General features: G+C 33.7%; 2 protein-coding genes across 3 annotated transcripts; both read right to left on the reverse strand.

The window, feature by feature from the left end:
* Nucleotides 1-25828: 25828 nt before the first annotated feature.
* On the reverse strand, nt 25829-27396 carry LOC139868193 (uncharacterized). The gene is made up of 2 exons (XM_071856523.1): nt 26838-27396; nt 25829-26661 (listed from the first exon to the last, which is right to left on the reverse strand). Exons 1-2 carry the CDS (start codon nt 27394-27396, stop codon nt 25829-25831), a joined length of 1392 nt encoding a protein of 463 aa, XP_071712624.1.
* Nucleotides 27397-29892: 2496 nt separating this feature from the next.
* On the reverse strand, nt 29893-32200 carry LOC139865602 (uncharacterized). 2 transcript variants are annotated; one of them, XM_071853669.1, is made up of 5 exons: nt 31863-32200; nt 31197-31274; nt 30982-31081; nt 30734-30867; nt 29893-30420 (listed from the first exon to the last, which is right to left on the reverse strand). In XM_071853669.1, the coding sequence occupies exons 1-5, from the start codon at nt 32190-32192 to the stop codon at nt 30199-30201; spliced, it is 864 nt and encodes a 287-aa protein (XP_071709770.1). In that variant the 5' UTR covers nt 32193-32200; the 3' UTR covers nt 29893-30198. The 2 variants fall into 2 exon arrangements, with proteins under 2 accessions (XP_071709770.1, XP_071709771.1); XM_071853670.1 differs by lacking the exon at nt 31197-31274.
* Between the last annotated feature and the right edge of the window lie 39889 nt (nt 32201-72089).

Genomic DNA, 72089 nt, shown 5'->3' on the forward strand with positions numbered 1-72089 from the left:
ACAAAAGAAAGAAATAAACTAAAGTTACAAGTATTATGTTCATGTTTGTTTCATACTTAAGAAGATTCAAGTCAAGCTTGGATCTTAAGAAAACAAACTTTAAGTCTACAAAACATGAACACAAGTAAGCTCTCAAGGCTTATGAGTTTTAGATCTTTAAAACATTTAAGTGTAGAACCATAAGTTATAGAAACTTAGATCCTTGTTCTTGGTTCTTCATCAAACAAAGATGGAAGAACAAGATTACATGTAGATGCAAGCTAGAGAACTTGATCTTTAACAACAAACAAACAACAAACTAATGAAATTATGATGCTTGATTTCGGTTTTAAGGAAGAAAAAAGAAAGAAAATAAAGTCTTGTTACTTACAAGTTTGAGAGAAAAAGATGAGAGAAAAGAGTAGTGCAAGTATGTGTGTGTGGAAAATGAAATGATACTTGTAAATAAGTAACAAAAAAATAAATTTGAACTCCTCCCTCATTGCTTCAAAACCGTCACTTTTGGTGGCTCAAAGGGGAAAGGTCAAATGCTACTTTCAAGTGTGGGAGAATGGTGAAAGCTTAGAATGGATTAAAGTTAAATGTATGGGAAAGAGTTGCTAGCATGCTTGTGACAACTTTGTCTCCTCATTAACTTAATTAATCTAAGTTTAAGCCTTAATAATTCACTAGCTTAATGATGGGCTAACTAGTCCATTAAAAAAGTAGGGTGGGCTTCCAAGTCCATGTCCAATAGTAAAGGCCCAAGTCCAAGTATGTAACAATTAAATAAATAAGGCCCAAGTAATTAACTACTTGCATTAGTTAATTAAAAATGATTAATAATAATTAATCATGAACGTAAATAATATTCAAAATATTATTCGTGAAAAGCACGTGTGTCACAAAGACAAGTCGGGCCATGAAAAGTCAATTACGGTGTTAAGTCCATTAAGGTAACTAGTAAGCATTAGTAAACACTAAGTTTAATTAAATAAACCCTTAAGCCAAATAATTGTTATAATAAATAACAATCAAGTTTACGCAGTCATAATATTTCAATTACGACAAAAGTTTAACGTGTACCAAGTACGTATCTCGTTTAATATGATAAGTGACACCAACGGTCGTAAAAGAATTCGAGGATCAAGTTAAGTGATTACACACTTAATAGCACGTTGTAAGATATCAACGAAAGTAATTAATCATGATTAAAGATCCCAGAGCATAAGCTAGCTCATTACGCACAAATACGCAGTTTCGTGAAAGCACAAAGCACAAAAGCAAGTTTAAAAAGTCGGGTCGTTATAGTAAAAGGGAGCAAATGAAACGCACAATACGATATTTTGTAGTAAAATATGCATACGACGATACTGAACAAATGCAGTGTTGGCCTTGGATTCACGAACCTATATCAATTATTTATATCAAATAATATTATATTAACACATATAATAGTAAACAAGTATATATATATATTATATAATATTTTCATATTAATTGTAGTTGTTATATTTATAAAATTTTTATACTAATTTCCAATTAAAATATATATACTTTCTTTATATGTTTATATGTATTTATTTTATAATATAAATAATTAGAATTTGTACATATAGTTATATATATTAATGTATATTCTATATAATTTAATTAGTATTATACTAAAATAATAGTTTGTTATATGAAAAAGTTTATATATAACGTTAATAATACTATATAATTATAAATAATATGTTATTTATATGATAATATGTAATACTAATATTAATATGATTATAATATATGTAATAAGTATATTTATATTTATAACCTTAACAAAGTTATTAAAATCTTAATTTTTCATAATATTAATATTAATAATAATATTGATAAAAATATAATAATAATAATGATAATAATTTTTATTAAGAGTGATATTGATGGTATTAATAATAATAATAGTAATAACTATAATACTAATGATAATAATTTTAATGATAATGATAATATTAATAGTAATTAATATTAATAATAATAATGATAATAACAATTTTAATAATAATAACATTATTAATGATAATAATAATAATAATAATAATAATAATAATAATAATAATAATAATAATAATAATAGTAACAATAATAATAGTAACAATAATAATAATAAATAGTAATAATAGTAATAATACCTTCAGAAGCTAAAATAAATAGATTGCCCTAGCCCGGTATTGAACACGCGACCTCTCGCTACCCAACACTACCCCTTAACCATTCCTCCGTTTCATATTTTGTAATTTATACTAAGTCCCATTAAATATAACCCGTTAACATCGCTTGGCCCACAACAATACCAATTATAAGCTCAAATCTATGGCCTGGTACAAAGCTTGTTGGGCCGCAGCAGCCCATCTAACGAATAAAAGAGTCCAGTTGGCATGTTATTATGTAAATAAAATAAATTATTGCAGGTCAGAATCGAACCCAATACCTCTCAGTTAATAACGCACGTCCAAACCAACTGCGCCACTCATCATTTCTGTTTTAACACGTACGACTGTTATATTTAATATGTATGATCCTGTTTATCATCTTCCTCATAACATCACGATATCATCATCATCATTCTATCATCACGTCTATCATCATCGTTATCATACACCATCTCTATTTGCTAAAAAAAATCATCACCTCTATCATCATCGTTATCATATCATTATCCTATTATCATAATACACCATCTCTATTTGCTAAAAAAATACATCAGCCATTTGATAATTTGGTTTGATAAAAAAAAATGGAAACGTATGGTAGTTACAGCATAGAATTAGAAGTTGTAACTTGGTGGTTTTTATGATCTCAATCGAACCAGTATGATATAGTAGACAAAAGTGGCGTGTGGTGTTTCCGTTTACAGAGAGAGAAGAGAGAGAGTAAAGGGTGTGAGATGTTCGGCAACAACAAGAACAAGTGTTACTGCAGCATCTCGTAACGGTTAACTGCAGCAAACATCAACTGGAACCATGAAGATTTGATCGTGGGTTTGGTTTGTGGTGATGGTGGTGAAGGAGATGATGGGTTTAGTTCCTCTATATGCTTGTACGTAAGTATAACTATATATAGACAGGTAGATAAACAATATATTTGATACATATATATATATATATATATATATATATATATATATATATATATATATATATATATATATATATATATATATATATATATATATATATATATATACAAACACAGTAGATAATAATAATATAATAATAATTAAAATAATAATAAAACGTGCTAATACTATTAGAATGAAAAAAAATTGCCGACACTTTTGGATTCATTATATTACGGACCGGATCTCGTGCTCCATTGATAGTAATTAATGGCGTATAAAAGTTCTCAGAAAAATTCCAAAATTTTAAATTAAATATCTTTATTTATTTAGGTCATTATGGTATAAAATTCGAGCATTAACTATCAAATAAAAATTACATTAATTATTCACTTCCCACCCCAAGTAAAATATAAAAAGTTTTAAAATTTAACAATTAGTTCCTAAATGCATTTTTTAATAAGCCTATAATTTGTAAACCTCATTTTCGGCTAACCGTTTATTTTAAAATCACATAAGTTTCTTTTTAACTCGTTTACTGTCAATCAAATGACAATTGAGTGTTACTTTCATTCACTAAATAACTTCGAAATCACAAAATATATATTCTATATACTTTATTTATAAATATATACTCTTTAAATAATAATAATTATATATTATTATTTTACAACATTAATTATAACAATTACAATATATAATATTTTATATTATTATATATATTAGATATATGCATATCTATTTACAAGTAATCGTATCGTGAGTCGTCGGAAATGGTCAAATGTTAAATGAATTCATTAAAACAGTTCAAAAATTTTGAGACTCAATATTACAGACTTTGCTTATCGTCTCGAACCCATATAAAGATTAAGTTTAAATTTGGTCGAAAATTTTCGGGTCATGACACTTTCTGCCACTTGAACTGTAGTAAATGGATGAGACAAAGCAATGAAATGTGCATATTTGCTCAATCTATCAACTAAGACCAAAATCACAGTTTTGCCTTGAGAATTGGGAAGACCTTCAATAAAGTCCATAGAAATATCTTCCTACACTTTAGTAGGTATATCCAATGGCTACAAGAGCCCAGGTGATGCAGCTAAATCTGGCTTGAACCTTTGACAAATGGCACATTCTCTCACAAAGGTTTTCACACGCCTCCTCAATTTCTTCCAATAAATGCTAGCAGTCAACCTCTACACTATTGCATTGACCCCAGAATGACACCCACTAGGATCAGTATGAAAGTGAGTGATTAAATCTCTCCTCAATTGAGGGTCTGCACCTACAACCAACTTACCCTTTCTTCTTAAATGCCCATTGTCCCCAGTGTAATATTTGGACACTGTAGGATCAACCACAAGCCTGTTGATGAGTTGCTGCAAATCTATGTCTTTTGTCACACTTGTTGTTATTCTGTTAAGAATATCACTTTCAATTGAAGTCAATAGGAGATGAAATAACCGACCACTACTTTGTAGTCTGGAAAGGGAGTCAGCTGCACCATTTTCCACCCCTTTCTTATACAAAATCTCATAATCATACCCTAACAATTTGGGTAACCACTTCATTTGAGTAGGTGTGGACATCCTTTGATCTAACAGGTATTTAAGACTGATATGATGAGTTTTTATTTTGAAATGCCTGTCCATCAAATATCCCCTCCATTTCTCTAGAGCATAAACAACTGCAATGAACTCCTTTTCATATGTTGATAGAGCTTGGTGTCTAGGAGCTAATGTTTTACTAAGGTAGGCTATTGGGTGACCTTCTTGTTGTAGCACAGCCCCAATCCCTACCCCTGAAGCATCAGTTTCCACTATGAATTCTTTTGTAAAGTCAGGCAAGGCTAAAACTGGTGAATGTTGCATAGCTTCCTTAAGTAACTCAAATGCTTCAGTAGCTTGTGTATTCCAAGTAAACCCCTCTTTTTTGAGTAACTTGGTTAAGGGTTGACTTATAGAAGCATAATTCTTGATAAATCTCCTATAGTAACCAGTTAAGCCCAAAAAACCCCTTAATTGTTTAAGTGTTTTGGGTAATGGCCAGTTCTTCATAACCTCTATTTTTGCAGGATCTGTCTCCACCCCTTTTGCAGTGATGACATGGCCAAGATACTCTACCTTAGATGTTGCAAATATACACTTAGACTGTTTTACATATAAGGTATGATCCCTCATTGTTTGTAACACCATTTGCAGATGTTCCACATGTGCTTCTATTGAAGAACTGTAGACCAATATGTCATCAAATAAAACTAAGATAAATTTCCTCAAATAAGCTTTAAACACCTCATTCATCAAAGATTGAAAGGTAGCTTGGGCATTAGTTAGCCCAAATGGCATAACTAAAAATTCATAATAGCCTTCATGGGTCTTGAAAGCAGTCTTAGCAATGTCATCTTCAAACATGCGAATCTGATGGTAGCCAGACCTTAAATCCAACTTAGAATACACTACTGAACCACACAGCTCATCTATTAGCTCCACAATTATAGGAATTAGAAACTTATACTTAATAGTTTGCTTATTCAATTTCCTATAATCCACACACATCCTCCAAGAACCATCCTTTTTCTTAACCATGACAATTAGTGCACTAAATGGGCTTTGACTATGTCTTATGACCCCTGTATCTAACAGTTCTGCCACCATGGTTTCAATAGCATCCTTTTGGGTAGGAGGATGTCTATATGGCCTAATGTTGACTGGTACAGTGTCATTTTTTAGAGGAATCCTGTGATCATGACTTCTCTTAGGTGGTAACTGAGTTGGGACAGAAAACATATCTGAATATGCTTCTAAAAGTTGAGTAATAGCATATGGTACGGATTCTGTAGCAACAGAAGTGTCTTTGACTTGCATACTGTAGAAAACAGTTGGATATACACATAACCACATGGAAGCTAGATGAGCTACTTGTGAATTGCAAGACTTAACAAACCTTTTACCACTCATCCACTGCAATTCACCCTTTTTGATCCTCTTAGAACAACTCTAGTACCCTTGTAACATAAAACCATCTTTAATTCATCAAAATTCCACCTTATATCTCCTAACTTCTTAAGCCATTGTATTCCTAATACCATTTCACATCCTCCTATTGGTATAATCACTACATCATCCACAAAAGTAACCCCATTTATGTGACGACCCGAAAATTTCTGATCAAATTTAAACCTAATCTTTGTATAATTTCAACACGATAAGCAAAGTCTGTTAAGTTGAATCTCAAAAATTTTGAACTATGTTCATGTATTCATATAACCTCGATCAAATCCCAACGATTCACGAACCATTATATGTAACTTGTATGTACATAAATGTATATATATATATTATAACTTGAGAACGTTAATAAATGTATTAAGTGTATATACCGTACATTAAACGTATTGGTTTGAATACCCACTGGATGTATTATCTACGAAGTTAAAAGATAATGTCAAACGATTAAATTATTAGATATTTTTATGTGCCGTAAATATTATTATATGAATAGTATCTGTTGTGAGGACCACATAGATCTAGGAAAATCTTTCTTTTTTAATAGTATTCGGAATAAATGGTAAAGTTATCCATAAGTAAGAATAAAAGTGTCAATTAACGAAAACTAGACAAAAGTTGGTAGAGATTCCTGATTAATTTTCAAAAGCATACTTTACAGTGATTGCCTCGTGTCCCTTGATAAATTAATTATTTAGTTTTCATATTATTAAAAACATTATTTGATATAATAACTTCTATTATTTAAACGAGTTTAAATTATATAAAACAGATTTTGAAATATAATTAGTTTTGAAAAACTAAATATTATATTAAATAAATATTCCAATTATATATATAAATTATATTCCTAAATGAAGATATATATATATATATATATATTACAATGTAATATTAATATAGTTATAAAATGTTTTGATTTAAGTAATATTTTAAATATATTAATAAATATATTTTAATAAACAACGAAAAGTTGATTTAAAAAAGCAATTAACCAAAACACTCGAATGTTCAAGTTACGTTTCGAGTAATATAGTTCAACAATGATTTTAGTCTATATTTTATCAAGGGTACGAGTCAAGAAATGTAAGGTATAAGTTTTCTAAGCGTACGAAACGTCATTCGAAAACCAGAACCGGGACACTAGTCGAGTGACAACGTCCAAGTTATTGAAACAAAAATTACAGGTTAACTATGCACGAGAATATAATATATTATATATATAATTATATAAATTAAATATTAAATATTATTAAACTGTCGGCAGCCCTCATGAAACTCGTTTATGAGCTGGACAGGATCATGCCGCGATCGCGAGCCTCTTTGCCTTGACCACTCCACGATCGCGGAGGCATGGGGTCCAGGAATGGGTCTATAAAACTCGACGTGATCTGGTTGCATTTCATTTATCAAACTCTCTATCCCTCTGATCTTATACTCCGTAAATATTTATTTAATTTATTTATTTTTATTATTATTATTAAAGATTATTATCTTATGGTATTAATATTAGTAGTATTAGTATTATTAGTATTATACATAAAATACTACCACGAGACCATGAGCTTGTTATTTCAAAATGGGTTTTTCGAGCGGGATAGAGCTAAGGAAATTATGGATTATAGCTATGGAGGTTATGGGTATTGTTCAGGGGTATTGTTCGTGAGATCAAATTAGTGTTTATCATCTCCATTATGTCTACGTACTTTCCTACAATATTGAATCACAATATTGATACGTTCGTGAATCCGAGGCCAACCCTGCACTTGTTCAGTGCCGTCATATGCGTAAATCACTACAAAATACAGTATTGTGAGTTTCATTACTCCCTTTTTAAATGCTTTTGAAATATATATTTTTGGGACTAAGAATACATGCACTTTTATAAATGTTTGACAAAATAGACACAAGTACATAAAAACATTCTACGATTGAATTGATGTTTATTATAATTGCCACTAATACACGAATACAATGGATATCACCCTTTTTTAGCTTGGTAGCCTAAGAATTGGTGTTTATTATAATTGCCACCAATTGATGCGAATCCTAAAGATAGATCTATAGGCCTTGACAAGTTCCAGTCAGAGAATTTGAACTGCTTTAGTACTTCGAATTTTAGTATACAACCCCCATCTTTAAAAGGTATGACCTGTTGTAAGGTGTATACAACCGTCATTTTTAAAAGGGATGGCCTGTTTATATGCTATGAGCATACTGAGTGCAAAGCACGTGTATGCGGGGGATATTCTATATGCATTTGTTAATGTCGGTTACTAGGTGTTCGAAATTATGAAATTCGTATGAATGGTTTTTACACTTGTGAGTGTATGATTACTTATATTTGAAATCTTGTGGTCTATTAAAATGATGGAAATGAATGTTTATGATAAACTAATGAACTCACCAACCTTTTGGTTGACACTTTTAAGCATGTTTATTCTCAGGTATTAAAGAAATCTTCCGTTGTGCATTTGCTCATTTTAAAGATATTAATTGGAGTCATTCATGGCATATTACAAAAGACGTTGCATTCGAGTCGTTGAGTTCAACAAGATTATTATTAAGTCATTTATAGTTTGGATATATTATGAAATGGTATGCATGCCTATCAACTTTCGATGAAATGAAAGTTTGTCTTTTAAAAATGAATGCAATGTTTGTAAAATGTATCATTTAGAGGTCAAATACCTCGCAATGAAATCAATTATTAAGTAACATTTATAATCGATATGAACGGGGCATTTCAGTTGGTATCAGAGCGGTGGTCTTAGCGAACCAGGTCTTGCATTAGTGTGTCTAACTGATAGTTGTTAGGATGCATTAGTAAGTCTGGACTTCGACCTTAGCTGCATGTCAAAAAGTTTTGCTTATCATTTCTTGTCGAAAATTATCTGCTTATCATTCTTAAGTCTAGACACGTTTTAGTGCAATTATTGCATAGATAGTGTATAGAAAAAATTTATATCTTAGCATATCTATTACTATAAACTCTGCCTGACAGCTTCCGAAAGTTCCTCCGTAATCTACGAAATCTTTTAGACTATATATAGGTATTCTATGTAATTAGAATATCATCCGAATCCAAAAATCATTTCATATCGAAAATCCTTTAGCTAATCGTGTAAGATGGATATCGTACCAAATTCGAATTCATATAATTCCGAAGGCGATTCTGAAGACTCTGAAGGTAGTGTGACCGAAGTGCCCCAACTGGTTGACTACACTTCTTTTTGGAGGAGATGGAGATGGATTCGAGACATACTCACTCGCTGGAGAAATGAAGAGGGAGAACCCTACCGCGAACCAAATTTACCTCTTGAGATCGGAGAACTTGACACGCTCACCGATCAACCAATTCGCAATAACATTTTCACACTCTTTGCCCGAATATTCTGCCTCGAAGAACGCATTTATAGAATTATGTTGGTGATTCAGCCTCTACTCCCGACTACTAATCAAGTAGGATTAGTGGAAGAGGTTAGAGAGCTTCGTGCTAGGCTTGAAGAAATAGTGGAACTTCTGGAAAGTACAGTACGCGATTTGGAAGATAGACTTACGTCTACAGCAACAACACCAGTACCACCAACAACATCCACATCGCAAGCCTCAATACCACAAGCACCAGCAGCATCATTGGCATCAACATCACAATTTGTCCCACGAGCATCAATGTCATACGCACCATATATACTAAGGAGTACCAACAACAATAATCGATGAAGTATTGATTCATAACTTCATTGGAAAAATATTCTACGGCGATTATGTAATCTCTAAAGTCTTAGAGATTATTTATTCTAGCCTTAACCATAAATCAGATGAGTAGAAACCCTGACCAGAATAGTTCGTGATTTACAAACGACACATGTTACACAAGCATTAACAGCAGTACCGTCAGCGTCATCAGCACCAGCAGTACCGTCAGCATCACCAGCACTAGCAATACCGTCAGCATCACCAGCACTAACAGTACCACCAGCATCACCAACAGTATCACCGGCACCAGCAACGTCTGCAACACCACAAATTCCGTAAACTCTATAACCACCTCAGATATTGACACCACCATCACCAACGGATATATTGTAATAACAAGTTATGAAGTATTACCTCATTCCCTCTGAAGAATTTATATGTATATTTTATATATATATGAATTTTTAAACCACAATATATCTTTTCGTACTAAGCTATTACATGTGAATTTTAAAGAGTAGATACTACTTCGCAAATTCTAATCACTAATATGCTATGATGTACATCATTCATTAACAACTTAACAATCGTTAATCTCTGCTTCAACTCAATAGATTCCATTTCATAATAAACCTAGTGTATTGTTCGAGTACATGTTTGATTTTACACTTTCATTTTCGATATACTCGAAACTTTCTAGAAGTCATCGTTCGTGTCTTGCGAAGTTAACAAGAATTCTACGAATACCAACATCATTCACTGAAGAAATATCAATAAATGAATAATGAAGTATTAATTCATAATTTCACTCAAGTGGAAGAAATACTCATCAAAGATTACGTAATTTCTAAAGTTTTAGGAATTATTCAATTCTAGTTCTAACCGCAAATCAAATGAATTTAATTTAATATTAACTCATTAAATCTATATTACATCTGAAGAAAATATACATACATATATATTTTCATAAAGATTGTAATAAAATTATTTTGTACAGAATATTACTTGTGAAATTTTTAATGGGTAGTTAATACCCGAGAAATGTTTAAGTTCACAATTAACAAGTTACAATGTACATTCATAAAATCTAAATCAAAAATCATCAACTATACTCACTACTTTCACAGTGATACACATTCTTTCGTAAAAATCAGAACAACCATTCTCATTCAAATTCAATTTCATATTCTAATTTTAACATATTAGAATCCAATTCAAGATTAAACCAATGACATCACTCTTAGATTTTTTACATCTTTCAAGTCATATTTTGAATTCAAACTATACTAGAACGTCATGGTTATTCATAAAACTCATAAAGATATTCGTATCATTCAAGATTCATGATGATTTCATCATACGGATATTGACGATAACAACCTGCATCTAAACTCTTCAAAATTCTTGAAAACACCTCAACAAAGGAACAATCGAGAGAATGAACCAATCACACGATACATACGAAGAAAATATACATATAGTTATGCACCTGGAGAACACTTGGAACCTAAGTAAAAGTTTAACATGTATCTGTGCTAGATCCTTTGGCATTATTATTACCCAAAATAATTTGCAATTCCTTTTCAAAGTAGCAAATTTTGTCACATCTCCAACAAGACAACTTCGAATTTTCATCCGGAGTAGCCTTATTATAACCCTGATATTTACGATTGCTCTTTCCATCATTGTTACCGGGGAACCTTTTATATCTCATCACATTAGCAGTAAACGTACCAACAACTTCACTACTCTCTGGCGTAAGTCTCTCCAAAAAATCACTATATGTATTCATTAAAACCCTATCATGTACCCATCTGCATCTTGTAATGATAATTGCCATACCAAATACCAGGAAGTATTAATAATTATTCTCGAATCTCGAAGCATTCTACGATAATAGTTATATATACACATATAACGTTATCTCCTGGAATTATAATTCTGAAATTCTGAATAGCACCCCAGTCTACGAATCAGTACTATGAAGTTTTGGAAAAGCTGATGAAGTAGCAAGGACTGTAGACAGCATCAATAGCTAAAAGTTTGATGATAAAGAATAGTAGGTTGGAAAAGCTCAAAAGAAAATTTGGTACTAAAAAATGGATTGAGCAAAATATGACGGAGACTGTGGCCAAATCATAAAGACTAAATCCACCTTCAAAGAATCCAAATAATTCAGTGTCTGCTGAAGTCATTAACAAATACCTTACTCCTAACCCTAAGCCCTTACGGACAAATCTTCATCATCATCCTTTGATCTTAGAAATTGTAAGATATCATCGTATCTTTCATTATAAATATCCTTGATATTTCTGAAGATATTTTCCTAACTATTCTTATCTAAAACCATTTATCTCTTCGCACTATCTGCGTTATGTCATAAAGGAAACTGTTTTAGTTTCTAAATCTCTGAAAAATTTGAAATTTAAATTATGAATGTTTTTGAAGTAGTGATGGGAATTGAAGCATGAGTTAGTATAATATAATGACACTTGATCAACGTGATTATATTACAGTAAGTCATGCTGAGTTTCTAATGGAACATGATGATTCACAGAGTATACCGTCATCATGTGCCATGTTACACGACTCTTACATTTTACTGAATCTCTAAACAAATCAAGAACATATTCTTGATAGTTCTATCTTTTCCCGTGACTTCTGATAATTTGACCAATCAAGATTTTGTTATTAAAAATTCTTTCTTAAAACATTAATTATGTTCATTCGAAATTACCTACGAATTCTGGACCATTACTCGCTTTACTTCAAGCCGAGAAGAGAAAACAAAAGCATGGAGCTCCGAAATATAAGGAAAAATGTAAGCACGACAACAACACAAAAATTAAAAACCGTGTATATCAATGCGTATAGCAATATAAAGACACGGGAGAACTAAAAATACTATGAATCCAAGAGCATAGTAGAAGTAAATAGACTCCTCCGGTGGTAGATAAAAAAGAAGAATGACAGATATGATAGTCAAGAAAATATCAAGAATTAGAACTGGATGGAGCATATTTTAAAAGTATGAATTGAGGAAGAAAGTATAGAAGATGAGAATTGTGGAAATAAGGAAACAAAGGGGGTTGATTTATAGTGAAATATCAGACAGGGCAATCAAGATAGATTATGGCATTAAATTGAAGAGAATCGTAATTTCCTTAATCACTGCATAATCAAATCTTATATAGATTACGAAGATCTTCTTTAACCCTGAGATCAACCGTGATGACGTCAAAAGTTAAGACAAATCTTTATTTTCTTCATTTCATCCTTTTGCAATAACTTCACTCGTACTCTTCCCATAATCGAATTGTTTTATCAATATTAACCACTGATGATAAAACTCTAATTTTCAACTCGTATTCGTCACAAAAACATACTTATTGTCATCCATGACGATTCTAATCAAATTTCGGGAAGAAATTTCTTTAACGGGTAGGTACTGTGACGACCCGGAAATTTTCGATCAAATTTAAACTTAATCTCTGTATAATTTCGACATGATAAGCAAAGTCTGTTAAGTTGAATCTCAAAAATTTTGAACTATGTTCATGTATTCATATAACCTCGACCAAATCTCAACGATTCACGAACCATTATATGTAACTTGTATGTACATAAATGTGTATATATATATATATATATATATATATATATATATATATATATATATATATATATATATATATATATATATAAATAACTTGTGAACGTTATAAATGTATTAAGTGTATGTTACCGTACATTAAACGTATTGGTTTGAATACCCATTGGATGTATTATCTACGAAGTTAAAAGATAATATCAAATGATTGAATTATTAGATATTTTTATGTGCCATAAATGTTATTATATGAATAGTATCTGTTGTGAGGATCACATAGATCTAGGAAAATCTTTCTTTTTTAACGGTATTCGAAATAAATGGTAAAGTTATCCATAAGTAAGAACAAAAGTGTCAATTAACGGTAACTAGATAAAAGTTGGTAGAGATTCCTGATTAATTTTCAAAAGCATACTTTACAGTGATTGCCTCGTGTCCCTTGGTAAATTAATTATTTAGTTTTCATATTATTAAAAACATTATTTGATATAATAACTTCTATTATTTAAACGAGTTTAAATTATATAAAACAGACTTTGAAATATAATTAGTTTTGAAAAACTAAATATTATATTAAATAAATATTCCAATTATATATATAAATTATATTCCTAAATGAAGATATATATAAATATTTTACAATGTAATATTAATATAGTTATAAAACGTTTTGATTTAAGTTATATTTTAAATATATTATTAAATATATTTTAATAAACAACGAAAAGTTGATTTAAAGAAGCAATTAACCAAAACACTCGAATGTTGAAGTTACGTTTCGAGTAATATAGTTTAACAATGATTTTAGTCTATATTTTGACAAGGGTACGAGTCAAGAAATGTATGGTATAAGTTTTCTAAACGTACGAAACGTCATTCGAAAAACCGAAACCGGGACACTAGTCGAGTGACAACGTCCAAGTTATTGGAACAAAAATTACAGGTTAACTATGCACGAGAATATAATATATTATATATATAATTATATAAATTAAATATTAAATATTATTAAACTGTCGGCAGCCCTCATGAAACTCGTTTATGAGCTGGACAGGATCAGGCTGCGATCACGAGCCTCTTTGCCTTGACCACTCCGCGATCGCGGAGGCATGGGGTCCAGGAATGGGTCTATAAAACTCGACGTGATCTGGTTGCATTTCATTTATCAAACTCTCTATCCCTCTGATCTTATACTCCGTAAATATTTATTTAATTCATTTATTTTTATTTTTATTATTAAAGATTATTATCTTATGGTATTAATATTAGTAGTATTAGTATTATTATTATTATACATAAAATACTACGACGAGACCATGAGCTTGTTATTTCAAAACGGGTTTTTCGAGTGGGATAGAGCTAAGAAAATTATGGGTTATAGCTATGGAGGTTATGGGTATTGTTCAGGGGTATTGTTCGTGAGATCAAACTAGTGTTTATCATCTCCGTTACGTCTACGTACTTTCCTACAATATTGAATCACAATATTGATACGTTCATGAATCCGAGGCCAGCCCTGCACTTGTTCAGTGCCGTTATATGCGTGAATCACTACAAAATACAGTATTGTGAGTTTCATTACTCCCTTTTTAAATGATTTTGCAATATACATTTTTGGGACTGAGAATACATGCACTTTTATAAATGTTTGATGAAATAGACACAAGTACATAAAAACATTCTACGATTGAATTGGTGTTTATTATAATTGCCACCAATACACGAATACACCGGATATCACCCCTTTTTAGCTTGGTAGCCTAAGAATTGGTGTTTATTATAATTACCACCAATTGACATGAATCCTAAAGATAGATCTATGGGCCTTGACAAGCCCCAGTCAGAGAATTTAAACTGCTTTAGTACTTCGAATTTTAGTATACAACCGCCATCTTTAAAAGCAATGACCTGTTGTAAGGTGTATACAACTGTCATTTTTAAAAGGGATGGCCTGTTTGTATGCAGTGAGCATACTGAGTGCAAAGCACGTATATGCGAGGGATATTCTATATGCATTTGTTAATGTCGGTTACCAGGTGTTCGAAAGTATGAAATTCTTATGAATGATTTTTACACTTGCGAGTGTATGATTACTTATATTTGAAATCTTGTGGTCTATTAAAATGATGGAAATGAATGTTTATGATAAACTAATGAACTCACCAACCTTTTGGTTGACACTTTTAAGCATGTTTATTCTCAGGTAATAAAGAAATATTCCGTTATGCATTTGCTCATTTTAAAGATATTAATTGGAGTCATTCATTGCATATTTCAAACGACGTTGCATTCGAGTCATTGAGTTCAACAAGATTATTATTAAGTCATTTATAGTTTGGATATATTATGAAATGGTATGCATGCCTGTCAACTTTCGATGAAATGAAAGTTTTTCTTTTAAAAACGGATGCAATATTTGTAAAATGTATCATTTAGAGGTCAAATACCTCGCAATGAAATCAATTATTATGTAACGTTTATAATCGATATGAATGGGGCATTTCAATTTAATTGCCATTTGAATCCCTTACACATACTAGAGCAGGTAATTCTATTACCTCCATGTATCATAACACTCATAGGGTTAATACTATCAACTCCACATCCTAACCTTTTAGCAGTTTCAAAATCTAATAGGGTTATGTGTGCTCCCTGAATCTATCAAAATATGCACAGACTGCTTCTGTACATGCCCATATACCCTCATGGTTTGATAAGCTGTATGATGTTCACTAGTACCTGTTAAGGCATGCAAAGAAATTTGTGGTGAATACTCAATTACCTCCTCAGTCAGTTCAGAAGTAATTGAGTTAGTCTGCTCCATGGTGCCTTATTGAATTGGGTCATCACCTTTATCACCATCAACTACATCTTCAACCAACACTTCCAATGAGTACATTTGCCCACTACACTTGTGTCCAGGAACATATCTCTGATCACAATAAAAGCATAACCCTTTTGATCTTTTTTCTTCAATATCCTTTTGTGACAACTGCCTCCTTGGTGCAGGGTTCTTGATCACAGGTGTATTGTGACTTGTAGAAGCTAATGCTAATCTTGGTGTTGCAGTAGGTAGTATAAGTGTAGTAGTAGGGCTTGGAACTTGTGATCTGGTGTTGTAATTGGTGTATTGTGACCTAGGTGTGGTCAATACCGGAGTGAACCTCTTCTTAGTGGCTGCAATAGTATCTTCCTGTAATTTGGCCAAGCAACATGCATCTTCTAGTGTTCTTGGCCTAAACATTCTCACAGGCAACTCAATTTCCTTCTGTAATCCAGCCAAGAACAAGCTGATGGCTTGTTTCTCACTTATTTCAACCTTGTTCATTAAAACCTCAAACTCATCCTGGTATGCCTGCACACTACCAGTTTGCTTTAAATTCTTGAGTTCTGCCATAGGATCCTCTATACTGGATCCAAATCTCCTCTGCACTGCTATAGCATAAGTATCCCAATCCACCTCTTCACCATGAATTTTAACAAATTGTTGATGCCAAGTCAATGCTTTACCATACAAGTGTATAGATGCAATCTTGACCTTCTCTTCTTCTTCAACACCATCAACAAAGAAGAACTGATTACACCTGTAAACCCAACCCTTGACATCATCTCCTTCAAACTTTGGGAACTCTAATTTTGTAATTCTTTTCAACTGCAAAGATCCTCTCCTACTAGATCCTTCTGCTCCTTTCATCTTCTGCCTCTCTGTTGTCAAGTAATTTTGCTGCAACAACACACTACTAACTTGAGCAGTTAGATCAGATATAGCCTTCATCACTTCAGATATTGATGTTCTCATAACATCCAATTCTCTGGTTACTTCTTCTGAATTGCGAGTGTTCGTCACCATTGTTAATTGATAGAGTTGTGAATCAAATTAGCCAATAATGACCGCTCTGATACCAAATGATATGATTATTCCAAATTCATACGAATTGGAGAACAATCTACAACACAATTGAGATCCTATGAACAAGAAAAGATCTGGAATTGAGCTGAAATTGAATCGTAATTGTTTTACAGAAAAAGAGGGAAACTTGTGAATACAATAATTCGTGAAAAAGTCTAACTAACTAACAAAAATTGAACTACTTATACACAGACTAATCCAATCCGTTGTAGCTCCAGTAACTGATTCTGTTTTTAATTGGATTTCTGTTGCCGGTATCTTCATGGTTGACTCCGTTGACCAAAATGAAATGAAATGAGTGTGATCACGTGCAGCTCACCTGATTAATTCAAATTAGATGTCATGTGATACGCACGTGGCCTGTAAATGAGTAGTATCCATATCACATAGCTCCACCATCGTTATCATCTGATAAGGGTTTTAATTTATACGCTTCTCTTAATGGTGTAACCATATGGAGTTGGCTTGTATTACCACCACCCATGCTACAAGAAAAGATTTAATTAGTAGAGCTCCTCAATCCATCTTTTAACATCATAGCTTTAACTTTTGAATCCAAATTCATCGGATGAGAATGTACTCGGTTCAAATCCAGGAGGGTCATCTTCAAATTGTGCCTCACCGAACTTAATTTGAGGGTTTCTCTTAGGTGGTTTTTTTCTAGATTGTGTCTTCATGACAGTTAATTTGGAGTTTCTCGTTACACGTGGTATAGATATGATCGAGTAGGTGTGCCAGTGACTCATAACATACCGTTAAAAAACAGATTAGAAGCAAAATATTAACAAAACCGGTAACTAAATATAATGGAACCTAAGGCACACCACTCTACTATTATTCATATATTAAGAAATGTTAATTGACACTTATTCTTCCCGGTATGTTATATATTATTATCTTATCTTTAGCGAAAAGAAGATGGTCATGTTATTTTAAATTACATAATGTAAATCATGTATGTTATGAATTATTCTTTTTTCATATTATAATCATTCTCTTCTTTAACACTATGTTTCTGGTAACTTGTATAGAAGCTTGTTTATCGTTAACGGCAAACAAGTTTATATCTCTTTATTAGTTTACTTTTTTTAATAAATTCAGCTACTCAGTCAAATACTTAAATACATTTAAAAATCTAACAACTACTAATTATCAGCTAGCAGTTACAAACTAATCGCTACCAGTTTAACTACAGTTATTTTTACCAAACATACTATTATAAATAATTATGAATCGTGTGTGCATTCATTGATAATGTATCCTTTATATACACCCTAATACACAACAACAACAACAACAACAACAACAACAACAAAATCCAATACCACATAAGTGGTGTATGTGGGGGGTGAGATGTAGACAATCCTTCCCCTATCCGAGAATAAAGCCAAGTCATTTCTCCACCTAGAGTGAAAACACTCTCAAAAGTAGAGAAAATCATCCCTCTCTCTATTCGACGGATAGAGAGATTGCTTCCTAGTGGACCTCCGGCCAATAAGTAGGAAAAAGTTTTTTAAAAAATAAAATAAAATAAAAAATAAAATTGAGACACTATGAAAATGGTAAAATCAAACTTTCATGGGTTTTAAATCCTTCCTAAAATTTAATTTAGGCTCTAAGAACCAGTCAAGTCGCCAATAAATCGACGCTTGCTGTTGACTCAATAACTAGAGCTCATTTTTTACCAAACATACTATTATAAATAATTATAATATTCTAGAAACAATATTGCCCTAATACAATATTCTAGAAACAAGATCATAACAAATCTTCTCTAAACATATCTATATAATAAACAAATATAAACAATCCTAATTATGGCTAGGATATCGGCTATTACTCCCCCGGAGTCGAAGCCGGAGAGGAACGAATCCCGAGACTGGAACGAAATTCTTCAAACAAAACGCGCAGTAAGCCTTTGTTAAAAATATCCGCGACCTGATAGCGTGTGGGTACATGAAGAATGCGGACATGACCCTTTGCAACCTTTTCTCGAACAAAGTGGATGTCGAGTTCGATATGCTTTGTCCGTTGGTGTTGTACAGGATTACCAGCAAGATAAATGGCATTAACGTTATCACAAAAAACTAATGTAGCTTTATGAATCGGACATTGTAACTCAAGCAATAGGTTACGAAGCCAACAAGACTCGGCCACTACATTGGCCACACCCCAGTATTCAGCCTCCGCACTAGATCTGGATAAAGTCATCTGTCGCTTAGAAGACCATGAAATGAGAGCATCCCTATAGTAAACACAATATCCCGACGTGGAACGTCGCGTGTCAGGACAGCCACCCCAATCCGCATCAATATAGTCAATAAGTGAGGTTACCCGTGATTTATGAATTTGTAACCCGAGTGTAGGAGTGCCATGCAAGTAATGAATGATCCTTTTCAGTGCAAACATATGAGTTTTTTTCGGGTCATGCATATGTAAACAGACATGTTACACCGCGTAGGAGATATCCAGACGAGTGAATGTCAAGTATTGCAAAGCACCCGCTAAGCATCTATATTTTGTAGGATTAGATTAAGGCATCCCATATTTCAAGCTAACCTTGCCACACGTATCAACAGGGGTGGTGGCGGGATTACAGTTGACAAGACCAGCACGTTCAATGATCTCCTTAGTGTAGGCATGTTGATCAAGAAACAAACCTTCGGGTGTGCATGTAACCGAAATACCCAAAAAAGAACGCAATGGTCCTAAATCTTTCATAGCAAACTCATGAGAAAACATGGTCATTAAACGATGGTGCAAGTTGTCATTGGAAGTAACCAGCACAATATCATCAATGTAGAGTAAAAGATATGACATGTCGTGTTCTTGGTGAAGAATAAAAAATGAATGATCACACTGACTATGTGTGAAACCAATCGTATATGCAAAATCAGCAAACCGTTGATACCATGCCCGCGGAGCTTGTTTCAAACAATAAAGAGAATGTTTCAATAAGCATACATGATCCGGATGAGTGCGGTCCCGAAAACCTGTCGGTTGATACATATAAACTGTCTCATTTAGATGCCCATGTAAGAATGCATTTTTAACATCAAGTTGACGAATTTACCAATATTTGGAGACGACGATACTAAGAACCATGCGAATAAACGTCTCAAAACAATCAACCCCGGGTTGTTGAGAATGACCATCACCAACTAAGTGTGCCTTGTATCTTTCAAACGTTCCATCGGACTTCACTTTGTGTCTAAATATCCACATTGATCTAATAACCTGCATGTTAGGTAAACGAGGAAGAAGCACCCATGTATTATTATCCACTAAGGCCTTATATTCGTCGGCCATGGCATGGTTCCAATTTGAATCAGAACGAGCATCTTTAGGATTGGATGTGATAGGAGAAAGAGTAGTAGTAGCGAAGAGATTAAAGGGAACTTTTGGTTTAAAGATACCGGACATATCACGTGTTTGAATAGTTTGAATGGGTTGAGGAGGTGGTGAAGGTGACGATTGGGAGTCAGGAGGTGAGAAATTTGATGTAGGCGATGGTGGTGTAGGAGGGTCAGAAGGCGTATTTGTATTGACAGTGGGTGAGATGGTTGATGTAGAGTCCATATTTGGTGGACGAGTAGGTGAGTTGGGCTGAGTTGGGCTTGTATCACGTTAGGCTGGTAGGCTCGAAGAGGAATCTGCCCCATCGTGAGGATAGAACAGCATGGTAGATGAATCATCAGTAAGTTTATGATACAAATTTTGAGGCGAGATAGTGGGGTTGCGAAAAGGAAAAACTGTTTCATCGAATATAACATGGCGAGAGATAATGATCTTATGAGTAGATAAATCATAGCACTTATAACCATGATGATTGGGAGGATATCCTAAGAAGACACAAGGAGTGGAACGAGATTCAAGTTTGTTGATCTTAACAGATGGGATAAGCGGGTAGCATAGGCAACCAAAAACCCGAAGATGGTTGTATGAAGGTAGTCGATGATATAACTTTTAAGTGGGGGAGAGGTTTTTGAGTAATTTGCTTGGGAGTATGTTGTGAATATAGGTAGCCGTGGTTAGATCATGGTGCCAAAAATGAGAAGGCACATTTTGTGACAATCCGGAAATTTTTGACCAAATTTAAACTTAATCTTTATATGTTTCCGACACGATAAGCAAAGTCTGTAATGTTGAAAATTTTGAAACTATATTCATGTAATCAATTACCCTTTGACCGTGCTCGACGATTCACGAACATTTATGTGCATATAGATATGTATATATATTAATTGAAAAAGTTAACAAAGTATTAGACATATGATACTTTAAATGAACGTATTTGTTTCAATATATATTTAATATATTTATCGACGGAATTAAAAGATAATATCAAATGATTGAATTATCAGATACATTGTAATATGATTACGGGTCTATGTTATGAGGTCCACTATGATTTAAGAAATCTATTCTTTTTGACAACATTCGAAAAATGGTAAAGTGATTTATAAGTAAGAACAAATGTGTCAATTAACGGGAACTAGACAAGGGGTAGTGGTGTTTCCTGTTCAATTTCCTATATAGGTGTTAACTAGTTAACTTTCATATTATTTAGGGTGAAAGTGAAATTTGGGAATATAGATAACTTAGGAAATAGATATCGAAAAGTTAAGTAAATCAACATTTTATATTAAGATGGTTTCATACGCTTATATTAATCATTGGACTTTATCCCACGTTTCACTAACAAACGGTAATTAAAAAAAACTTGAAACCTATTATGAGTATATTTAATTCTACTTTTCTAAAACGTTTTATGATATAACGATTTCCATTATTTTAACCTTTTAACAAAATAATTCTTAAAAATATTTAGTTTTGGAAAACAAAATTATCATATTTAATTGATTTAGTTTCAAACGTACAAAAACGTTTTCAGTTTAAAAAGAACTTTATTACTAAAACGTATATAACTTTTATAAATATCTAGAACCAGTTTTGACAACTCATTACTTAACCTGTATGATAAAGATAACGATATTTATATTTTATTTTATTAAATATATATAACGATTTAAATTAATATTATATATATTTATACGCATATTATACGTACATAGTTTTATACTTTTTAACTTTACTTTTACTTTACTTTAACTTTAATAATTCAATTTAATAATTCATACTTTAATAATTCACTTTAATAATTCATACTTTAATAATTCACTTTAATAATTCACTTTAATAATTCATACTTTAATAATTCACTTTAATAATTCATACTTTAATAATTCAAAAATCTATTATAAATAGAATTCAATAGGTTTCATTATTTCATAGGAACTTGAAAATATATTTCTCTAAACTCTCTCAATCGATTTACATATATATATTTACTCCATATTATTATTAGTATTATACATAAAATATTACGACGAGGTCATGAGGGGGTTATTTCAATACGGGTTTTTCAAGCGGGATGGAATTAATAAAATTATGGGTTATAGCTATGGAGGTGATGGGTATTACTCGGGGGTATACCCATGAGGGCAATCTAGTATTTATCATCTCCGTTGCGTCTACGTACCTTTCCTGCAATATTGAATCTCAATATTGATATGTGAGCACTCATAACTTAACTTTTATATATTATTAGTGTATCTCTGACTAGTACTCGAGTATATAGGATCATGCATGCTTGTATGTTTATTATTGTCGTTAGATAGGTTATGTTGAATCCTGAATTAGATACATATACTACTGAGATAAGGTATATGATATGCATGTCGTTGGAAAGCTAGCAAAAAATTAAGAACTTTTCCTTTAGAACTCGTGTGATTTCGATGAACGGATTAAAAGATATAGTCAACTGAATTATTATTAATTATAGTATATTTATTGTTAAAATGATTATTATTACTATCGTCGTTATTATCGTCGTTATAATTATTATCTAATAATTATTATTATTATTATCAATATCATTATAGTTATAAGTATTATTATTAAGAATTGTCATTTTTATTAGTATTACTACCGTTATTATCATTAAAATTATTATTTAACATTATCATTACTATTATTACTATTACTATTATTATTATTATTATTATTATTATTATTATTATTATTATTATTATTATTATTATTATTATTATTATTATTATTATTATTATTATTATTATTATCATTATTATAAATGCGATATAAAAGAGGATTAAAAACTATTAAACAAATCGATTAATAAATAATGAGTATGAGTATCATGATGAAATTAGAATATGGTAAGATATTGATTTAGATAAAAATATCATTTTCAATATTTTTATCATTACTATTACTATTAAAAGTATTATTAATATTAAAACTATCATTTTTACTAAACCTATTATTGTTAATAGAAATATCATTGTTATTATAAAACATCATTTTTATTATCATTTTAGTATTTTTATTAATAAAAATTATCATTTTTAATAGAATTATTATTTTTATGAAATATTATTATTATTACAGTTAATATTAAAAAGGTTCGTTATTATTAAGATTATCATGATTAGAATTATCATTTTATCATAATTAATATCATCTTTAGTAAATATAAATATTGTTATTATTATTATTATTAGTAGAATAATAATAATTATTATTATTACGATATAATACAACTTTTACTTATTATTGTTAGTATCAATAACAAATAAATATGTGATACAAAGATATTTTTACCACACGTAATATAATTTATATTAATATTACATACCACTATATTTTTATGATATTAAGTGAACTTTATAAATTATATTACTTAAGATATATACAAATATATTTTTAGCATATATAAATTTTAATATAAATTTCAATATAAATTTTTATTTATTAATAAATGACTTGTATTATTTTTACTTTAATAAAATCTAATAAATATATTTAAATATATAAAATGACTATTTAAGTTATATAATAAGCATGAATAAATTTTGTAAATCATCTTGAGTCAAATAGACTTTTGTTGACTTTTGCATATCGATCTTGAGCATTAGGATTGCGATACACTATGACCTGACCTAAATTATTAGACAGTTATTGATCAACATATAAATATATATATACTTAATATAGGTTCGTGAATCTGAGGCCAACCTTGCACTTGTTCAATGATGTCATATGTATTTTTACTACAAAATACAGTATTGTGAGTTTCATTTGCTCCCTTTTTAAATGCTTTTGCAATATATATATTTTTGGGACTGAGAACACATGCACTGCTTTTATAACTGTTTTACGAAATAGACACAAGTAATTGAAACTACATTCTATGATTGGATTATTAAACCGAATATCAAGTCTGGTAACCTAAGAATTAGGAAAATGGCCTCTAATTGACGCGAATCCTAAAGATAGATCTATGGGCCTAACAAACCCCATTCTGGAATTTGGAATGCTTTAGTACTTCGATTTAAATGGTGATTGCGATTGCCAATATTTATGGCATACTTGCGAGTATGCGGGGGATATTCTATATGCATTATGTTAATGTCGGTTACCAGGTGTTCATCATATGAATGAATTTTAAACACTTGCGAGTGTATGATTATTGAATAAATGAAATCTTGTGGTCTATTAAATTTATGAAAATGATTAATTACGATAAACTAATGAACTCACCAACCTTTTGGTTGACACTTGAAAGCATGTTTATTCTCAGGTTTGAAAGAAATCTTCCGCTGTGCATTTTCTCATTTTAGAGATATTACTTGGAGTCATTCATGGCATATTTCAAAAGACATTGCATTCAAGTCGTTGAGTTCAATAAGGATTTTTATTAAGTAAATGACAGATTAGGTCATTTATAGTTTGGATATTATGAAATGGTATGCATGCCAGTCAACTTTCGATGTGATGAAAGTTTGTCTTTTAAAAACGAATGCAATGTTTGTAAAATGTATCATATAGAGGTCAAATACCTCGCGATGTAATCAACTATTGTAATTCGTTTATAATCAATATGAACGGGTTGTTAAACATTTGAATGTGATAGAAGTGTACGCATGATATTGTTAATAGCTCGGATTTTGCGTTCTGTTTACTATATTGAGAAGACGTGTAGGGACAAAAGAATCGAAAAGACAATCCTTGTTGTTCACAAAAAGTATGAAAGAGGTGGTTATTGTATTCCATACCATTATCACATTGTAATTGTTTAATGTTGGTTTGAAATTATGTACGGATATATGCATGAAAAGCTTTGAAAATAGAGAATACTTGTGATTTTTGTCCAAGGGGAAATTTCCATAAAAAGTTGGTAAAGTTATCAAGAAACAATATGTAAAACTTGTGGCCACTACTATTTGCAATTGGTGAAGTCCATAAATTACTATGAATAATATCAAATGGAGAACATGTATTAGAAGTAGATGCATAAAATGGTAATTTGATATGTTTGCCAAAAACACAGGATTGACAAACTTTATTACTAGGACTCAAATTACAAGTAATTGAATCTTTATTCCTAAGAGATCTTAAAGTATCACCACCTGGATGTCCTAAGCGATGATGCCACAAATCTTGACTTAAAGCAATAAAAGTTGATGGAGAGGATAGTTGGCGTAGCATGGAAGAGTGGAGTGGATAGAGATCGCCGGTGCTATCACACCGTAGGATGGTGGTCCCCTTCGGAACACAGTAAAACCAAAAGGGTCAAAAGAAATAGAAACGTTATTATCAGTTGTTAGGCGGCGTACATAAATTAGGTTTTTAATAAGTTGAGGTGCATAAAGAATGTTTGATAAGACTAAGGGTTTTTGAGGTGAAGAAATATAGGAATGACCAAATCCATGTATAGGAAGCCGATTTCCATTATCGACTAAAATATATTTTGGGTGGCTTGAGTGTAAATAAGACAAGAGGTTACCTTGTGTGCAGGTCATATTCGAGGAGGCGCACGTGTCCATGTACCAATTATTATCATCGGGTGGGTGCAAGCTCATTGTATACATTGCGGATTCTATATCCGTAGGAGTGTTGGAAGACACTGATTGCGCATAGCCTTGATTTAGTGGTCGTGGGCCAAGCAATCCAACTTGATTATTTGAGGAATTGGGCCTGTGCCAAGCATTAGTTGGATTGGGGAAGGGAGGAGACTGCCACTGTTGGGTTGAGGTCCAAGAGTTGTTGGGCTGCCAAGTATCATTCAGCCTATGAGCAGGATAATTAGCCTGTGTACCATACGAAACATAGGAACCATTAGCGCCTGACTGCTGATTGTTGGGACCATAATAGCTGCGACCACCCCGACCACGGCCATAACCACCTCGACCACGATAACCGCCCCGATTAGACCCACGACCGCGACTGTATTGACCTGTATTGCGCTGAGTTGCGTTTGATGGTGGTGCCTGATTAACTGTAGCGGTGAGGTTATATTGAGCAAAGCGGTACCGGAACTAGACGCCGATTGAATAGCCTGTTTTGATTTTCGGCTTTCTTCCAAAATTAATTTCGAGCGGGCTTCATAAAATGATGAAAGCTTGTCCATGTTGTTGATTTGAGATGCAATAGTGTCTTAGGATTCGCTTAAACCAGTGACTAGCTGTAAAACAAGCCGATCATCATCAATTTTTGAACCGACATTGGATAATTGATCAGCAAGGTTCTTTAGTTCCTGACAATATGCAGACATGTTGGGAAAATTTTCTTGACGAGTGTTAGTAAACTCGTGTGTGAGATAAACTGCTCTGGTGTGCCGATTATCATGAAAGATGTTCTTGAGGCGTTCCCATGCCTCTTGAGCAGCGGATCCAGGTACGAGAACAGTACCTAGAAGTTCAGAAGAAATCGTCCCATATATCCATTGAAGGACAATGGCGTCGAGACGCTTCCAGAGATCGGGATCCGGTTGTGTGGTTTGGGTTGCATCGGTTGTGGTAGACGAAGAAGATGCATCAGTAGCAGGAATAATATGATCAATGACCATAAAAGCACGGCAATGGATCTGAAAAAGTTCAGCCCATGATTCATATTTGCCGTTTTTGAGTTCAAGGATGATCGGGATGAAGTTACGAATGTTGTTAACCGTAACTGCAGGGTGCAATTTGTGAGTTTCTGCCATTAACCGTAACTGCCGATTATCTGATACCATATTATAATTATGAATCGTGTGTGCATTCATTGATAATGTATCCTTTATATACACCCTAATACAATATTCTAGAAACAAGATCATAACAAATCTTCTCTAAACATATCTATATAATACACAAATATAAACAATCCTAATTATGGCTAGGATATCGGCTATTACATACCCTTAACGAATTGAACTCTTCTTTTACAACATTTTCCCTTTAAATATTTAACCACTGGTTTATAAGTATGAAGTGTTAATTTTTTCTTTATAGCAACGAATTGCGGGGATAGTTTTAGTAGTTTTAGTACTTTTATTAACTCAAGGGGTCTAACTGTCTAAATTGTACAACTTACAAATTAATTTGACCCAAAGTTCGGTTAACCAATTGTTACAAATTGAACCGGATAAAACCCGGATTTTAACAGACTTCTGCCGTCACCGATAAACAATTTCCGGTGCTCTGTGCCTCTATCCTCTACTCCTCTCAGAATGTTCAACAACAGTATATCGATTCCGGTAGCTGAAGATTATCCCGATGAATTCTACGGAAAAACACGGTCATGACGACGGTGTAAACGCCGGAAATTGGAATTTAGAGGAATTAGTGAATTCGCTAATCGAATATGCGAACAGTTAACGAAATTGTGGCTGATAGTTCGTGTGGATTATAGGAAACCTAATGCTGAATTATTTTTATTTTCAGTTATGAAATCGGAAGGAAATATGAATAAACTGGATCCTCCACGTAAGCCAGTTTGAATATGTTTATGAAATTGAAATTAATCGCATCTTTATTAATGTCTATCTATGTATGTATAGGTTTACAGTGAATTTTAATTCAAATGGAGATTGCATATTGCTATTATGTTTTGATTTTTATGTTTGTGTAATTGGAGTTTGAATGCCTGATTTAGCTTAGTGACTTTTTAGCTTGAAACTTATTTGAAACTGGTTTTGAGCTATTTGTCAGTAGGATTCTTACTTTAATGGTGGATTCATTCGAGGAATTATACAAACGATATCTGTTAACAACACTAATCGATCACAGTATGCTTCATGGTGCATTATTCTTTTGTGCAACCTGACTAATACTTGCAGAGTATAACTATTCACAACGATTGTCTTATATCCTTTCGAGAACGTTGGATACATATTTTAGTATGATTTTTAAGTTGAGTAGTACCATTTCTTGTAACACCACTTAATTTTTTTTGACAATATATGCATGTAGCCTTCCAGACGCCATTGATTAGCTTCCTCGTATAGTGGTTCCATGCCTCAGAGCTTAATCTTGGAGCATTCCCATCGTCACTCTCTTGAATATTGCCTTGATCATATCCCTCTTTAACATCATTCTTTCTTTTTTTTTCGGGTTCAATTGGTTTGAAGTTGCACTCGATTCTATTCGAGATGGAGTTGACTGATGTGGGTTTGAACCATCTAGTGAAACATTTTGAGATTGAGATGGAGGAGGTACAAAAGTTCGGTTGTTTTCAGACATCGTTAAGGTTACACTTTGTTGTTTGTAATGTAGACTATGTTTGTTGAATTGTTTTTTTGATTGTTTATCTACGTGAAAATGCAAGAAGGTAGGAAGCCAGGATAATAGGAGATTTAAATCCTTTGAAAGTTTGAAGAGTTGTTATGTAAAGAATTAAGTGTTAAAAAATAAATAAAAACTTTTCATATTTCAAAAGTGCATTGAGAAGGTAAGTAGGCAACTGAGTTACTCTACTAAATGCAGAGACAACAAAAGGCATTACGGCAAGCCGCGTGACTCTTTAAATGCTTAGATTTTCAAGGTTTGTAATAATTAGAATGATTTGTATCCAAATGTAACCATACTGTCGATGCATATTAAATGGATACGTATGGAGGTTCACGGATTTTTAACGGGTATACCCGCGGATTTTTTAAACGGGTATCATGGATCTTCGGATCGGATTTAACCCGAAACGGATGTAATACATCCGTCACCCGCCCGTAACCCATCAACGGGTACAAAATTTTACCCGATCCGTAACCACGGGTATACTTTTCTAAAAAAATCCGCCCATCGCGTGTGCGGGTACCCGCGGATCTCTGATTTTTTTGCATCCATTGCCATCCCTACTTAAGAGGGGTGGGGTCCTATGACCCCACTACCTTGAAAATTTTTACTACAATGTCCTCTTTAAATCGTACATGACATCACTAAATTTAACTATAGGACCCTGTCAACTTTTAGAATTTGTGGTTGTTTGGAAATAAACAACAACTAAAGTAACCTTAAAATATAGCTAGCTTTGAAAAAAAATTGGGACCCCATTGGGTTTTCATCCTAGATTCGCCACTGTCAAGCGGTCAATCACCTTATTTCCCTTCCGGGCCTCCCCTGTGAATAATTATCCAGGGGCCTTGCAAGGATAAATACTCCTCATGGTGACTGATATAGAAGTAGTACTGTGAGAAATGAAGTAAGAACATAAACCTATAAGCTCCAAAGCAGTGGGAGGAACATGGGGCTTTGATAACGGTTCGATTGGAAGCTTGTTGTTGACAATCTTTTTCGGTATCTAGTTTTCTGTTTCGTAGGTCAAATCATAAGCTCATGTTGAAATGAAGGTCAAACTGGTTTTGAGTAGTTTGGGCTGGGGCACCTCCCTTATTATTTATATATGATACACTTAGAGCGCTTTATTTATTACAAACAATGTATCTATGATTGTTTGTGATTATATACATAAATTTAAAGAATTATGATTACTCTAGGACCAACAAAAATACTACCTCCTACCTATAAGAAGACGAAAGAATCGTTGGTTCCTAAATCGTTTAGATTCTAGTACTAGTATCAATCGAAAGCCGTGAAAGAATGAATAAACCAGCAGAAGAAACAAATACAGCTGCTGCAAAACAAGCCATATCTAACCCTGTAACTAGAGGTATGCTCTTGAACTTTTCCAAAACTCCAGCTTGCAGCAATAACATAAGCGCATGCCCGATTTTTGACTTTCCTTGAGACATCGATTTCATTCCAGCCCATGAGGGGATCTCCTGTAATAATTTCACTTAACATATCAGTAATTTACAGGACTTCGTGTAATAATACTGATCTGGCAAACGGGTTGGGTCGGGTCAAGGATCAAACCTGTTTTGGTCAAAACGGGTCATGGGTCAAACAGTTTAGATTTTTTAGGCGGGTCGAAATGGGTTGGGTCGGGTCGGGTCGGGTCTAATTCAGTTGGGTCAGATTATTATAATACCGAGTACCATAATATTTATGAAATAAGCTCAATATATATGTTTTTGTTTACTTAACATATACTCCTACTAACTGTTTATTTAAACCTCTGAATGATGTACGTACCTTGAGATGAAATAGCCCGAAAAAGTTTGATTGTGGAACTGGTACTAAGTTGCCTTCTGAAGCTCGTGAACCGACAAACATAACGTGCAACCCCATACCAAATGTAAGCATTGCCGTTCCCACTAAGAACATATCTGTATATACCCAAAAATACTCTGTATCAGTTATACTCGTATTTTATAGTTACTGATCATTCTGATATAATATATAGCTTTGTTGTGGGTACGAAATGGAGATTAGAGATGTACCTAGCGCTTCAATGAGTAGATGCATGATATGCCCATGATCCGAATGATGGTAGATTGCCTGAAAATACTGGAGGTATGATTCCATAACCAAAAATACACCCTGCAGATTCATCCAATGGGTCAATTAGTAATTAGTGATTTGATGAGAAGAAAAATTAATATAAGCATCATTTGCTAAACTGGATCAGTTGCTAATTTTTTGTTAAACTAGATACCTCAAGGAAACATAGTACCGAACCAAGCAAGGTTCCTGCTACGCCAAACATTGTAAAGAATCGCGAGTCAATTATTATCTGCAGATATTACATTGAAACCTATTCACATATTATGAAGCATACAAAGTTTTAATGAACAAGATTAACATAAAATTATATATATACTATGTTCGTCCCATATTAAATGCAGTGGCGGATCTAAGAATGGTAGTCAGTGGTATCACTGGTTAAAAACTCAAAAAAAATTCTAGACTTATTTTAGTGGTGTCACACAAAAATATTTACACTATCCACTGGTGTCACTAGTTAAAAACCCCAAAAAATTTTCACTACATCGCGTATTTCAGTGGTGTCCCGTACTACCACTCACTTCTATATAGGTCTGCCCCTGATTAAATGTTCTGGTTACTATTTTTGGTAGTCCCATTATAATTAGTCACTTTCTATTTGATCAGTCAGAAAAAGACTTTAGTGGAAAGATACGTGTTAGACTGTTTGGTTAGATACTAAATCTAAAATAGGTAGTTAGTGGAATTTCGTAAAACTTTGCGCTAGTTAAAGACTTAAAGTGGACACTTTAGACCGAGACAAATCGAGTATAGTATTAGATTTCATGACATTATAGTACTAGTATAATTAAAACATGTAAGTAAGCCTTTATATTACCTTTTCGACAGACGATTGGATGATTAAACTCCATGGTCTAGGTCTTGTAGCAACTTTTAGCCTATGTAGCATCGTCGTTCTCATGAACAGCATTAACGTAGCCAAATCTGCTTTTTCGCTTATTCGTGAAGGTGCAACCACTGAACCGTTTATAGCCGCTTCCATATGGATAGCAGCTTTAGCAACCACCTTGGGTTTCCTTTCCACGTCTCCGACCAATTGACCACTTTCTGAACCAAAACCAGCCGCCACACACGTAAGCCTCACCTTAACCATCACCGGTGTACTTTTAGGTTGCCCGAAAGACGATGCTGGTCTTGACATACGCATTAATCTAACCGCTGCCATCGGTTAGAAAATATTGGTCTGTGTTGTTCTACAAAGATATTTTTATTAAAAAAAGGGAATTTATTAAGTTTAAATAAATATACTTTCAGAAACTAAGAGGAATGAAGCATATTTAGGTGGGAATATGTTGTGTAGATGCATGGTATGGTGGGGTCAGTTTGATAGAAAATTCACCAAACCTTTTTGGGCTGAAATTGGTGAAGGGTGTTTCAGGTTTGCTTTGGGGGCAAGGAGTTTGAAAAGTCAAAATGGCGTTTTGTCAAGCGCGTGTAATCTACGATTGAATTGGATTCGTACACGTGGCGGTATAGAACATTATTATATTAGTCAGCAATCATGAGCTGTGAGCGTCAGCGTGTTGGAATAATAATTTGGAGAGTCCACAAAACGTGACAGTTTCATGCGTTCCGTTTAAATTAAAATACTTTTCATGTTTTTGTTATTTTATATATTCTTTTTATTATTTTTAACTACCTTGATTGACTATTTTTTTTTTTTTTTTTTTTTTGGCAAAATACATTATATATTTACATAAAATAAAAAGATCCGGACATCTAGCAATGTTACAAATGGTGCAGAATTCTCAAAGGAATCTGTAAGTTACAAAGCGCGTTCAAACATGAACCGCAATTTGAGTGAATAGCCACCTATTACAATAGATTGTGACAAATACCATAGCATACATACAACATCGGAAAATAACAACAATCCGATACAACGAACTAAATCTTGAAACGTAACCCTTGTGACGACCCGGAAATTTCCGACTAAATTTAAACTTAATCTTTATATGATTTCGATACGATAAGCAAAGTCTAGTAAACTGAATCCCAAAATTTTGAACTATTTTATGAAATCATTTGGTCTTTGACTATCCTCGACGATTCACGAACAGTTGCGTGTAATTAAATATATATATATATATATATATATATATATATATATATATATATATATATATATATATATATATATATATATATAGGGGGAGGATCAATGGGGAAGTAACCAATCGGGGGGAAGCGGGGGGAAGCAAAAAAAATTTTTTTTTTTCGTTTTTTTTTATTTTTTTTTCCGGCATCAATATCACACGAAAATATGAACATTTAGAAGAGACACTTCGTGATGAATGTTATTATTTAGGCGGAAAAATGATCGACAAAAATAACATTCAAGATAATATTGTTCGTGAAGAATATGAACGTTTTTTTTTCATGTTTTGTGAAGTAAAATTTAGCCCGATTTAGAGTTTAGGGTTTAGGGTTTAGGGTTTAGGGTTTGGTGTTTTGGGTTTATTCCATAAACCCAAAACACCAAACCCTAAACCCTAAACTCTAAACCGTTCGTGTTAAAAACTCAATCTAAACCCTAAATCTAAACCCTAAACCCTAAATTTCTAAACACTAATATCTAAACCCTATAAACCCTAATATCTAAACCCCAATAGCTAAAACCTCAAAATACGCTCGAAAAACACGATAATTGTTATATATTACTTCTTCGAGCGTTTTCTCGCCAAAATAAAAACATTTATCACAAAGTGCCTCTACTAAATGTTCATATTTTCATCTCATCTATAATGTTCGTTAACAAAGTTTTTTCAAAAAACGAAAAAAAAAAAGTTTTTGCTTCCCCCCGCTTCCCCCCGAATGGTTACTTCCCTCTTGATCCGACCACTATATATATATATATATATATATATATATATATATATATATATATATATATATATATATATATATATATATATATATATATATAAACATAAGTATATATAAAATAATTTTAAACTAATATAATACACTTTAATCAATTAGAAGTAAAAATGTAAAATAATATACAGAATAATTATATTATTATTTAAATGAATATATCTATATGAATTCTATATATATAAGTGATATCATATATATTATAATATATATAAATTTATAAATATAAATATTCAGTATATTATATAATTAGTAAATATTATATAATTAATAAATTGTAATATTAATATATTAAATGTAATTACAAGATTAATTATAGTTGTTATATTATTATTACATTCATTATTATTAAAATTAATATTAGTGTTGTTACAATTATTATATGAAAGTTGATATATTTAATTTGATATAGTATTATTATTATTATTAATATCAGTGTTATTATTATTATTATTTTCATTACTAATATTATTATTTACATTAATATTAACAGTATTATTATTAATATTATTAATATATTTATATTTATTATTAATGTATTAAATATAATATAATATATGAAATCAGATTAATACGCGTAAAATATATATCACTGTCATCTTTATTTTAATTTCTTCATTCCTGTTCTTCTCGTGACATATTGTCGATCCAATATCTCCACTATAATCCCCCATCGATCACTCCTTGTTACTGCATCAATCAATCGATTACACACTTTAAAATCCTCTTCTGCAATTCGAAAAGAAATCAAGCAGAAATTAAAGAAACAGATTCGTTTTCTCTAAGACGATGGGTTTGAATCAATAGATCAATTTCGAGACTATCATCAAAATCTAAAAATGCAATCGTGTTAGGAATCATTTATTCAAACTATCAGTAAGTTTTCAAATCCCAATTTCTTCTTTTAATTTTGAATTTCAAAGTCAAAGTTTGGAAACAAAAAGTCAACTGTGATGTTCTTTATGAAATTCGAATCAGGGTAGTTGTTTCTGGACCAATTGACGAGCTACGAAGATTCAGTGAACGATTTACAACCTATTTCATATAGAAATCTTAATCTAAAAGTGTCCGGAATTTAAGTTTAATGTTGGAGTTCATCATCTTCATTAGAAAACTACTGGTACCTGTTCTTGATCAATTAAACCCAAATATAATTCAACAATTAATTTTGTATGTTTATGTTTCGATTCATAACCCAACTGAACACCCATTTGTCACCTACTTTAGTATCACTTCTATTGTCTCTGTTTTGAAAGTAGCAGCCATGGCTGCCACTGCAGTTGCTGCTGCACTTATATATCTGTTTCCTATTGAAAAGCATTACCAAAACAACTCGTTTGCTGCTACTTAAGTGTTTCTAATTTTCTGTTCAACCTTGAAATCACCACTTCAAACCCATTTCAAACTGCACGAATTGTTACTGTTACCCTGCAGCAACTATCTATTATTGTTCGCTGTTCTTCAACCCAAAACAGTCCCTGCACCTCTTGTTTCCTATTTTAATGTTTCTTCACATCTCATTCACAACCCAGCTCAAACTATTCGCTGCAATTTCTGTTTGATTTCTGCAGTAGTGAAGACGTGAAGAAGAAGATGATATAAGGTTGATGACAATTATGTTAGATGAAGGTGATTTGTTGATGAAGATTAACATTTTCTTTTGGACCAGTTCTTGATTATTTGGACTTACGAGTTGGGCCTAGACCCGTTCATGTTTCTGTTAATGTATTTAAGGATGGTGATGATCACGTGATCATAATGGTGTATGATAGTGATGATGTTATATGAAATAATAAACGCGAATGTGATTTGATGATGGAAGTTGTTGAATGATAAAATGGTTTTAATGATATGGTGGTATGCGATGAAGATGAGTAAGTTCGATATGATTATGATCTAGGATTATGATTATGTTGTGATTATAACTATGACCTTGATTATGAAAATGATACGGTGATGATAAAAGGAATACATAATATTGATGAAGAAGAAGGGACAATCAGATAGACTGGCGGATTATATATATTTTTATGTGAAATATATTCAGAAAAACTGAATTGGACGAGTAGTTTGGGGTGTTTATGGGTGGGCGTGAGGTCTCGGGTTCGAGCCCGGGCGAGGGTAGCTATTTTTTTGGACTCCTTCTTTGTGAGGTAGTTTTCTGATTATTATTGTTGTTATTATTATTATTATTATTATTATTATTATTATTATTATTATTATTATTATTATTATTATTATTATTATTATTATTATTATTATTATTATTATTATTACTATCATTATTATTATCATTCTTATCATTACCAGAATTATTACAAATGGATATTTTTTTTATATAAAAATACATTACAATAATATTAATATTACATATCACGATACTGTTATTATTAAAATGATAACTACTAAACTATATACATATATATAAAATATATCAGATAATACATAAATATATATTGTTATCATATATAAACCCTAACATATATTTTTATTATTAACATATTATAAAGAATGATAAATATTAGTTATATAAAATATATAATTTAAATATATTAAATTGATCTAAATAACATAATATAATAAGTATATTATTAATAATAATATATAAACTTGCTCGGTTACGATTACACGTTTTAATATATATACGAATGATATAGGTTCGTGAATCCGAGGTCAACCCTGCATTGTTCAGTATCGTCGTATGAATATTTTTACTACAAAATATTGGATAGTGAGTTCATTTGATTCCCTTTTACTCTTTACATTTTTGGGACTGAGAATACATGCGCTGTTTTTATAACTGTTTCCTAAATGCTTTTGAGATATATTTTTGAACTGAGAATACATGAACTGCTTTTATAAATGATTGACGAAATAGACACAAATATTCAAAACTACATTCTATGATAGAATTATTTGGATTCAGAGGTTCGATTTAGTAGTTAACGGAGAGATGATTTTGCATTGCGTACGCATTAGCTCCCATTTTAACTACCATCGGCGGGATGATTTTGCATTACACGCACTAGCCCCCGATGTATTGTATTGTTTTATAGTCGACTTTGTAGTTGGTAACGGAGGGATGATTTTGCATTGCGTACGCATTAGCCCCCGTTTCAGCTACTCTCGGAGGGATGATTTTGTATTGCGTACGCATTAGCCCCCGTTGTAAGAATTATATTGTATTAACTACTACGGTGAGATGATTTTGTCATTGCACTACACATTAGCTACCGTTGGTGAGTTGTTGAAAAGGTTTCGGTGTTCTTCATATGAATGATTTTACAGCGGGAATAGACCTGTACAGATTGTTTTCTAATTATGAGTATCTTGTGGTCTATTATATTATTGAAAATGATTGATTATGAAAAACTAATGATCTCACCAACCTTTTGGTTGACACTTTAAAGCATGTTTATTCTCAGGTATTAAAGAAATCTTCCGCTGTGCATTTGTTCATTTTAAAGATATTACTTGGAGTCATTCATGGCATATATTTCGAAAGACGTTGCATTCGAGTCATTGAATTCATCGAGATTATTATTAAGTCAATTATAGTTGGATAGTGGATATTATGAAATGGTATGCATGCCTGTCAATTTTCGATATAATGAAAGTTTATCTTTTAAAAACGAATGCAATGTTTGTAAAATGTATCATATAGAGGTCAAATACCTCGCGATGTAATCAACTATTGTGAATCGTTTATAATGTATATGAACGGGTCCTTTCAGTTGGTATCAGAGCGGTGGTCTTAGCGAACCGGGACTGCATTAGTGTGTCTAACTGATAAGTCGTTAGGATGTATTAGTGAGTCTGGACTTCGACCGTGTCTGCATGTCAAAAGTTTTACTTATCATTTTTGTCGAAAATTGCATGCTATAATTCTTAGTCTAGACACGTCTTACTGCATTGATTGCATGAATAGTGTATAGAAAAAAATTCATATCTTAGCGTAACTGCTAAATCATATCTTATCGTATCTATTACTGTAAACTTGCCTGACACATCCCGTAAATTCCTCCGTAATCTACGAAACCTTTTGCTCTATATATATAGATATTCTATATAGATAGAATACCATCCAATATTCAAAAATCATTTTTATATCGAAAAATCCTTTATTCAATCGTACGAAATGGAATTCGTCATTAATCCAAGTTCCTCGGATTCCGAAATGGAATCTCACTCCAGCTCCGAAAGCAGTGTGACCAGAATGGATCAACCAATCAGCCATCATCTATTCTGGATGAATTGGGGATGGGTTCGTAGCCTCCTCAATCATTGGATACAAGAAGACGGTGATCCTTTCCATCCACCACATTGCCCTCTTGGTAAAGAACCTGAAGCACTTACCAGCGAACCTGTCCGAAACACCATTTTCTCTCTCATTTTCAGAGTATCTCATCACGATTATATACTACATCAAATTTTAGATTTTATTTATCCACTTGTCCGAACCGACAATCACCCCAGTGTAATAGAAGAAGTCAACGAGCTTCGTGCTCGGGTAGTGGCTTTGGAGAATATGGTGCAAAGGTTACAAACACCAGTAGCAGCATCAACAGCATAACTGGTACCACCATCACCAATGCCAACAGTACCATTACCACCTCCAACCACAACCGCGTCGTAAACCTCAAACTTTACAATCTGTCCCACGAGCACCAGTGTCATACGCTCTGTAGATATCAAGGAATACCAACAACAACAAACGATGAAATGTTGATTCATAACTTCATTGGAGAAACATTCTGCGATGATTATGTAGTCTCTAAAGTCTTAGAGATTATCTATTCTAGCCTTAACCATAAATCAGTTGTGTAAACCAAAGTGATAGAAGGAAGAATAGAAACCCTGACAAGAATGGTGTGTGATTTGCAAGCTATACCTGTTTTACCAACATCATCAGCAGTACCGTAGCATCACCAGCACAGTCAGTGCCGTCAGCATCGTCAGAATCAACATCACCTATAACATCACAAACTCTGTCAGTTCAAGAAACACTGTGGACATCATTACGAATCAACAACAAATATATTGTATCAACGAGTTATGAAGTATTAACTCGTTTTCCACCGAAAGATTTATATGTATATCTTATATATATAAAATTTTTAAACCCTAATAAATCTTTCCGTACTAAACTATTATGTGTGAATCTTAACTACTCGGTTAATTCATATTGCTAATATGCAATGAGGTACGTCCTTCGTCCACAACTTAGCCATCGTTAACTACAATTTCTGTCACAATTCAATAAAATTCCAACTCATAATAAACCAAGTGTATTATTCAAATATATGTTTGATTTTACACTTTTATCATCGATGTACTCGAAACTTTTCAGACAACATCATTCGTATCTTGCGAAGTTCACAAGAATTTCACAAAAACCAACATCATGCATCAACAAATAACAAAGTATTGATTCATAATATCATTGAAGAAATACTTATGTGATTTCTAAAGTTTTAGGGATTACTCAATTCCAGTTTCAACCGTAAATCAAATGAGTTTAATTTAGTTTTAACTCATTAAATCTATGTTACATCTGAAGAAAATATACACATATTTATCTTCATAAAGACCGTAATAAAATTCTTTTGTACAAAATATTAATTGTGAAATTTTTGTTTAACGGGTAGGTAATACCCGAGAGATATATAAATTCACAATTAATATGTTAGATTCTTTGAATCTGATTCAGCAATCATCAACTATACTCACTATTTTCTCAACAATATACATTCTTTCATAGAAATCAAGACATCCATACTCATTCAAATTCAATTAAATATTCTGATTTTGAAACAGCAAAATTCAATTCGAGATATAACCGGTATCATCACTCTTAGATTCTTACATCTTTCAAAGCTATACTTTGACTTCAAAACTGTGTTAGAACATCATAGGTATATTAACAATTACAACCTATGTTCAAATCTTCCAAAATCTTGAAAGACACTTCAAACAATGAACAATCGAGATAATGATCCAACCACATGTTATCCACAATCGTGCATCTGGAAAACTCCCGGAACATAAGTAAAAGTTTAACACGTAAAAGCGACAGATCCTTTGGCATTTATTAGCAAAAATTCACTTGCGATTCCTTTTCAGAGCAGCAAATTCTTTCACAGCTCCAGCAAGTCAACTTCGATTTTTCATCCGAAGTAGCTTTATTATAACCCTGATATATACGACTACCCTTGTCGTCATTGATACCGGGGAACCGTTTATATGCCACCACATTAGCAGTAAACTTATCAACAACCGTAATGATCTAGGATTTTCGAAAAATCATTATGTTTATCGAAACCCCATTATTTACTCATCTGCATCTTGTAACGAGAATTGCCATACAAATCATCGGGAATTAGCAAGCAGTATTTTGAAATCTCGCAGCATGTCTACGCCAATAGTTATATGTGTACATATAACGTCTATCTCCTGGACTTACATGCTTCGAATGTGATGTTTCTGAAAAACACCCCGAACTGCGGAATAGTTCTAGAAATGCTGATGAAGCAGCAAAAACTATAAACGACCTTAACAGTAAAAAGTTTGATGATAAAGAATAATGTATTGGCAAAGCTCAGAAAAAGAGAAGTTTTGGAACTGGAAAATGGATTGAGCAAAGTATGAATGAGGCTGTGGACAAATCACAAAGGCTGAACCTGCCTTCAAAGGATCCAAATGATTCAGTATCTGCTGAAGTCATTATCGAATAGCTTGCTCCCGACTCTAAACCCTTACGGATAATATTTTTCATCATTCTCTGATATTAGAAATTCTAAGATATCATCGTATCTTTTATTATAAATATCCTCCATATTTCTGAAGATATTTTCATAACTATTCTTATCTGAAATCATTTACCTCTCCGTGCTATATGTAATACATCATAAAAGAAACTATTTTAGTTTCTAAATTCTGAAACATTCGAGTTTAAAATAGGAATATTTTTGAAGTAATGTTGGGAATTGAAGCATGAGTTAGTATAATATAATGACACTTGATCAACGTGATTATATTACAGTAAGTCATGCTGAGTTTCTAATGGGACGTGATGATTCACAGATCATAACGTCATCATGTGCCATGTTACATAACTCTTTCATTCTGTCTAACTTCTGAACATATCAAGAAAGTATATTCTTGATAGTTCTATTCTCAGTGATTCTGGTAATTTAATAAATCAAATCGTGCTATTACGTTCTTTCCTATTTAGAACATTAAGATCATTCGAAACTTTATACTTACGAATTCGGGACCGTTACTCGCTTTACTAGAGGTCGAGAAGAGGATAAAAAGGCAAAGAGCTCCAAAATATAAGAGAAAATATAAAGCCTAATAACAACACGGAGGTTACAGACCGTGGATATTAATACGAATAGCAATATAAAAACACGGTATAATTAAGAATAACATCACCCTAAGGTAATAGTAGAAGTAAACAAATTTTTCTGAGGGGAGATTGAAAAGAAGGATGAAAGAAATGATAATTAGAAAAATATCAAGGATTAGAAATGGATTAAGCATTTTCACAATCTTTTGGATGTATGAACTAAGAAAGAAAGTATAGGAATGCTGAGATTAATGGAACGGAAGATTTTAATTTATAATGAAAATATCAGATAGAGTAATCGAGGCAGATCACCGTATTTAATTATAGAGATCTTAATTTCCTTATTCGCCGAAGAATCAAATCTTATTACAAAGATTTTCTCTAAATCCCTTGAATTCCGGAATTCAATCCTGTCTACGTCAAAAGATATGACGAATCCACATTTAGTCATTTCACTCTTTTGTGATAACTTCACTCGTACCCTTCGCATAAACGAAATGTTTTATCCATATTATTCACTGATGATAAAAATCTAATTTCTAGCTCGTATGCGTCATGAAAACATACTTATTGTCTGCCATGATCATCCCAATCAAATTTCGGGACGAAATTTCTTTAACGGGTAGGTACTGTGACGACCCAAAAATTTTTGACCAAATTTAAACTTAATCTTTATATGATTTCGATACGATAAGCAAAGTCTAGTAAACTGAATCCCAAAATTTTGAACTATTTTATGAAATCATTTGGTCTTTGACTATTCTCGACGATTCACGAACAGTTGCGTGTAATTAAATATGTATATATATATATATATATATATATATATATATATATATATATATATATATATATATATATATATATATATATATATAAGTGTATATAAAATAATTTTAAACTAATATAATACACTTTAATCAATTAGAAGTAAAAATGTAAAATAATATACAGAATAATTATATTATTATTTAAATGAATATATCTATATGAATTCTATATATATATAAGTGATATCATATATATTATAATATATATAAATTTATAAATATAAATATGTAGTATATTATATAATTAGTAAATATGATATAATTAATAAATTGTAATATTAATATATTAAATGTAATTACAAGATTAATTATAGTTGTTATATTATTATTACATTCATTATTATTAAAATTAATATTAGCATTGTTACAATTATTATATGAAAGTTGATATATTTAATTTGATATAGTATTATTATTATTATTATTAATATCAGTGTTATCATTATTATTATTATTTTCATTACTAATATTATTATTTACATTAATATTAATAGTATTATTATTATTATTATTATTTTTATTATTATTATTATTATTATTATTATTATTATTATTATTATTAATATATTTATATTTATTATTAATGTATTAAATAAAATATAATATATGAAATCAGATTAATACGATTAAAATATATATCACTGTCATCTTTATTTTAATTTCTTCATTCCTGTTCTTCTCGTGACATATTGTCGATCCAATATCTCCACTATAATCCCCCATCGATCACTCCTTGTTACTGTATCAATCAATCGATTACACACTTTAAAATCCTCTTCTGCAATTCGAAAAGAAATCAAGCAGAAATTAAAGAAACAGATTCGTTTTCTCTAAGACGATGGGTTTGAATCAATAGATCAATTTCGAGACTATCATCAAAATCTAAAAATGCAATCGTGTTAGGAATCATTTATTCAAACTATCAGTAAGTTTTCAAATCCCAATTTCTTCTTTTAATTTCGAATTTCAAAGTCAAAGTTTGGAAACAAAAAGTCAACTGTGATATTCTTTATGAAATTCGAATCAGGGTTGTTGTTTCTGGACCAATTGACGAGCTACGAAGATTCAGTGAACGATTTACAACCTATTTCATATAGAAATCTTAATCTAAAAGCGTCCAGAATTTAAGTTCAATGTTGGAGTTCATCATCTTCATTAGAAAACTACTGGTACCTGTTCTTGATCAATTAAACCCAAATATAATTCAATAATTAATTTTGTATGTTTCTGTTTAGATTCATAACCCAACTGAACACCCATTTGTCACCTGCTTTAGTATCACTGCTATTGTCTCTGTTTTGAAAGTAGCAGCCATGGCTGCCACTGCATGTAGTGACCCGAACTTTTCCATGTTTATATATATATTAAATGAAACTGTTATTTACATGATTAGGTGTTTCCAACATGTTATGCAATCAAACTTGTTAAGACTTGATTAATTGAAATAGGTTTCATATAGACAATTGACCACCCAAGTTGACCGGTGATTCACGAACGTTAAAACTTGTAAAAACTATACGATGACATATATAAGGTTATATATATAGTTAACATGATTTTATTATAAGTATGTATCTCATTAGGTATTTTAACAATGAGTTATATACATAAAAATGAGACTATTAATTTAAGAAACTCGAAAACGATATATAACGATTATCGTTATAACAACGTCTTACTAGGTACATATGAATCATATTAAGATATTGATACACTTGGTTAATTATGTTAAATGATAAGTAAATATATTATTAAGTGTATTAACAATGAAATACATATGTAAAAATAAGACTACTAACTTAATGATTTCGAAACGAGACATATATGTAACGATTATCGTTGTAACGGCATTTAACTGTATATATATCATACTAAGATATATTATATATCATAATATCATGATAATATAACAATTTAACATCTCATTTGTTATAATAAATAATGGGTTAACAACATTCAACAAGATCGTTAACCTAAAGGTTTCAAAACAACATTTACATATAACGACTAACGATGACTTAACGACTCAGTTAAAATGTATATACATGTAGTGTTTTAATATGTATTCATACACTTTTGAAAGACTTACAGACACTTATCAAAATACTTTTACTTAACAAAAATTCTTACAATTACATCCTCGTTCAGTTTCATCAACAATTCTACTCGTATGCACCCGTATTCGTACTCGTACAATACACAGCTTTTAGATGTATGTACTATTGGTATATACACTCCAATGATCAGCTCTTAGCAGCCCATGTGAGTCACCTAACACATGTAGGAACCATCATTTGGCAACTAGCATGAAATATCTCATAAAATTACAAAAATATGAGTAATCATTCATGACTTATTTACATGAAAACAAAATTACATATCCTTTATATCTAATCCATACACCAACGACCAAAAACACCTACAAACACTTTCATTCTTCAATTTTCTTCATCTAATTGATCTCTCTCAAGTTCTATCTTCAAGTTCTAAGTGTTCTTCATAAATTCCAAAAGTTCCAGTTTCATAAAATCAAGAATACTTCCAAGATTGCAAGTTTACTTCCAAGTTTTCTAAATCCATTCCAAGTAATCATCCAAGATCAAGAAACCTTTGTTACTTACAGTAGGTTATCTTTCTAATACAAGGTAATAATCATATTCAAACTTTAACTCAATTTCTATAACTATAACAATCTTATTTCGAGTGGAAATCTTACTTGAAATTGTTTTCGTGTCATGATTCTGCTTCAAGAACTTTCAAGCCATCCAAGGATCCTTTGAAGCTAGATCCATTTTTCTCATTTCCAGTAGGTTTATCCAAGGAACTTGAGGTAGTAATGATGTTCATAACATCATTCGATTCATACATAAAAAGCTGTCTTATTCAACGTTATAAACTTGTAATCACTAGAACATAGTTTAGTTAATTCTAAACTTGTTCGCAAATAAAGTTAATCCTTCTAACTAGACTTTTAAAATCAACTAAACACATGTTCTATATCTATATGATATGCTAACTTAATGATTTAAAACCCGGAAACACGATAAACACCATAAAACTGGATAAACGCCGTCGTAGTAAAACTGGGGGCTGTTTTGGTTGGGATAATTAAAAGCTAAGAAGAACTTTGATTTAAAAGCTATACTTCTGGAAAAATTATTTTTCTTATGAACATGAAACTATATCCAAAAATCATGGTTAAACTCAAAGTGAAAGTATGTTTTTCATAATGGTCATCAAGATGTCGTTCTTTCGACAGAAATGACTACCTCTTTCAAAAACGACTTGTAACTTGTATTTCTAACTATAAACTTATACTTTTTCTGTTTAGATTCATAAAGTTAAGTTCAATACGAAACCGTGGCCACTGGAATCACTCAAAACGGATTAGAAACGAAGAAATGGCGAGTAAAACAAGATTGATAAAAACTACTCATTTTACCTACGTGAAAGTTAGTAATAAATCTATTCCAACCATAACCTAATTAACTTATATTGTATATTATGTAATCTTGAGAAACCATAGACACGTATACAATGTTTCGACCTATCATGTCGACCCATCTATATATATATTGCGGAACAACCATATACACTCTATATGTGAATGTTGGAGTTAGCTATACAGGGTTGAGGTTGATTCCAAAATATATATATAGTTTGAGTTGTGATCAATACTGAGATACGTATACACTGGGTCGTGGATTGATTCAAGATAATATTTATCGATTTATTTCTGTACATCTAACTGTGGACAACTAGTTGTAGGTTACTAACGAGGACAGCTGACTTAATAAACTTAAAACATCAAAATGTATTAAAAGTATTGTAAATATATTTTGAACATACTTTGATATATATGTATATATTGTTATAGGTTCGTGAATCAACCAGTGGCCAAGTCTTACTTCCCGACGAAGTAAAAATCTGTGAAAGTGAGTTATAGTCCCACTTTTAAAATCTAATATTTTTGGGATGAGAATACATGCAGGTTTTATAAATGATTTACAAAATAGACACAAGTACGTGAAACTACATTCTATGGTTGAATTATCGAAATCGAATATGTCCCTTTTTATTAAGTCTGGTAATCTAAGAATTAGGGAACAGACACCCTAATTGACGCGAATCCTAAAGATAGATCTATTGGGCCTAACAAACCCCATCCAAAGTACCGGATGCTTTAGTACTTTGAAATTTATATCATATCCGAAGGGTGTCCCGGAATGATGGGGATATTCTTATATATGCATCTTGTTAATGTCGGTTACCAGGTGTTCACCATATGAATGATTTTTATCTCTATGTATGGGATGTGTATTGAAATATGAAATCTTGTGGTCTATTATTATGATTTGATATATATAGATTAAACCTATAACTCACCAACATTTTTATTGACGTTTTAAGCATGTTTATTCTCAGGTGATTATTAAGAACTTCTGCTGTCGCATACTTAAATAAGGACGAGATTTGGAGTCCATGCTTGTATGATATTGTGTAAAAACTGCATTCAAGAAACTTATTTTGTTGTAACATATTTGTATTGTAAACCATTATGTAATGGTCGTGTGTAAACAGGATATTTTAGATTATCATTATTTGATAATCTACGTAAAGCTTTTTAAACCTTTATTGATGAAATAAAGGTTATGGTTTGTTTTAAAATGAATGCAGTCTTTGAAAAACGTCTCATATAGAGGTCAAAACCTCGCAACAAAATCAATTAATATGGAACGTTTTTAATCAATAAGAACGGGACATTTCAGTTGGTATCCGAGCGTTGGTCTTAGAGAACCAGAATTTTGCATTAGTGTGTCTTATCGAGTTTGTTAGGATGCATTAGTGAGTCTGGACTTCGACCGTGTTTACTTGAAAAATGATTGCTTAACAAATTTTGTTGGAAACTATATATTTTTAACATGTGAATATTATGTGATATATTAATCTCTTAACGCGTTTGATATTATGTGATAGATGTATACCTCTAGAACAAGTCCCATTGACTCACCTAATAATAATGAAGAGTCAAATGTAAATTGGAATGATTCGTGGACTGATTCACAAGTTCCCGAAGAGGAACCGGAAGAAGAGTCGGAACCGAAAGAAGAATCGGAACCGGAAGAAGAATCGGAACAGGATGAAGAAATAGAACCGGTGGGGGAAATAATAAAACGGTTAAGTAAAAGAAAATCCTCAACCAACCGACCAAGGTTAATTATGGTCAATGGTGTTTCCGCCAAGGAAGCAAAATATTGGGAGGATTACCAATTCTCCGATGAATCAGATTCCGACGAAAATTCCGATGATGTTATAGAAATTACCCCAACTGAATTTAAAAAGGCAAAAGAAAATAATAAGGGAAAATGCATAAAAATAGAGAAATCTAATTCCAACCCCGATGAACTTTATATGTATCGTCAACCCCCGAAGTCCTTAAGTTGTAACAATGACCCGGGAACCTCTAAACCACCAGGTTTTTCTAAACCAATGTGGAAAACGACGGCTCGTATTAGGGGAACATCATATATCCCTAGAAACTTGGCAAAACGATCCAAAACCGAAGAAGAAGAAACAAGCGAGTCGGAATAAGATAGTTGTATTCGTGTGGTGTAATATATGTAATATAGTGTGCTTATGCTTTATGATATATGTAAAAATTGCTTGTATTAATAAGTATTTTTTTTATGAATCTAACTCTTGTCTATTTTACAGTATAAAAACACAAAATGGATAGACAACCCAATATTTTAAGAGACCTACCCGAAGACATGATTGATGAAATCTTGTCTAGAGTCGGTCAGAATTCTTCGGCACAACTATTTAAGGCGAGATCAGTTTGTAAGACATTCGAAGAACGTTCCAAGAATGCCTTGGTTTATAAAAGGCTTTTGTTCGAAAGATGGGGGATATCACATTGGGAAATCCATAAGTTACGATGTGTTTACTTTGACGCATATATTGCGGGGAACCCAAATGCTATTTTACGCAATGGGTTAAGAAATTATTTTGACTCAATATATCTGAATATTGGACTTCGTGATTTAGAAAAAGCGGCTAACATGCAACATAAAGAAGCATGTTATGCTTACGGATTAGTAATGTTCGCTTCTCACCAAAGTGAGAACAAGAACATCGGGCTACAACTATTAAACAAAACGTTCCCACAAGTGACGGAGTCGGTAATTGGGGTAAGAAATGAGGTTTTTAGATTGTTACGGGACTGTTGGACATTACGTAACACTCGTGCCTTTGACGACGTTACAACACGCTGTCTTATCAACGGCCATAACAGTTATGTTCCACAAGACCAAGGATGAGAAGTAATTCTAGTAAAACCAGAATGCATGACTTGTTTCTGGACGTATGAATTACGTGTCTTTATTGCCTTTGCTGAACGACTTGTGTACTAGCTAGAATTATCTTCACAACCATCTTGTATCAAATTTATTGTGTGCTATATTTCATGCTATATGTAAAATAAGCGGTATTGTAAGTTTGTAAAATATTGTGTAAAAGTTTGAACGCGAAATATTATTATAATCAGTTTTTCATATAGAATTGTAGTAGTTGAATTGTATATTAGCTACTAAGTATGAACTTAACGGGTAGGTACTACCCGAATTTAAACTTATAAAACGCTAATATGAAGAAAAAGCTTTTATAAATGAGTTCATATTATGCTACGAAATACTATTAACTACTCTTAATATTCTGTATGATTAACTTGTTCCATTTGACTATTTTGAAGGAAATGGCACCGACTACTCGACACACCGTGAATATGAATGAAGAGGAATTCCGTACTTTTCTAGCTTCAAACATAGCCGCAGTACAGGCTGCGCTACATACCAACAATAACCTTGGATCTAGCAGTACAGGAAATCGTGTAGGATGCACCTACAAAGAATTCACTGCCTGCAAACCTTTGGAATTTGATGGAACCGAAGGACCGATCGGATTGAAACGGTGGACCGAGAAGGTCGAATCGGTGTTTGCCATAAGTAAGTGTACTGAAGAGGAAAAAGTGAAGTACGCTACGCATACCTTCACAGGTTCTGCGTTAACATGGTGGAATACCTATCTAGAGTAAGTGGGACAAGACGATGCGTATGCACTACCGTGGTCAGCATTCAAGCACTTGATGAACGAGAAGTACCGTCCCAGAACCGAGGTCAATAAGCTCAAGACAGAACTTAGAGGGTTACGAACCCAAGGATTTGATATTACTACGTACGAAAGACGATTCACAGAATTGTGCCTATTGTGTCCGGGAGCATTCAAAGACGAGGAAGAGAAGATCGACGCGTTTGTGAAAGGATTACCGGAAAGAATCCAAGAAGATATAAGTTCACAAGAGCCCGCCTCCATACAACAGGCATGTAGAATGGCTCACAAACTAGTGAACCAGATTGAAGAAAGAATTAAAGAACAGACTGCTGAAGAGGCCAATGTGAAGCAAGTCAAAAGAAAGTGGGAGGAAAACGGTGATAAGAATCACCAATACAACAACAGCAGCAATTACAACAATAATCGCAACAATTATCCCAACAATCGCAACATCAATCGCAACTACAACAAACGGCCTAACAACAACAACAACAACAACAACAACAACAGCAACTACAACAATCATCCTAACAACAATAATAACCGCAACAACAACAACAACAACAATCAGAAGCAGCTATGCCAAAGGTGTGAAAAGTATCACTCGGGGTTCTGCACCAAATTTTGCAACAAGTGTAAAAGAAATGGTCATAGCGTGGCGAAGTGTGAGGTCTACGGACCAGGGGTTAATAGAACGAAAGGAACAAATGGTGTCGGAACGAGTAATGGCGGAGCAAGTAGTGTCGGAGCAAGTTATGCCAATGTAGTTTGTTATAAATGTGGAAAACCGGGCCACATTATTAGAAATTGCCCGAACCAGGAGAACACGAATGGACAAGGCCGCGAAATAGTTTTCAATATTAATGCAGCAGAGGCACAGGAAGACCCGGAGCTTGTTACGGGTACGTTTCTTATTGACAATAAATCTGCTTACGTTTTATTTGATTCGGGTGTGGATAGAAGCTATATGAGTAGAGATTTTTGTGCTAAATTAAGTTGTCCATTGACGCCTTTGGATAGTAAATTTTTACTCGAATTAGCAAATGGTAAATTAATTTCAGCAGATAATATATGTCGGAATCGAGAAATTAAACTGGTTAGCGAAACATTTAAGATTGATTTGATACCAGTAGAGTTAGGGAGTTTTGATATGATAATCGGTTTGGACTGGTTGAAAGAAGTGAAAGCAGAGATCGTTTGTGACAAAAATGCAATTCGCATTATACGAGAAAAAGAAAAACCCTTAATGGTGTACGGAGAAAAGGGCAACACGAAGCTACATCTTATTAGTAATTTGAAGGCACAAAAACTAATAAGAAAAGGTTGCTATGCAGTTCTAGCACACGTCGAGAAAGAACAAACTGAAGAAAAGAGCATCAATGATGTTCCCATTGCAAAAGAATTTCCCGATGTATTTCCGAAAGAATTACCGGGATTACCCCCACATCGATCCGTTGAATTTCAAATAGATCTTATACCAGGAGCTGCACCAACAGCTCGTGCTCCTTACAGACTCGCACCCAGCGAGATGAAAGAACTGCAAAGCCAATTACAAGAACTTTTAGAGCGTGGTTTCATTCGACCAAGCACATCACCGTGGGGAGCTCCTGTTTTGTTTGTCAAGAAGAAAGATGGTACATTCAGGTTGTGTATCGACTACCGAGAGTTGAACAAACTTACCATCAAGAACCGCTACCCACTACCGAGAATCGACGACTTATTTGATCAACTACAAGGCTCGTCTGTTTATTCAAAGATTGACTTACGTTCCGGGTATCATCAAATGCGGGTGAAAGAAGATGATATTCCAAAGACTGCTTTCAGAACACGTTACGGTCATTACGAGTTTATGGTCATGCCGTTTGGTTTAACTAATGCACCAGCTATGTTCATGGACCTTATGAACCGAGTGTGTGGACCATACCTTGACAAGTTTGTCATTGTTTTCATTGATGACATACTTATTTACTCAAAGAATGACCAAGAACACGGTGAACATTTGAGAAAGGTGTTAGAAGTATTGAGGAAGGAAGAATTGTACGCTAAGTTTTCAAAGTGTGCATTTTGGTTGGAAGAAGTTTAATTCCTCGGTCACATAGTGAACAAAGAAGGTATTAAGGTGGATCCGGCAAAGATAGACACTGTTGAAAAGTGGGAAACCCCGAAAACTCCGAAACACATACGCCAGTTTTTAGGACTAGCTGGTTACTACAGAAGGTTCATCCAAGACTTTTCCAGAATAGCAAAACCCTTGACTGCATTAACGCATAAAGGGAAGAAATTTGAATGGAATGATGAACAAGAGAAAGCGTTTCAGTTATTGAAGAAAAAGCTAACTACGGCACCTATATTGTCATTGCCTGAAGGGAATGATGATTTTGTGATTTATTGTGACACATCAAAGCAAGGTCTCGGTTGTGTATTAATGCAACGAATGAAGGTAATTGCTTATGCGTCTAGACAATTGAAGATTCTCGAACAAAATTATACGACGCATGATTTGGAATTAGGCGCGGTTGTTTTTGCATTAAAGACTTGGAGGCACTACTTATATGGGGTCAAAAGTATTATATATACCGACCACAAAAGTCTTCAACACATATTTAATCAGAAACAACTGAATATGAGGCAGCGTAGGTGGATTGAATTATTGAATGATTACGACTTTGAGATTTGTTACCACCCGGGGAAGGCAAATGTGGTAGCCGATGCCTTGAGCAGGAAGGACAGAGAACCCATTCGAGTAAAATCTATGAATATAATGATTCATAATAACCTTACTACTCAAATAAAGGAGGCGCAACAAGGAGTTTTAAAAGAGGGAAATTTAAAGGATGAAATACCCAAAGGATCGGAGAAGCATCTTAATATTCGGGAAGACGGAACCCGGTATAGGGCTGAAAGGATTTGGGTACCAAAATTTGGAGATATGAGAGAAATGGTACTTAGAAAAGCTCATAAAACCAGATACTCAATACATCCTGGAACGGGGAAGATGTACAAGGATCTCAAGAAACATTTTTGGTGGCCGGGTATGAAAGCCGATGTTGCTAAATATGTAGGAGAATGTTTGACGTGTTCTAAGGTCAAAGCTGAGCATCAGAAACCATCAGGTCTACTTCAACAACCCGAAATCTCGGAATGGAAATGGGAAAACATTACCATGGATTTCATCACTAAATTGCCAAGGACTGCAAGTAGTTTTGATACTATTTGGGTAATAGTTGATCGTCTCACCAAATCAGCACACTTCCTGCCAATAAGAGAAGATGACAAGATGGATAAGTTAGCACGACTGTATTTGAAGGAATTCGTCTCCAGACATGGAATACCAATCTCTATTATCTCTGATAGGGATGGCAGATTTATTTCAAGATTCTGGCAGACATTACAGCAAGCATTAGGAACTCGTCTAGACATGAGTACTGCCTATCACCCACAAACTGATGGGCAGAGCGAAAGGACGATACAAACGCTTGAAGACATGCTACGAGCATGTGTTATTGATTTCAGAAACAGTTGGGATCGACATCTACCGTTAGCAGAATTTTCCTACAACAACAGCTACCATTCAAGCATTGAGATGGCGCCGTTTGAAGCACTTTATGGTAGAAAGTGCAGGTCTCCGATTTGTTGGAGTGAAGTGGGGGATAGACAGATTACGGGTCCGGAGATAATACAAGAAACTACCGAGAAAATCATCCAAATTCAACAAAGATTGAAAACCGCCCAGAGTCGACAAAAGAGCTACGCGGACAGTAAAAGAAAAGATATAGAGTTTGAAATTAGAGAAATGGTCATGCTTAAGGTTTCACCTTGGAAAGGCGTTGTTCGATTTGGTAAACGGGGGAAACTAAATTCAAGGTACATTGGACCATTCAAGATTATAGATCGTGTCGGACCAGTAGCTTACCAACTGGAGCTACCTCAACAACTCGCGGCTGTACATAACACTTTCCACGTCTCAAATTTGAAGAAATGTTTTGCTAAAGAAGATCTCACTATTCCGTTGGACGAAATCCAAATCAATGAAAAACTTCAATTCATTGAAGAACCCGTCGAAATAATGGATTGTGAGGTTAAGAGACTTAAACAAAATAAGATACCGATTGTTAAGGTTCGATGGAATGCTCGTAGAGGACCTGAGTTCACCTAGGAGTGTGAGGATCAGATGAAGAAGAAATACCCGCATTTATTTCCAGAAGGTACGTCAACACCTCCAACTGCTTAAAATTTCGGGACGAAATTTATTTAACGGGTAGGTACTGTAGTGACCCGAACTTTTCCATGTTTATATATATATATATATATATATATATATATATATATATATATATATATATATATATATATATATATATATATATATATATATATATTAAATGAAATTGTTATTTACATGATTAAGTGTTTCCAACATGTTAAGCAATCAAACTTGTTAAGACTTGATTAATTGAAATAGGTTTCATATAGACAATTGACCACCCAAGTTGACCGGTGATTCACGAACGTTAAAACTTGTAAAAACTATACGATGACATATATATGGTTATATATATAGTTAACATGATTTTATTATAAGTATGTATCTCATTAGGTATTTTAACAATGAGTTATATACATAAAAATGAGACTATTAATTTAAGAAACTCGAAAACGATATATATAACGATTATCGTTATAACAACGTCTTACTAGGTACATATGAATCATATTAAGATATTGATACACTTGGTTAATTATATTAAATGATAATTAAATATATTATTAAGTGTATTAACAATGAAATACATATGTAAAAATAAGACTACTAACTTAATGATTTCGAAAAGAGACATATATGTAACGATTATCGTTGTAACGGCATTTAACTGTATATATATCATACTAAGATATATTATATATCATAATATCATGATAATATAACAATTTAACATCTCATTTGTTATAATAAATAATGGGTTAACAACATTCAACAAGATCGTTAACCTAAAGGTTTCAAAACAACATTTACATGTAATGACTAACGATGACTTAACGACTCAGTTAAAATGTATATACATGTAGTGTTTTAATATGTATTCATACACTTTTGAAAGACTTCAAGACACTTATCAAAATACTTCTACTTAACAAAAATTCTTACAATTACATCCTCGTTCAGTTTCATCAACAATTCTACTCGTATGCACCCGTATTCGTACTCGTACAATACACAGCTTTTAGATGTATGTACTATTGGTATATACACTCCAATGATCAGCTCTTAGCAGCCCATGTGAGTCACCTAACACATGTAGGAACCATCATTTGGCAACTAGCATGAAATATCTCATAAAATTACAAAAATATGAGTAATCATTCATGACTTATTTACATGAAAACAAAATTACATATCCTTTATATCTAATCCATACACCAACGACCAAAAACACCTACAAACACTTTCATTCTTCAATTTTATTCATCTAATTGATCTTTCTCAAGTTCTATCTTCAAGTTCCAAGTGTTCTTCATAAATTCCAAAAGTTCCAGTTTCATAAAATCAAGAATACTTCCAAGATTGCAAGTTTACTTCCAAGTTTTCTAAATCCATTCCAAGTAATCATCCAAGATCAAGAAACCTTTGTTACTTACAGTAGGTTATCTTTCTAATACAAGGTAATAATCATATTCAAACTTTAATTCAATTTCTATAACTATAACAATCTTATTTCGAGTGGAAATCTTACTTGAAATTGTTTTCGTGTCATGATTCTGCTTCAAGAACTTTCAAGCCATCCAAGGATCCTTTGAAGCTAGATCCATTTTTCTCATTTCCAGTAGGTTTATTCAAGGAACTTGAGGTAGTAATGATGTTCATAACATCATTTGATTCATACATAAAAAGCTGTCTTATTCAACGTTATAAACTTGTAATCACTAGAACATAGTTTAGTTAATTCTAAACTTGTTCGCAAATAAAGTTAATCCTTCTAACTAGACTTTTAAAATCAACTAAACACATGTTCTATATCTATATGATATGCTAACTTAATGATTTAAAACCCGGAAACATGATAAACACCATAAAACTGGATAAACGCCGTCGTAGTAAAACCGGGGGCTGTTTTGGTTGGGATAATTAAAAGCTAAGAAGAACTTTGATTTAAAAGCTATACTTCTGGAAAAATGATTTTTATTATGAACATGAAACTATATCCAAAAATCATGGTTAAACTCAAAGTGAAAGTATATTTTTCAAAATGGTCATCAAGATGTCGTTCTTTCGACAGAAATGACTACCTCTTTCAAAAATGACTTGTAACTTGTATTTCTGACTTTAAACTTATACATTTTCTGTTTAGATTCATAAAGTTAAGTTCAATACGAAACCGTGGCCACTGAAATCACTCAAAACGGATTAGAAACGAAGAAATGGCGAGTAAAACAAGATTGATAAAAACTACTCATTTTACCTACGTGAAAGTTAGTAATAAATCTATTCCAACCATAACCTAATTAACTTATATTGTATATTATGTAATCTTGAGATACCATAGACACGTATACAATGTTTCGACCTATCATGTCGACCCATCTATATATATATTGCGGAACAACCATAGACACTCTATATGTGAATGTTGGAGTTAGCTATACAGGGTTGAGGTTGATTCCAAAATATATATATAGTTTGAGTTGTGATCAATACTGAGATACGTATACACTGGGTCGTGGATTGATTCAAGATAATATTTATCGATTTATTTCTGTACATCTAACTGTGGACAACTAGTTGTAGGTTACTAACGAGGACAGCTGACTTAATAAACTTAAAACATCAAAATGTATTAAAAGTATTGTAAATATATTTTGAACATACTTTGATATATATGTATATATTGTTATAGGTTCGTGAATCAACCAGTGGCCAAGTCTTACTTCCCGACGAAGTAAAAATCTGTGAAAGTGAGTTATAGTCCCACTTTTAAAATCTAATATTTTTGGGATGAGAATACATGCAGGTTTTATAAATGATTTACAAAATAGACACAAGTACGTGAAACTACATTCTATGGTTGAATTATCGAAATCGAATATGCCCCTTTTTATTAAGTCTGGTAATCTAAGAATTAGGGAACAGACACCCTAATTGACGCGAATCCTAAAGATAGTTCTATTGGGCCTAACAAACCCCATCCAAAGTACCGGATGCTTTAGTACTTCGAAATTTATATCATATCCGAAGGGTGTCCCGGAATGATGGGGATATTCTTATATATGCATCTTGTTAATGTCGGTTACAAGGTGTTCACCATATGAATGATTTTTATCTCTATGTATGGGATGTGTATTGAAATATGAAATCTTGTGGTCTATTATTATGATTTGATATATATAGGTTAAACCTATAACTCACCAACATTTTTGTTGACGTTTTAAGCATGTTTATTCTCAGGTGATTATTAAGAGCTTCCGCTGTCGCATACTTAAATAAGGACGAGATTTGGAGTCCATGCTTGTATGATATTGTGTAAAAACTGCATTCAAGAAACTTATTTTGTTGTAACATATTTGTATTGTAAACCATTATGTAATGGTCGTGTGTAAACAGGATATTTTAGATTATCATTATTTGATAATCTACGTAAAGCTTTTTAAACCTTTATTGATGAAATAAAGGTTATGGTTTGTTTTAAAATGAATGCAGTCTTTAAAAAACGTCTCATATAGAGGTCAAAACCTCGCAACGAAATCAATTAATATGGAACGTTTTTAATCAATAAGAACGGGACATTTCACTGCAGTTGCTGCTGCACTTATATATCTGTTTCCTATTGAAAATCATTACCAAAACAACTCGTTTGCTGCTACTTAAGTGTTTCAAATTTTCTGTTCAACCTTGAAATCACCACTTCAAACCAATTTCAAACTGCACGAATTTTTCTTGTTACCCTGCAGCAACTATCTATTATTGTTCGCTGTTCTTCAACCCAAAACAGTCCCTGCACCTCTTGTTTCCTATTTTACTGTTTCTTCACATCTCATTCACAAACCCAGCTCAAACTATTCGCTGCAATTTCTATTTGATTTCATGCAGTAGTGAAGACGTGAAGAAGAAGATGATATAAGGTTGATGACAAGTATGTTAGATGAAGGTGATTTGTTGATGAAGATTAACATTTTCTTTTGGACCAGTTCTTGATTATTTAGACTTACGAGTTGGGCCTAGACCCGTTCATGTTTCTGTTAATGTATTTAAGGATGGTGATGATCACGTGATCATAATGGTGTATGATAATGATGATGTTAAATGAAATAATAAACGCGAATGTGATTTGATGATGGAAGTTGTTGGATGATAAAATGGTGTTAATGATATGGGGGTATGCGATGAAGATGAGTAAGTTCGATATGATTATGATCTAGGATTATGATTATGTTGTGATTATAACTATGACCTTGATTATGAAAATGATACGGTGATGATAAAAGGAATACATAATATTGATGAAGAAGAAGGGAGAATCAGATAGACTGGCGGATTATATATATTTTTATGTGAAATATATTCAGAAAAACTGAATTGGACAAGTAGTTTGGGGTGTTTATGGGTGGGCGTGAGGTCTCGGGTTCGAGCCCGGGCGAGGGCAGCTATTTTTTTGGACTCCTTCTTTGTGAGGTAGTTTTCTGATTATTATTGTTGTTGTTATTATTATTATTATTATTATTATTATTATTATTATTATTATTATTATTATTATTATTATTATTATTATTATTATTACTACTACTATTATTACTATCATTATTATTATCATTCTTATCATTACCAGAATTATTACAAATGGATATTTTTTTTATATAAAAATACATTACAATAATATTAATATTACATATCACGATACTGTTATTATTAAAATGATAACTACTAAACTATATACATATATATAAAATATATCAGATAATACATAAATATATATTGTTATCATATATAAACCCTAACATATATTTTTATTATTAACATATTATAAAGAATGATAAATATTAGTTATATAAAATATATAATTTAAATATATTAAATTGATCTAAATAACATAATATAATAAGTATATTATTAATAATAATATATAAACTTGCTCGGTTACGATTACACGTTTTAATATATATACGAATGATATAGGTTCGTGAATCCGAGGTCAACCCTGCATTGTTCAGTATCGTCGTATGAATATTTTTACTACAAAATATTGGATAGTGAGTTCATTTGATTCCCTTTTACTCTTTACATTTTTGGGACTGAGAATACATGCGCTGTTTTTATAACTGTTTCCTAAATGCTTTTGAGATATATTTTTGAACTGAGAATACATGAACTGCTTTTATAAATGATTGACGAAATAGACACAAATATTCAAAACTACATTCTATGATAGAATTATTTGGATTCAGAGGTTCGATTTAGTAGTTAACGGAGAGATGATTTTGCATTGCGTACGCATTAGCTCCCATTTTAACTACCATCGGCGGGATGATTTTGCATTACACGCACTAGCCCCCGATGTATTGTATTGTATTATAGTCGACTTTGTAGTTGGTAACGGAGGGATGATTTTGCATTGTGTACGCATTAGCCCCCGTTTCAGCTACCCTCGGAGGGATGATTTTGCATTGCGTACGCATTAGCCCCCGTTGTAAGAATTATATTGTATTAACTACCACGGCGAGATGATTTTGTCATTGCACTACTCATTAGCTACCGTTGGTGAGTTGTTGGAAAGGTTCCGGTGTTCTTCATATGAATGATTTTACAGCAGGAATAGACCTGCACAGATTGTTTTCTAATTATGAGTATCTTATGGTCTATTATATTATTGAAAATGATTGATTATGAAAAACTAATGATCTCACCAACCTTTTGGTTGACACTTTAAAGCATGTTTATTCTCAGGTATTAAAGAAATCTTCCGCTGTGCATTTGTTCATTTTAAAGATATTACTTGGAGTCATTCATGGCATATATTTCGAAAGACGTTGCATTCGAGTCATTGAATTCATCGAGATTATTATTAAGTCAATTATAGTTGGATAGTGGATATTATGAAATGGTATGCATGCCTGTCAATTTTTGATGTAAAGAAAGTTTATCTTTTAAAAACGAATGCAATGTTTGTAAAATGTATCATATAGAGGTCAAATACCTCGCGATGTAATCAACTATTGTGAATCGTTTATAATATATATGAACGGGTCCTTTCAACCCTTGGCCAGAAAACCAAACCCAAAAAAGCTTCCAAACCCAAGTCGTAGTCAACAAAGCGGACCACGCTTCACGAACCACAGAGAACCACCCCCAACCCAGCACCGTAAACCAATCATAATAACCGCCCGCCGAAAAACCCAAGAACACCCGTCTCAAGACCGCAACCAGAGAACCGAGAAAAAACCCCACGTCAGCCAGCAACACCAAGGAAACCTAGAGTTATCTGCTTGGAACCCTAGCCCGTTGAAATCCAACCTACGGAAGAAGGATAAACAACCGAGAGAAAACCCCGACAAACTAATTTATTGGCGCTCAGCAACAAGTCATTGAGGCGGCAACAACGTAGGATCCACTCCGAACCGAATCCCGCGACGAGGAAGATGGAACGATCGGATAAGTGACAAAGAAAACGACACCGAAACAAAGGAGAACCGCGGACGACATAAACAACAACAAAACAGACCGACCGGTCGTGACTCCGGCCAGCCTGCCTGCCACCACTACACCACACGGGACTGGGGAAAAAGGATAGGCATGAAAAATAAAAGAAAAGAAACCGGAGCGATAAAACTCCGGAAAAGGAAGACCGTAATACAAACCCACACCGCAGTCGCAACCACCAGCGCACACCTGCCGAAAAAACGGCCGGAGCCACCAGACCACACACAACCACCAACAGAATGAATATAACGGTCAGAAAAAATGGCATTTTTAAAAAAAAATAAAGAAAAGCCGACATAGAAATCCGGAAAAAACGCCGGAACAACTCCATCTCACAGATCTACCGGCAGAAACAAGAAAGTGACAAACCAAAAAACCGACGTCCGGCCTGAAACGTCACAGAGCACCTACAGGTGCTCGCCGCCTGCGGCGAGCAGGAAAGGATGCCGGAAAAGTCACCGAAAAATAAAAACCCAACGGCCAAAACCCTATCACTGAAAAGAAGGAGAAAAGGCCAGAAGATAAACTTGCGAGTACCGAAAACAGAACCACCACGAAGAACGCGTGGTGGCTCGCCACCTGTTGCCGGAAAATAGAGAGAGACCAAACGACCTTGACCATCAAATCGGAGTGAAGGAACAATAGATCTGAGTGAAAAAACGCAAAAGGACAGAAAAAAGGGAAAGCCGGACCTCCGGCGAGATGCCGGAGGCCGTAAGCGGCGGCGATGGTGTAAGGGTGTCTGCAAGGAAAAAGCAAGATGGAGAGAACGAGAGAGTAGAGAGAGAAATATATTTCCTCCAGGTTCTTCCCTTGATTGACTAAATGAGACGTTCATTATATAATGTGTAATTATATAAATAATAACTATTTTATATATACCGAGTCGAATTTAATAAAATTGTAGCTTCTATAACGTTATCGAGTTCGAATTTAATATAATCTAGCTCGAGGCTCGGCTCTAGATATACTTGCACAAGAAATGCAATTTCAAAGATAGTGATCATCATCATATGTTAAAGTGGATCATCAAATAATTTCTGATGATACACATAATGATTCGTCTCAGAAAAGCACACTATTAGTAGCATTCCGACTAGAGTGTACCCGGCGTGAACCATCCCGGGCAAAGAACATCTTCCCGGCCCCACCATAGTAACTTGATCAAAAGGTCACTTACGTACGCATCCGGGAAGAAGCATACCGGACAAAGGATAGTCGGGACGCTACATAAAACTCATCCGGACCGGACAAGTGTGCGGGCTCCTGGCATCACTTAGCCGGATACAAAGGCATTGAGAAGCCAAGAACCATATCGTCACAAAAAAAATGCCTGTTGAACTATGAACGTCGGGCACCCGACAACCTTTACAAAGTTACCTATGAACCGACTACAATCTTGCCCGGTCATAACACTACCGTGAAGAAACGCTTGAAATAAACATCATAAAAGACCCTCTAGCCTAAATAAAGAGCAAGGCAATCGTCCATCACACTCTAGATGGATCTACCACACTCTCGGAATTACCATGGCTTTCCAGTTTAGGTGTCCAGTCCCGGGACAAGCACGTTGTCCCGGAACAAGCGCACTGTCCCGGAACAAGCACACTGTCCCGGAACAAGCACATGATCTCGGAGCAAAGACAAACAAGTTGCACGCCACGTCAGCACACGAATCTAGGAAAGTTTGTTAAGATCTGTTTGTTATTCCCATGAAAGAGACATGTGCCACGTCGACCCTCGGGATTAGCAAAAGTTTGTTATAACCATGAAAGAGACATGTGCCACATCACCATTCCCTCATAACACCTATAAATACACAAACAAGATCACTCATTCGATAACACTGGATGCATTAACGTTACTCTGCCCAAATCAAATACGATAACGTTTCTCCATCTGACAAACTAGCTCCGATAAAGATTCCGGTCGATATCGGAGCTATCCATTACTCTAAGATATTAACTTATTCGATCCTAATCGAATAAGCTTAATCCCATCGATTGTTTTACACCCTTGGAATCCAGATTTAAAATCGGGGTTTGCACAGTTATTGGAGATAAAACATTCAATTCACTCTTTTTCACTGATCTAGAACTCAAATTTAAAATAAACTTCACCCATAATGATTTTGGTTTAATCAAATGGCGCTATCTAAAGATACGAAATTAATCACTGCTCATCCCCACGAGCTAGACGATGTGGAAGCAAGCTAAATAACACATCGAAGGCTGACGTATACATGATTCACTCATGGGTTACTGGGCAATGACGAAAAGCAGGGGCGCTAGATGAATGGAAGCACGAACCTATCATCTTCCCATTATTATTCTATATCAACCCTTCTTCTAAACCAGTTATCATTCAGGCACACATCTCCAATTGCCAAATTGGATGAATATACACTGACACCGGCGCAGGAGCAGAGGTCATGTTAGAACACTGCTTTTTACAGTTACCAGAGAGCATTCATCGGCAAAAGAAAGTCGCAACCTCACCATTAGCAGGATTCAACAGTGCTGCAACCTGGCCGGTAGGCTCCATCACATTGGAAGTTGTACTATGGAAATTAACTTTCCAGAGCACCACGAACATAGAATTCTCTATCGTCAAAACAGACTCATGGTACAACGTTATCCTCGGGCGTAACGCCACGCAAAAATTTGGAGCAATTACATCCACGGTACACGACATGTTGAAATTTCTAACCCTAGCCGGCATAGCAACAATCCGGACACAAGATCTGGAGCCGATTGAATGTCTGCAGATATTCAAAGGCACCGACAACATCATAGTACACGATGATGGCTATGTATCACCAAATCCTAAATATCCGGAACAACGGATCAAGGTTGGAACCACTCTGAGCACTAACGCAAAGGACACGCTCTGCAAACTTCTAGCAGCAAATATCGATGTCTTCGCTTGGGAGTCATAAGACATGACCGGCGTCCCGCGAGAGATAGCACAACACCGGCTAAACGTGAACCCAAACATCACGCTTGTTGTCCAAAAGAAACGAGCAATGGCGTTAGAACGAAGAAAATTCCTGGACGACGAGGTGCAACGACTTGTCGATGCCGGAATAATGAAGGAAGTGAAATACCAGACATGGGTAGCTAACCCTGTGATGGTAAAAAAGGCAGACGGCTCCTGGGGCATGTGTGTCGACTACAAAGACATCAATAAAGCTTGCCCAAAAGACAACTACCCCTTGCCGGAGATCGACTGGAAAGTTGAATCCCTCGCGGGTTTCAGGTTTACGAGTTTCCTGGATGCGTACAGAGGCTACCAATAAATACCAATAAATCGATGAAGAAAAAACCGTGTTCTTCACAAACAAAGGCATCTTTTGTTATACAAAAATGCCATTCGGTTTAAAGAACGCCGGAGCAACGTACCAAAAAGTAATCGACAAGGCATTCCAGGATCAAACGGACGGAACATCGAAGCGTACGTGGACAAAATTGTCATCAAAAGCGACTCGGAAGAGCAGATGATTTTAGATATCATCGAAGCATTCGAGTCACTACGCAAAATCAATATGAAGCTAAATCCGTCAAAATGCTCTTTCGAGATGGAAGAAGGTCGATTCTTGGGGTTCACGGTTACCCCGAGAGGAATCAAGGCGAACCCGAAGAAAATTCAAGCAATCGAAAACATGCAATCGCCCCAGGAGTAAAAAAGATGTGCAGAGCCTAAACGGGAAACTAGCGGCACTAACGAGATTCCTGTCACGGGCTGCAGACATATCTCTACATTTCTTCCAAACATTAAAGGGATGCCTGAGCAAAAAAGACTTCGTTTGGACGGAGGACGCGGAGAAGGCCTTCCAGGATATGAAGGCATTTCTAAAAGAACTACCCACATGTAACGGCACCAATTCAGGGAGAAACCCTTACGGTATACCTCTCCGCTTCCTCTGAGGCAATCAGCTCGGTGCTAATAGCCGACAGGGGTAAAACCCAAATGCCGGTATACTTTGTAAGCAAAGTATTACAAAATGGAGAACTGAACTACCCGACAATGGAAAAGCTAATTTATGCCTTGGTACACACGGCATGGCGGTTACGGCGATATTTTCTAGCACACCCGATACAGGTCCTCACGGATCAACCGATCAAACACGTCCTGACAAGGCTGGAGATATCAGGGAGAATGGCCAAATGGGCAATTGAGCTCGGCGAGCATGATATTAGTTTTCTCCCAAGGAATTCAGTCAAAGGCCAAGTTATAGTAGACTTCCTCGTAGAGCTCCCTTCCGATATAATCAAACAGGGTGAAAGTACCGTCACAAGAAGGGACGAAGACGAATTCTGGGAACTATATACGATTGGGGCGTCAAGCGAGGAAGGAGCTGGCATAGGTTTGCTTCTAGTATCCCAGAATGGAGAAGAAATAACTTATGCCATTCGGCTAAAGCTCGCACCCCAAACAACGAGGCCGAATACGAAGCCTTATTAGCCGGATTACGCCTAGCAAAAAGCATCGATGTACACCGGCTCACGGCTTACGTCGACTCACAACTTGTGGCAAGCTAACTAAACGGTAGCTTCGGAGCACGAGACACATCAATGCAACAATACCTAGAGCTTGCAAAAATGCTAGTCAAAAACTTCGTAGCATTTGAAATCAAGCAAATACCCCGCAACCGTAACAAGAAAGCAAATGCTTTAAGCAAGCTTGCCTCCCTGCTATACGATCACTTCACCAAAAAGGTCATGGTGGAGGTACTAGAAATAAAGTCAACCGACAAGGATACCCTCATGGCAACAATAACGGAAGAAGAAGATTGTTGGATGACACCTTTCATACAATACCTTACCAAAGGTATCCTCCCGGAAGACAAGCTAAAAGCTCGAAGGACCCGGATGCGAGCATCGATGTACCACTTCCAAGATGGCATCCTATATAGGAAATCGTTCACAGAGCCATCTTTGTGATGCATTTGACCAACGCAGGCCAAACAAATCATACAATAAATGCACGAAGGAGCATGCTCGACACACTCAGCTACCGAACAATAGTTAGCAGGATCAAAAGAATGGGTTATTTCTGGCCGCACATGTACCGGGAGACATACGATTTGATCGTGAACTGCGAGGCATGTCAAGTACATGCTCCCGTGAACAGATCTCCTCGGCGTAACATGATCCCTATACACGCTGCCTGGCCATTCTGCAACTGGGGTATCGACATTGTCGGTCCATGAAATGTCCCGTTCTTATTGATTAAAAACGTTCCATATTAATTGATTTCATTGCGAGGTTTTGACCTCTATATGAGACGTTTTTCAAAGACCGCATTCATTTTTAAAACAAACCATAACCTTTATTTCATAAATAAAGGTTCAAAAAGCTTTACGTAGATTATCAAATAATGATAATCTAAAATATCCTGTTTACACACGACCATTACATAATGGTTTACAATACAAATATGTTACATCGAAATCAGTTTCTTGAATGCAGGTTTATACAATATCATACAAACATGGACTCCAAATCTTGTCCTTATTTTAGTATGCAACAGCGGAAGTTCTTAGTATTCACCTGAGAATAAACATGCTTTAAACGTCAACAAAAATGTTGGTGAGTTATAGGTTTAACCTATATATATATCAAATCATAACAATAGACCACAAGATTTCATATTTCAATACACATCCCATACATAGAGATAAAAATCATTCATATGGTGAACACCTGGTAACCGACATTAACAAGATGCATATATAAGAATATCCCCATCATTCCGGGACACCCTTCGGATATGATATAAATTTCGAAGTACTAAAGCATCCGGTACTTTGGATGGGGTTTGTTAGGTCCAATAGATCTATCTTTAGGATTCGCGTCAATTAGGGTGTCTGTTCCCTAATTCTTAGATTACCAGACTTAATAAAAAGGGGCATATTCGATTTCGATAATTCAACCATAGAATGTAGTTTCACATACTTGTGTTTATTTTGTAAATCATTTATAAAACCTGCATGTATTCTCATCCCAAAAATATTAGATTTTAAAAGTGGGACTATAACTCACTTTCACAGATTTTTACTTCGTCGGGAAGTAAGACTTGGCCACTGGTTGATTCACGAACCTATAACAATATATACATATATATCAAAGTATGTTCAAAATATATTTACAATACTTTTAATATATTTTGATGTTTTAAGTTTATTAAGTCAGCTGTCCTCGTTAGTAACCTACAACTAGTTGTCCACAGTTAGATGTACAGAAATAAATCGATAAATATTATCTTGAATCAATCCACGACCCAGTGTATACGTATCTCAGTATTGATCACAACTCTGTATAGCTAACTCCAACATTCAACCCTGTATAGCTAACTCCAACATTCACATATAGAGTGTCTATGGTTGTTCCGAAATATATATAGATGTGTCGACATGATAGGTCGAAACATTGTATACATGTCTATGGTATCTCAAGATTACATAATATACAATACAAGTTGATTAAGTTATGGTTGGAATAGATTTGTTACCAATTTTCACGTAGCTAAAATGAGAAAAATTATCCAATCTTGTTTTACCCATAACTTCTTCATTTTAAATCCGTTTTGAGTGAATCAAATTGCTATGGTTTCATATTGAACTCTATTTTATGAATCTAAATTGAAAAAGTATAGGTTTATAGTTGTAAAAATAAGTTACAAGTCGTTTTTGTAAAGGTAGTCATTTCAGTCGAAAGAACGACGTCTAGATGACCATTTTAGAAAACATACTTCCACTTTGAGTTTAACCATAATTTTTGGATATAGTTTCATGTTCATAATAAAAATCATTTTCCCAGAATAACAACTTTTAAATCAAAGTTTATCATAGTTTTTAATTAACTAACCCAAAACAGCCCGCGGTGTTACTACGACGGCGTAAATCCGGTTTTACGGTGTTTTTCGTGTTTCCAGGCTTTAAATCATTAAGTTAGCATATCAAATAGATATAGAACATGTGTTTAGTTGATTTTAAAAGTCAAGTTAGAAGGATTAACTTTTATTTGCGAACAAGTTTAGAATTAACTAAACTATGTTCTAGTGATTACAAGTTTAAACCTTCGAATAAGATAGCTTTATATGTATGAATCGAATGATGTTATGAAAATCATTACTACCTCAAGTTCCTTGGATAAACCTACTGGAAATGAGAAAAATAGATCTAGCTTCAAAGGATCCTTGGATGGCTTGAAAGTTCTTGAAGCAGAATCATGACACGAAAACAATTTCAAGTAAGATTTCCACTCGAAATAAGATTGTTATAGTTATAGAAATTGAATTAAAGTTTGAATATGATTATTACCTTGTATTAGAAATATAACCTACTGTAAGTAACAAAGGTTTCTTGATCTTGGATGATTACTTGGAATGGATTTAGAAAACTTGGAAGTAAACTTGCAATCTTGGAAGTATTCTTGATTTTATGAAACTAGAACTTTTGGAATTTATGAAGAACACTTAGAACTTGAAGATAGAACTTGAGCGAGATCAATTAGATGAAGAAAATTGAAGAATGAAAGTGTTTGTAGGTGTTTTTGGTCGTTGGTGTATGGATTAGATATAAAGGATATGTAATTTTGTTTTCATGTAAATAAGTCATTAAATGATTACTCATATTTTTGTAATTTTATGAGATATTTCATGCTAGTTGCCAAATGATGGTTCCCACATGTGTTAGGTGACTCACATGGGCTGCTAAGAGCTAATCATTGGAGTGTATATACCAATAGTACATACATCTAAAAGCTGTGTATTGTACGAGTACGAATACGGGTGCATACGAGTAGAATTGTTGATGAAACTGAACGAGGATGTAATTGTAAGCATTTTTGTTAAGTAGAAGTATTTTGATAAGTGTCTTGAAGTCTTTCAAAAGTGTATGAATACATATTAAAACACTACATGTATATACATTTTAACTGAGTCGTTAAGTCATCGTTAGTCGTTACATGTAAATATTGTTTTAAAACCTTTAGGTTAACGATCTTGTTGAATGTTGTTAACTCATTTTTTATTATAACAAATGAGATGTTAAGTTGTTATATTATCATGATATTATGATATATAATATATCTTAGTATGATATATATACAGTTAAATGTCGTTACAACGATAATCGTTACATATATGTCTCGTTTCGAAATCATTAAGTTAGTAGTCTTATTTTTACATATGTATTTTATTGTTAATACACTTAATAATATATTTACTTATCATTTAACATAATTAACCAAGTGTATCAATATCTTAATATGATTCATATGTACCTAGTAAGACGTTGTTATAACGATAATCGTTATATATATCGTTTTCGAGTTTCTTAAATTAATAGTCTCATTTTTATGTATATAACTCATTGTTAAAATACCTAATGAGATACATACCTATAATAAAATCATGTTAACTATATATATAACCATATATATGTCATCGTATAGTTTTTACAAGTTTTAACGTTCGTGAATCACCGGTCAACTTGGGTGGTCAATTGTCTATATGAAACCTATTTCAATTAATCAAGTCTTAACAAGTTTGATTGCTTAACATGTTGGAAACACTTAATCATGTAAATACCAATTTTATTTAATATATATATATATAAACATGGAAAAGTTCGGGTCACTACAGTACCTACCCGTTAAATAAATTTCGTCCCGAAATTTTAAGCGGTTGGAGGTGTTGACGTATCTTCTGGAAATAAATGCGGGTATTTCTTCTTCATCTGATCTTCACGCTCCCAGGTAAACTCGGGTCCTCTACGAGCATTCCATTGAACCTTAACAATCGGTATCTTGTTTTGTTTAAGTCTCTTAACCTCACGCTCCATTATTTCGACGGGTTCTTCAATGAATTGAAGTCTTTCATTGATTTGGATTTCGTCCAACGGAATAGTGAGATCTTCTTTAGCAAAATATTTCTTCAAATTTGAGACGTGGAAAGTGTTATGTACAGCCGCGAGTTGTTGAGGTAGCTCCAGTTGGTAAGCTACTGGTCCGACACGATCTATGATCTTGAATGGTCCAATGTACCTTGGATTTAGTTTCCCCCGTTTACCAAATTGAACAACGACTTTCCAAGGTGAAACCTTAAGCATGACCATTTCTCCAATTTCAAACTCTATATCTTTTCTTTTACTGTCCGCGTAGCTCTTTTGTCGACTCTGGGCGGTTTTCAATCTTTGTTGAATTTGGATGATTTTCTCGGTAGTTTCTTGTATTATCTCCGGACCCGTAATTTGTCTATCCCCCACTTCACTCCAACAAATCGGAGACCTGCACTTTCTACCATAAAGTGCTTCAAACGGCGCCATCTCAATGCTTGAATGGTAGCTGTTGTTGTAGGAAAATTCTGCTAACGGTAGATGTCGATCCCAACTGTTTCCGAAATCAATAACACAAGCTCGTACCATGTCTTCAAGCATTTGTATTGTCCTTTCGCTCTGCCCATCAGTTTGTGGATGATAGGCAGTACTCATGTCTAGACGAGTTCCCAATGCTTGCTGTAATGTCTGCCAGAATCTTGAAATAAATCTGCCATCCCTATCAGAGATAATAGAGATTGGTATTCCATGTCTGGAGACGACTTCCTTCAAATACAGTCGTGCTAACTTCTCCATCTTGTCATCTTCTCTTATTGGCAGGAAGTGTGCTGACTTGGTGAGACGATCAACTATTACCCAAATAGTATCATAACCACTTGCAGTCCTTGGAAATTTAGTAATGAAATCCATGGTAATGTTTTCCCATTTCCATTCCGGGATTTCAGGTTGTTGTAGTAGACCTGATGGTTTCTGATGTTCAGCTTTGACCTTAGAACACGTCAAACATTCTCCTACATATTTAGCAATACCGGCTTTCATACCTGGCCACCAAAAAATGTTTCTTAAGATTCTTGTACATCTTCCCCGTTCCAGGATGTATTGAGTATCTGGTTTTATGAGCTTCTCTAAGTACCATTTCTCTCATATCTTCAAATTTTAGTACCCAAATTCTTTCAGCCCTATACCGGGTTCCATCTTCCCGAATATTAAGATGCTTCTCCGATCCTTTGGGTATTTCATCCTTTAAATTTCCCTCTTTTAAAACTCCTTGTTGCACCTCCTTTATTTGAGTAGTAAGGTTAGTGTGAATCATTATATTCATAGATTTTACTCGAATGGGTTCTCTGTCCTTTCTGCTCAAGGCGTTGGCTACCACATTTGCCTTCCCCGGGTGGTAACGAATCTCAAAGTCGTAATCATTCAACAATTCAATCCACCTACGCTGCCTCATATTCAGTTATTTCTGATTAAATATGTGTTGAAGACTTTTGTGGTCGGTATATATAATACTTTTGACCCCATATAAGTAGTGCCTCCAAGTCTTTAATGCAAAAACAACCGCGCCTAATTCCAAATCATGCGTCGTATAATTTTTCTCGTGAATCTTCAATTGTCTAGACGCATAAGCAATCACCTTCGTCCGTTGCATTAATACACAACCGAGACCTTGCTTTGATGCGTCACAATAAATCACAAAATCATCATTCCCTTCAGGCAATGACAATATAGGTGCCGTAGTTAGCTTTTTCTTCAATAATTGAAACGTCTTCTCTTGTTCATCCTTCCATTCAAATTTCTTCCCTTTATGCGTTAATGCAGTCAAGGGTTTTGCTATTTTGGAGAAATCTTGGATGAATCTTCTGTAGTAACCAGCCAATCCTAAAAATTGACGTATATGCTTCGGAGTTTTTAGGGTTTCCCACTTTTCAACGGTTTCGATCTTTGCCGGGTCCACCTGGATACCTTCTTTGTTCACTATGTGACCGAGGAATTGAACTTCTTCCAATCAAAATGCACACTTTGAAAACTTAGCGTACAGTTTTTCTTTCCTCAATACTTCTAGCACTTTTCTCAAATGTTCTTCATGCTCTTGATCATTCTTTGAGTAAATAAGTATGTCATCGATGAAAACAATGACAAACTTGTCAAGATATGGCCCACACACTTGGTTCATAAGGTCCATGAACACAGCTGGTGCGTTAGTCAATCCAAACGGCATAACCATAAACTCGTAATGACCATAACGCGTCCTAAAAGCAGTTTTTGGAATATCATCCTCCTTTACTCGTATTTGATGATATCCAGAACGTAAATCGATCTTCGAATAAACCGACGAGCCTTGTAGTTGATCAAATAAGTCGTCAATTCTCGGCAGTGGATAACGGTTTTTGATGGTAAGTTTGTTCAACTCTCTGTAGTCAATACACAACCTAAATGTACCATCCTTCTTCTTGACAAACAAAACAGGAGCTCCCCATAGTGATGTGCTTGGTCGAATGAAACCACGTTCTAATAGTTCTTGCAGTTGGCTTTGCAGTTCTTTCATCTCGCTGGGTGCGAGTCTATAAGGAGCACGAGCTATTGGTGCAGCTCCTGGTACAAGATCTATTTGAAATTCAACAGATCGATGTGGAGGTAGTCCCGGTAATTCTTTCGGAAATACATCGGGAAATTCTTTTGCGACGGGAACATCATTGATGCTATTTTCTTCAGTTTGTACTTTCTCGACGTGTGCTAGAACAGCATAGCAACCTTTTCTTATTAGTTTTTGTGCCTTCAAATTACTAATAAGATGTAGCTTCATGTTGCCCTTTTCTCCGTACACCATTAAGGGTTCTCCTTCTTCTCGTACAATGCGAATTGCATTTTTATAACATACGATCTCTGCTTTCACCTTCTTCAGCCAGTCCATGCCAACTATTACATAAAAACTCCCTAACTCTACTGGTATCAAATCAATCTTAAATATTTCGCTACCCAGTTTATTTTCTCGATTCCGGCATATATTATCTGCTGAAATTAATTTACCGTTTGCTAATTCGAGTAAAAATTTACTATCCAACGGCGTCAATGGACAACTTAATTTAGCACAAAAATCTCTACTCATATAGCTTCTATCAGCACCCGAATCAAATAAAACGTAAGCAGATTTATTGTCAATAAGAAACGTACCCGTAACAAGCTCCGGGTCTTCCTGTGTCTCTGCCGCATTAATATTGAAAACTCTTCCGCGGCCTTGTCCATTCGTGTTCTCCTGGTTCGGGCAATTTCTAATAATGTGGTCCGGTTTTCCACATTTATAACAAGCTACATTGGCATAACTTGCTCCGACACTACTTGCTCCGCCA

The sequence above is a fragment of the Rutidosis leptorrhynchoides genome, chromosome 9 (assembly GCF_046630445.1).
Source record: "Rutidosis leptorrhynchoides isolate AG116_Rl617_1_P2 chromosome 9, CSIRO_AGI_Rlap_v1, whole genome shotgun sequence".
NCBI lineage: Eukaryota > Viridiplantae > Streptophyta > Magnoliopsida > Asterales > Asteraceae > Rutidosis > Rutidosis leptorrhynchoides.

Bases quoted from the DNA above. Each gene is read 5' to 3' on its own strand.
- LOC139865602 (XM_071853669.1), bottom strand. From the start codon at position 32,192: ATGCGTATGTCAAGACCAGCATCGTCTTTCGGGCAACCTAAAAGTACA. The intron at 31,275-31,862 runs GTAATATAAAGG...TAATATCTGCAG, and splicing joins TCCAATCGTCTGTCGAAAAG to ATAATAATTGACTCGCGATT. The intron at 30,421-30,733 runs GTACGTACATCA...AAATTATTACAG, and splicing joins TCGGGCTATTTCATCTCAAG to GAGATCCCCTCATGGGCTGG.
- LOC139868193 (XM_071856523.1), bottom strand. From the start codon at position 27,396: ATGGTATCAGATAATCGGCAGTTACGGTTAATGGCAGAAACTCACAAA. The intron at 26,662-26,837 runs GTTTAAGCGAAT...TCACCGCTACAG, and splicing joins TGTTTTACAGCTAGTCACTG to TTAATCAGGCACCACCATCA.